Source organism: Ovis canadensis, chromosome 1 (assembly GCF_042477335.2).
Source record: "Ovis canadensis isolate MfBH-ARS-UI-01 breed Bighorn chromosome 1, ARS-UI_OviCan_v2, whole genome shotgun sequence".
Taxonomy (NCBI): Eukaryota; Metazoa; Chordata; class Mammalia; order Artiodactyla; family Bovidae; genus Ovis; species Ovis canadensis.
The window spans coordinates 199312198-199384286 of NC_091245.1; the positions used below are offsets into that span (position 1 = coordinate 199312198).

General features: G+C 36.6%; 1 protein-coding gene across 2 annotated transcripts; it reads left to right on the plus strand.

Moving 5' to 3' along the window:
* The first annotated feature begins 513 nt into the window (after positions 1 to 513).
* Positions 514 to 40947, plus strand: UTS2B (urotensin 2B). Of its 2 annotated transcripts, XM_069557707.1 has the most exons (6): positions 514 to 879; positions 5775 to 5873; positions 7048 to 7085; positions 8308 to 8401; positions 28975 to 29069; positions 40530 to 40947. In XM_069557707.1, the coding sequence occupies exons 1-6, from the start codon at positions 777 to 779 to the stop codon at positions 40674 to 40676; spliced, it is 576 nt and encodes a 191-aa protein (XP_069413808.1). In that variant the 5' UTR covers positions 514 to 776; the 3' UTR covers positions 40677 to 40947. The 2 variants fall into 2 exon arrangements, with proteins under 2 accessions (XP_069413808.1, XP_069413818.1); XM_069557717.1 differs by lacking the exons at positions 28975 to 29069; positions 40530 to 40947 and adding an exon at positions 19169 to 19551.
* Positions 40948 to 72089: the final 31142 nt, after the last annotated feature.

The window sequence follows — 72089 nt, forward strand, 5'->3', positions numbered from 1 at the left end:
GTCTCTAATACAGTTTTAGAGCAAATACATCTTAAGTCTCTTGGAAGAAAAAGTAAATGCCAAGGGCAGAGGTCACTACTGCATCTCAGTCATAAAATTGTAACTATAGATATACCAAAAGACTTTTACTTAAAAAAAAGTACAGTTAAAGCAAGTATTAAAGAGAGTAATTGATGGGACATTTGCCAACTTTAAATTAATTAGAGTCAGTCTTAATTTTTAAAAGTGTTGGCTGCAGCAAAATGATAGAGTAAGACATTAATGTTCCCATTATGATTCATTTCAAATTTGAACTCTTCCCAGCTCAAATCTGTTTGGTTGGTTAAAAATGAAGTGATGGTTGCAAATAACAGTATCCAGAAGACTATACTGGGTTCTAAATTAGCCAAATGAAAGGCATTGTTCCCATTTCATTGTTATGAAAATCTAACTGACAGGTTCTCTAGTCTTAGCTTTATGAGGTGCATGTGTCTGAGTGTGTGTGCATGAACAAGAATGCTTGCTTTTAGTGAAATGGGCAGATATGAGATATATTGATTGGGTTCTTCCTGCCATTGATTGAGTACAAAACTTGTCACTTCTCCAAGTAGTGAATCATGTTGACAGAGAGCAATACATTTTATAAGGTGTTTTTTTTTCCTTTGTTCAGATCATTTGTAGTTGAAGCACATTTGCCACCTTTTAAAAGTGATCTCTGCAGCATTCCAGAGCCATTGAAATATTCGTCTTGACCAGGATAGTCAGTTTCTTTGCTAGCACGGAAGAAGATTTTTAACATGAACGTGATTTTATCAACCACTCTTTGCTTTGGACTCCTAACTTTGTTATCTGTAATGATCTTTTTAGAATCGGTGCACGGACTGCCATATTTTATTCAAGGTATGTACACATGAATGTATAATTCTACAGGTGGGTAAATAATCCTTATCCTCCTATTTGCGTTGCTTTGATTTTTCTATCATTATGGCAATAATGTTTTAAACATCAATATAATTTAATCTTCAGACAACACTTCAGTACTTGCTGTTTTAAATTAAATGTAATCTGTGATGCTGTTCTCAAGTTAATTAATTTTAACTGACACGGTACTAAATTAATTTCAACTGCATTTGTCTCTAACCAAGGGAAATCTTTTTCTTATCTCTATTCCATTAGCAAAGATGGGGATGTATAAACAGTAATACAGCGCAATGCATATTTCAAAAGTACATCTTCAGGGGAAAAAAAAGAGTTTCATCCAGTGAGATGATTAGTAAACTACTTATAAAAGGAGAATGACTCTGAAAACATATCAAGACAATACTTGTATATGTAGAGATCTGGGGAGAATGATACATTGGGAAATTTATATAGTACTTTCAGGAGGAGGATGTTAACAACCACATTATTCATTGTGTAATCAGATTTCTAAATACTTAGGGTACTTATATTAAATGAAATAATGTAATTTTTGACATCTACAAATACCATGAGAAATTTAGAGAAAATGTTTCTATTCTGGTCATATTGGAATTTGATCTTTTAAAAAAAATTTTCATTGGATTCTGTAGTGGAAATAGCTTTTAATCTGGGAATCAGTGGAGTCAGATTTAATGCTGACTTATTAGGCAAACAACCTAACCTCACTGACACTTTTATGTATGTCTTTACAATTTAAAAATAGTAACTAAAAATAGTGCTCTTTAATATCTCATCCAATTTGAATCTATCATCTAACTGACCTCTTTGTCAGGAAGAAGGAGACAGACAGCCTTTGCTTTTGCTTTCTTAGGGAAACCAAGACAGAATTTAATAAATTTTGTTTATGTGACTCTGGGTTGAGAAAAGGAATTAAGTTTCCTCTTTAAGATCTAATCCAACTTTAGTAGACCGTTTTGTCTCAAATGAGGTTTTAAAAGTCAATGAAAATTAGAACAGTTCTTTTGATAGTGGAAATAAAATTGCATAAACCCTTGTTATTTATTTATAGGGATTTTCCCTTTGAAAAACAAATACAAGCCTGGGGCCTAACTGCAAGACCTAAATACAAGCTTGGGGATGAAAGAATCTGGATTTTATCCCTGGCACTCACATTTTGTCTTTGGCCAGCCAAAATCATTGTACTTGTTAGGCCTTCATTGCTTTTCCTATGAAATAATGGGATTTTCAATGTTCTTAACAGTGTAAATGTGTGAGGAAGGAAACAACTGGTCATTCACAGAAGACTCTGCAAAATGAGGATGTTAGTGGTAACTGTATTATAACTTCTGATATCATGTATATGAAATACAGAAAAATCCAACTCAAACTTTTTATAAGATTACAAATAGATAACATCTCTGACCCAGAATACCACACACTGATGTCCATATATCATTGGCAACATATAGGAAAGGTTTCTCTCTGGGACCCCTTGATCTCTGTTTCATTATATGTAAATAGAGAAGACAAGTTATTGGGAAGTTTATTTTCTAATCTAAATTGTCCAGGATTAGAGCAAACTTCTCACCATTTTTCAAAGCAACTAAATGTTTGACTTATTTTAGTCTTTTAACACACTGTTTTCAAATAAGCATTTGTCCACTGACAAATCACAAAGGTGGGGTCACATCCTCTCTGTGTTAGATGCCATCCAAGACCAAGAACACAGTCTGCCAGCTTTCCTCTGGCTTAGGGGTCACAATGAAAGCATGCCTCGTGAGCCTGAAACTGGACAAATTGCCCACTGTGAAATGAACAGCAGTGAATATCATGACTAGAAATTTAAAGAATTTTGGTATATTATGATTTGAGGGTGTTCCAGGTTTCTTTCTGCAAAATTTCTTATCTATATCCCATAAAAAGCATCACATTCAAATGACAAGCAAGGACACAACTGCCTCTTTTAAGCTTCAGTGTCTCAGGTAGTAATGAGTCTTTTTCTTTTTTTCTTGTATATTGCAAAAGTAATCACTCTCTCATTTCTGAGTAACTTTGCCATCCTTTTTGCAAAGGGACATCAGCACTTGGATAGATTTTTATTCAAACAGTTTTTTATCAACACTAACTTTTAGTTTAAAGACAGAAATATTAAAAGCACATGCATTTTTTTCTTTTAAAGCAGTATCTGTTTTAAGATTAAAAATAAAAATGAGAAAAAAGACTTATTTTCTACTATTCTTCTATCTTTCTAATGTTTTACTTTATAAAAAAAATTTTAAAAATTTCTTGAAAAAACTTTTCCTCAGAGTATCCTATAAAAGGTGGTTTTCTTAAAAGGTAGTGACAAGAATTACTGAGGACAGTATGTAATCACTGGAAACCAAATGGGTAAAGAATGCTAAATACATTAATTTTGTCTTTTGAAAAATGTTCCACTTAAACACACAGAGAAGGGGACTGTAAATTAAGCCAACAAAAGGTTCAGAAGGCAATATTTTCTAGTTACCTTTCTTCTAGTTTTATAAATTCCCTAAATTGAAGTGATGAATCTATTTCTTTTATCACAGTTCTCTTTCTAAAACAAATAATCATTATCACCTGGCTACACAATGTTCCTCATTTTTTCAATGAAAGCATTTTAAAGATTATAATTTAACATTTTAATAAATAGCTATAATAAAAATTGCTACACTATTGCATAGTCATATCTTTCTCTTAAACTAAATTATTCCTGAGGGTCTTTGTTTAATTGATGTTAAGCAAGAGTTCCATTGATAGTCTATTATTTTAACTATTCAAAAAGAACCCCAGAATTTCACAAATAATTTCTATGCCTATGAAGTAACGGAAATTGAGGAACTTTAAAATTGAGGAAATTGAGCAACAATAAATGTGTTTGTCAATGTAGAAACTTTTGATGATGCCACTTACCCCAGGTCATTTATTGTCTTTCTCAGCAAATAGTTTATTCCTTTAATTAGCCATTTAGTTATGTGAGTTCATTAATTGACATTTTGGAGACACAGGGAATAGGAGACAATTTAAAGGAAGAGTCTAGTTAAATTATGAGCCATTTCTCTAATTTCTCTAGCTGAAGCCTCAATATTCCCACTTTTAAATTTTAAACTCACTAATCTATCTTTTGTCCACACAATATCAGTTATTATGACTGAAATGGAAGAGGACCTTATGGTCCTTGCCCCCCAAACCCCTTGCCTATGTCCTCAGACTTCCTTTTTTTTTTTTTGTAGAAAAACTTCAGACAAAGAATAAGTTTAATCGGAGAACTGAGAAAATGAAGAAACAAAGGGAAACAGTGAAAGGAAGCCCAATAATAATAATGTAGTCTTTAAGCATAATCAAGGGCCTTTATTATATTAGAAGGACCTTCCTTCTCAAGGGCCATAGCTAATATTCTGATCCATATCCTGTGAGCTGTCTCATAGATACTGAAATATCAGGTGGAGAAATTAACTACCTGACGTCCAGACTGTAGTCATGACATAAGCGGCCACAATTCTGAGAACTGGCCTTAAAGAACTTGAAACAAACTGATGCTGGAACTGAAGGTTAACGGTACCTAAAATAAGCAAGATTACGCTGGTCAGACCACTGATGACCAATTTCAAGATGACTATCAGAGCTGACATGTTTATGCATGTAGTCCCCTCCTTCAGCCTATTAAAGCTCATGCCCCCTGACAATCAGGAGGCAGTCAGACATTGGACAGGTCTCTCTGCCCTCCCCAAACCTCCTGGTTGCTGGCATCCAAAATAAAGCAAAGTTTCCTTTCTACTAAGCTGGCCTCTTTAAATGGCTTTTGAGTGGCAGCAGCTGGACCTGGGTTTGGTAACATGAGGAGAAAAACAGAGGGAAGAATGATCCTATAGAAATTATATAATAAAGGTGTGATTATTTTAGGCCACCTTACAAAGTTCATTTTGTTTCTAAGACACTATTATTTTAATTGCATTACAATCCTGTTGAATCTTCATTTTTTATAGCTTGAATAAAGTCTATTGTCCTGATTTCTACCCCAGAATCAAAATATTTAGGAAAATTTGGTTGATTTTTCTGTTTTTAGAGTGCTGAGAGAGTGGGCTAGGAGGTAAATGGACAAAGATATAAAGCTATGATCACAGAAAAACTGGGCATCATCTGACCACTTTCACAAGGTTGCCTTGGATGGTTCAAGGCAATTCCCAGAACATAAAATGGCTCATATTTATATGTGTATAAAATCTCAAAGTCAAATTTTATATTTTTATCTTAAAAACAACTTTTAATTTATATTTCTTATGTTAAACACAATAGTAGAAAAAAATTTTAAATATAGATGAAAAAATAGAAAGTACAATTTTCTGTAATTCTACTAAGGCAGAAATAATTTCGGGTGAATTTTAGACTGTAAACTTCCAGGTATATTCTCCATCTCTGCTTCTTTCTCTTTCTCACAATCTCTTTTTGACTGTTCATATACATTCAATGATTTTTAAAACAGCTTGTCTTTTTATATTACACATCTCTCTCTGTACACATTTTTTTGGCAAGTATACACACTTTCCAGGTTGTGCAGTGGTAAGGAATCTGCCTGTCAATGCAGGAGATGCAACTCAGGTTCTATCCACGGGTCAGGAAGATCCTCTGAAGGAGGAAATGACAACCCACTCCATTATTCTTCCCTGGAAAACTCTATGGACAGAGGGGCCTAGGGGGTTACACTGTAGTCCATGGGGTTGCAGAGAATCGGACATGGCTGAGCAACTGAGCACACGTGCATGTTAATAGTTACCTGTAAAATCTATTTAGTCAGAAAGACACTCAAGTGACACAGACTGAAAAGAGCTTTCACTACACTGAGGTAATTATTACAGGAAATGAATTGCTTCCAGATAAAGAAGATACAGACGGTGAAGAACTGTTGCTGGCTCTACTGAATAAAAACTTTGGCTTCCAAAGATCTTCCAACATTGGTGAGTTAAGAATAAAGTCAAACATTATTTATTCCATCTTCTGACCTGTTTTCTCTACATGTTAATTTATATTAAAGAAAGTAATAATTACTAATTTAAAGCTGCACTGAAGGCTTAAGTGTCTGTTATTTCATATTCATGCTAAAAGCAATGGCATTATTAAAAAACATTAAAATCTTATTTTGTTCAATTAGAGTATTCTAATGGGATTAGTAACTGTTGAGTTACAAAACAATTGTTTTTACTTCTACTTTTCCCTCTCATCTATGTTACTCTCCACAGGTACAGTTAATATTTGCTTTTACTAAATGCTTCCAGGGTATTATTAAATGTTTTGAAATAGGTTTCCACTAGAAATTTCTCAGATTAACTGTGGTTTTGTGGCACTTTTTTTTGCAATCAGATTCTTTCAATTTGGGAAATGACTGGAGTAGAAACCATTGAGAAATTTAGGCTCCACCAAGGCTTTTTTCCTTTGAAGTACAGGATAATCTGATTTACAATTATGCATCAGATTGGTCTCCAAGAAATGATAGATATTGTCAGAAATTTAGCAGGTCTAACCTGAGAGACAGCGTGACAATATAATGTAGTGCTCTCTCAGAAAACGTCTGTTCTAAAAAAACTGTCTATTCATGGGACAGGGCACTGGTTAGAAGAATGTCTTAATAAATACTTAAAAATACAGGATTTAAAAATTAGAAATAAGATGTTTCATTGAGGAAATTGAACGTGATTATAAAAAGAAAAATCTGTACTCATATTGTAAAACCCAGAGAGATTACTATTAGTATTTTGGGAAATTTCCCTCTTGATTAAATTTTGCAGATAAGATTTGTGGCCTGCGTTTTTTTCTACTTAATATTTTTTCATGAGAATGTCCCCATGCCAGTGTAAAAATTTACTTCTAAATAGTAGTCCTTATTAGAACTATGAAAAGTCCCTATTTAAGAAAACTCTGTATTTATTATAGAAATTAGATGCTTGCTCATTATAGTACTGATTATATTTCAACGTTACAGACACTGAAAAAATGTTTGGGGCTTTATATTAGAGATACATGGGTGATCTCAAATCATACAAAAAAATGCCTTGTCTTTCTGAATGTGTGACCTGAAGTGAATTAAATATTACTTGCAATGTACATTTTTCATATGACAAATGTGTCTTGCAGATATAGAACTGGCTAACAAATTGGAGGAACCTAACCAGGTGAGAATGTGAAACACATGAAATCTTAATTTTCATAATTATTATAAGATAATTTCTTTTGAAACAGTAGTTTTTAAAATTATTAATTCTATATTTTAAAACTATTATTCTTGCTAGAAAAAGAGTGAAGTAATTCACTAGGAAAAACAATCAAATTCTACTAAAAAAAGAAAAGGAAAACAAGACAAAACTGTAACTGAAGTGATCATGGGATAAAATGTCTAGAAATCTGGATTTTAGATCCAGCTCTCCAATTACCTAGGAGACCATGGAAGAATTAAAATTCTCTGGATCTAAATCTCCTCATCTCTAAAATAAGAGGCTATAATTAGATTGGTGGTTTTCAAAAGCTATTATTACTTTTCAAAGTGGAAATATTTTTTTCCAAACAAAATTGTATGTGTTCCCAGTAAATGAAACATATAAAAGTGGAGCTGTTCTGCTTGAAGCAGCTAGTTTGGGAGGAGAGGGACTGAAGTGCTGCATTCTTACCTGTCTTGGCCTCGGTACAGGGAACCCCTTAGCAACCTTATCCCCCAACTTTTTTCTATGAGGAAAATTGGAAAATCATTGCATTAGATTATTTATTAACTCTTTCAAACACACTGCATGCAAATTCATTATCATATAAACCTTGTGGCTGTGAGAGAGAAGTATGCCCTGTCAATTATTAGCAGCTAGGACACGGATACATGCAGTAGCTCAAGCTGAATTCTGTTTGAATAGAGTTAGATCTCCAGGGTTTAGGCAATCAGTGATCTTGCTAAAGATCAACTTGGCTTACACTCCGGATGGAAACCTTAGGGTCTCAAAATACTTCTTTCCCACTAGGAAGGACAAATATTTCAGGAAATTCGAACATACACATAAAGTCTTTGAATCTCCTTGAAAAGGACTGGTCATTTTGGGTGACATCAAATCAGGTCCAGTTACACAGGCTGTGTTTCCAGGCTTCCCATTAATGAACACTGAGACTTGACTTCCTTCACCATAAACCTGCTTGTTCCTGATTGTCTGTTGAGTCAGTTTTCTAAATGCAGGTTTCCTTTTATTTTTCTGTTTAATTATTTTTATTTTTTTATTACTTTTGTTTCCTTTTCTGTTGCTTTTTCCTACTTCCTTTTGTCCATCTTCTTCCTCCTTTTCTTGCTCTTTCTTCTTTCACAGAAAACAGTATTGTTGTTATTAAAGACTAATAATTTTCTTATTTGATTTTTAACAGCTGGAAATGCTGAAAGAGCAGCTCACAGAAGCAAAGGATGCTGAGATGTCCTATGCAATAGACGGTCTATCTTCTTCCCATCCTAATAAGCGAGGTAAATTTTCACTTCAAAGTCTTAACATTGAATTCTAAGATTAATTTTGCAAGTATTTCTGAAAGGGAAGAAATTAAGTTGGCACTTCTTTATCTTATGTTGATGATAAGATCAAAGCTCATATTAAAAAAAAAAAATTCCAAGGCCTCCTCAATGGCTCAGATGATAAAGAATCTGCTTGCAATGTGGGAGATTGGGCTTCGATCCCTGGGTTGGGAAGATCACTTGGAGAAGGGAATGGCTACCCACTCTAATATTCTTGTCTGGAGAATTCCATGGACAGAGGAGCCTGTCGGGCTATAGTCCATGTGATCTCAGAGTAGGACATCACTGAGTGACTGAGCACAGACATTCAAATGAAGGCTTTAAATGTCTGTGAACTCTGTCACATATACAACATGGTTAGTAAGGTCATATATTCCAGATTTAAGTAAAATTAGTCTTTCATTTGGAGAAGGCAATGGCACCCTACTCCAGTACTCTTGCCTGGGAAATCCCACGGACAGAGGAGCCTGGTAGGCTACAGTCCATGGGGTTGCGAAGAGTCGGACACGACTGAGCGACTTCACTTTCACTTTTCACTTTCATGCATTGGAGAAGGAAATGGCAACCCACTCCAGTGTTCTTGCCTGGAGAATCCCAGGGATGGAAGAGCCTGGTGGGCTGCCGTCTGTGGGGTCTCACAGAGTCGGACATGACTGATGTGACTTAGCGGCAGCAGCAGCAGACTTTCATTGTTTAAAACTGTGTCTCACCCTTGCTATTTTGCTGTAACACTGGAGAGTAAAGAGTACTCTCATTGCTATAGCACTTAGTCCAGGTTTTGATTTATAATATTTAATTTTAGAAATATTTGTCTTTTGTATCCCTATTTCTTTTTATAACAATCTTGGAAAATTGAATATGAAAAAAGTACATATATGTCTCTTTATTCACATTGTGATATGAGATTTGCTAAGGCATGTTTTATTCATTTTCACTTGTCCCCTTCCTCTCAAGTTTGTCTTTAACTGCTGTAAAAAAGCAGTTTTTACAATGGAAGAGGATGAAACAGTGTTCTTTAGACACTTAGCATATACCAGACATTTTATATTTTACTATCTCATGTTGTTATAGTTAAGTATGTAGAGTCTATAGTTAGACTGCCTGGGTTTAAATTGTAATATTGATATATCCAACGTGTGTGACCTTGGGAAATTATCTAACTTCCTGTGCCTCATTTTCTTTGCCCCCAAATGCAAATAATAATAATCATCTTTATGGGATTATTAGGAAGATTTTATAAGTTAATATATGAAAGTCACTTAGAACAATATCTGGCATGTAATCAGTACTGTGTAAGCCTAACTTTAAAAATTCATTTTGATCATTATTACTATAATTATTATTTTATTTTCATCATAATCACCATAAGATAGCTATTACTATGCCTATATTAAGACAGGAAAATTATATCTCAGAGGGGTTAAGTAGCATGCTGATAATAACCCAATTACTAAGTGATTTAACCAGTGAGCCTGAAGGACATTGGTAGAGGATATATTGGAGGGTGGAAGGGAGAGAATCTTCAGGCTTATTAAGGACTTTCCGTTCAGTCCAGTCGCTCAGTCGTGTCCGAGTCTTTGCGACCCCATGAATCGTAGCACGCCAGGCCTCCCTGTCCATCACCATCTCCCGGAGTTCACTTAGACTCACTTCCATCGAGTCCGTGATGCCATCCAGCCATCTCATCCTCAGTCATCCCCTTCTTCTCCTGCCCCCAGTCACTCCCCGCATCAGAGTCTTTTCCAATGAGTCAACTCTTCGCATGAGGTGGCCAAAGTACTGGAGTTTCAGCTTTAGCATCATTCCTTCCAAAGAAATCCCAGGGCTGATCTCCTTCAGAATGGACTGGTTGGATCTCCTTGCAGTCCAAGGGACTCTCAAGAGTCTTCTCCAACACCACACTTCAAAAGCATCAATTCTTCGGCGTTCAGCCTTCTTCACAGTCCAACTCTCACATCCATACATGACCACAGGAAAAACCGTAGCCTTGACTAGATGGACCTTAGTCGGCAAAGTAATGTCTCTGCTTTTGAATATACTACCTAGGTTGGTCATAACTTTCCTTCCAAGGAGTAAGCATCTTTTAATTTTATGCTGCACTCACCATCTGCAGTGATTTGGGAGCCCAAAATATAAAGTCTGACACTGTTTCCACTGTTTCCCCATCTATTTGCCATGAAGTGATGGGACCGGATGCCATTATCTTAGTTTTCTGAATGTTGAGCTTTAAGCCAACTTTTTCACTCTCCTCTTTCACTTTCATCAAGAGGCTTTTTAGTCCCTCTTCACTTTCTGCCATAAGGGTGGTGTCATCTGCATATCTGAGGTTATTGATATTTCTCCCGGCAATCTTGATTCCAGCTTGTGCTTCTTCCAGCCCAGCGTTTCTCATGATGTACTCTGCATATAAGTTAAATAAGCAGGGTGACAATATACAGCCTTGAAGTACTCCTTTTCCTATTTGGAACCAATCTGTTGTTCCATGTCCAGTTCTAACTGCTGCTTCCTGACCTGCATACAGATTTCTCAAGAGGCAGGTCAGGTGGCCTGGTATTCCCATCTCTTGAAGAATTTTCCACAGTTTATAGGGATCCACACAGTCAAAGGCTTTGGCATAGTCATAAAGCAGAAATATATGTTTTTCTGGAACTCTCTTGTTTTTTCCATGATCCAGCAGATGTTGGCAATTTGATCTCTGGTTCCTCCGCCTTTTCTAAATCCAGCTTGAACATCAGGGAGTTCATGGTTCACGTATTGCTGAAGCCTGGCTTGGAGAATTTTGAGCATTACTTTACTAGCATGTAAAATGAGTGCAACTCTGCGGTAGTTTGAGCATTCTTTTGATTGCCTTTCTTTGGAATTGGAATGAAAACTGAAATTTTCCAGTCCCATGGCCACTGCTGAGTTTTCCAAATTTGCTGGCATTTTGATTGCAGCACTTTCACAGCATCATCTTCCAGGATTTGAAAGAGCTCCACTGGAATTCCATCACCTCCACTAGCTTTGTTCATAGTGATGCTTTCTAAGGCCCACTTGACTTCACATTCCAAGATGTCTGGCTCTAGATTAGTGATCACAACATCATGATTATCTGGGTCATGAAGATCTTTTTTGTATAGTTCTTCCATGTATTCTTCCACCTCTTCTTAATATCTTCTGCTTCTGTTAGGTCCATATCATTTCTGTCCTTTATCGAGCCCATCTTTGCATGAAATGTTCCCTTGGTATCTCTAATTTTCTTAAAGAGATCTCTAGTCTTTCCCAGTCTGTTGTTTTCCTCTATTTCTTTGCATTGATTGCTGAAGAAGGCTTTCTTATGTCTTCTTGCTATTCTTTGGAACTCTGCATTCAGATGGTTATTTATATCTTTCCTTTTCTCCTTTGCTTTTCGCCTCTCCTCTTTTCACAGCTATTTGTAAGGCCTCCCCAGACAGCCATTTTGCTTTTTTGCATTTCTTTTCCATGGGGATGATCTTGATCCCTGTCTCCTGTACAATGTCACGAACCTCCTTCCATAGTTCATCAGGCACTCTATCTATCAGATCTAGTCCCTTAAATCTATTTCTCACTTCCACTGTATAATCATAAGGGATTTGATTTAGGTCATACCTGAAAGGTCTAGCAGTTTTCCCTATTTTCTTCAGTTTGAGTCTGAATTTGGTAATAATGAGTTCACGATCTGAGCCACAGTCAGCTCCTGGTCTTGATTTTGTTGACTGTATAGAGCTTCTCCATCTTTGACTGCAAAGAATATAATCAGTCTGAGTTCAGTGTTGACCATCTGGTGATGTCTTTGTGTAGAGTCTTCTCTTGTGTTGTTGGAAGAGGGTGTTTGCTATGACCAGTGCATTTTCTTGGCAAAACTCTATTTGTCTTTGCCCTGCTTCATTCCGCATTCCAAGGCCAAATTTGCCTGTAACTCCAGGCATTTCTTGATTCCCTACATTTGCATTCCAGTCCCCTATAATAAAAAGTACATCTTTTTTGGGTGTTAGTTATAGAAAGTCTTGTAGATCTTCATAGGACCGTTCAACTTCAGCTTCTTCAGCATTACTGGTCAGGGCATAGACTTGGATTACTATGATATTGAATGGTTTGCCTTGGAAACAAACAGAGATCATTCTGTCGTTTTTGAGATTTCATCCAAGTACTGCATTTTGGACTCTTTTGTTGACCATGATGGCTACTCCATTTCTTCTGAGGGATTCCTGCCTGCAGTAGTAGATATAATGGTCATCTGAGTTAAATTCACCCATTCCAGTCCCTGTTAGTTCACTGATTCCTAGAATGTCGACATTCACCCTTGCCATCTCTTGTTAGACCATTTTCAATTTGCCTTGATTCATGGGCCTGACATCAGGTTCCTATGCAATATTGCTCTTTACAGCATTGGATCTTGCTTCTATCACCAGTCCCATCCACAACTGGGTATTGTTTTTGCTTTGGCTCCATCCCTTCATTCTTTCTGGAGTTATTTCTCCACTGATCTCCAGTAGCATATTGGGCACCTAATGACCTGGGGAGTTCCTCTTTCAGTATCCTATCATTTTGCCTTTTGATAGTAACTGTCATACTGGGTAAGACTGAAGCAAAATGAGAAAGGGGTGTCAGAGGATAAGATGGTCAGTTTACATCACGGACTTAATGGACATGAATTTGAGCAAACTTTGGGAAATAGTAGAGGATGGAGGAGTCTGGTGTGCTTCTCTCAATCCTTGTAATAAATTCGTAGAATCACAGAGTTGGACACGACTTAGTGGCTGAACAATTACCGTATGGGAAATCACTGAAAATTTGGGGCAAGTGAGTGCTAAAAAATAAGTTTCAACAGAACCACTCTCGATGTTCAGTGGAGGATATACTGCTGCTGCTGCTGCTGCTAAATTGCTTCAGTCGTGTCTGACTCTGTGTGACCCCATAGACGGCAGCCCACCAGGCTTCTCTGTCCCTGGGATTCTCCAGGCAAGAACCCTGGAGTGGGTTGCCATTTCCTTCTCCAATGCATGCAGGTATGCTAAGCAGCCCACCAGGCTCCTCTGTCCACAGGATTCTCCAGGCAGACACTGGAGGGTATTGCCATTTCCTTCTCCAGAATACACTGCAAAAAGGAGCAAAAATGCAAGCAGAGAGACCTTTAATGAGGCTAATTAAGATCTAGATAATAAATGGTGGTAACTTTAATTAGGGTGGCAGTAGTGAATTGATAAGAAGGAGTCTGATACTAGATATATTTTGAAAAAAAAAGTCAACAAAATTTGCTCTAAAATTATATGTGAGTTGTGGAAAAAAAGAGGAAGGTTTGTAAATGACTCCAAGGTTTTGTTCTAAGTAACTAGGGATAAAGGGGCAATTTCTGCTTATTGAGGGCTTCCCTGGTGGCTCAGAAAGTAAATAATCTGCCTGCAATGCAGGAAACTCAGGTTTGATCTCTCGGTGGGGAAGAGCCCCTGAAGAAGGGCTACCCATTTCAGTATTCTTGCCTGGAGAATTCCAATGGGGACAGAGAGTTGGAAGAAGCAACATGGTGCAAGGGTTTGGTGATGGAAAAGAGTTGATATAGAGATTTGTTGAATCTTTTCATAGTCAGTATAGCCTAGGCTATGATATGTTACAAATTTTAGTCCAAATCTCAGAGACTTAATATAAGGAAATCCATAAGTTCAATGCACATAGTATTAATACAAGCCTCTTCTATTTTGTGGCTGTATCAACTAGATTGTTGCTGTAACTTTACTGCCTCCAAGACTACCAAGATGAAGGAGAGGGATAGAGGCTGCATCTCAGCTCTCAGTTGCCTCAGTTCAGGGACAAGCATCACTTCTACTGATCCACTGCCTTTAATTAGTCACTTGAGCTGCTACCAAAATATTGGAAGAACAAGCTAATAAAAGTTAGAAAGCACTTATAAAAGTACATGAGGAGTACTGCCTCCACCACAGTCAATCCTTTGATCTTTTCTTAACCACATAGACTGCACTCAACTGACTCTCTATTAGAGACAACCCCAAATTCCTTTCACTACTGCACCCCGAACAAAGAACAGGCTTTCCAGGAGATACTAATTTTTGCAAATACAATGTGGCTCCACTTCATTCACAGACTTATTAGCTAAAAGGACAAATTCAGTAATTAGCGTGGGAATAGGGAAAGGATAACAACAATCAATCATCTTATTCATAAAGGAAAAGAACATGAGACATGAGTGGTAACCCCTAGCAATTCTGAAATCGCACAGGGCAAATATTATACAGGTCTCTTATTCTGGAGATGGAGAAAAGTGTCTTGCCTGGTGGCTCAAACGGTAAAGCGTCTGCCTGCTGTGCAGGAGACCCGGGTTTGATCCCTGGGTTGGGAAGATCCCCTGGAGAAGGAAATGGCAACCCGCTCCAGCACTCTTGCCTGGAAAATCCCATGGATGGAGGAGCCTGGTAGGCTACAGTCAGTGGGATCACAAAGAGTCGAACACGACTGAGCGGCTTCAGTTTCAGTGTCAGTGTGTGGGAGGAGGCCTTCGACCATTGCGTTGTTTCCCCTGGCTCCATCTTTTTCGAAGTTTTTGCCTTTTTTTTTCTTCCCATTTTTCATCCCTCAACACAGCTTATGTGCTTTTGAGGGAATATTCTCTTTGAGGCCTGAATGGTTTCTTCAGGCCTCTTCCTACATTTTAAAGTGTCAAAGATGTTTTTAGTTCTAGGGTTTATTCTGTCTTTGGCAATGATTTTTTATACCAATTTAAACAGCCTCTCAACTATTGCTACATAGTTTTTAAAAAACTATTTTAACTATTTTGTATTCTCAGCCCCAACTGAGTTGCCTTGAAGAATATATTTTGAAAAGCAACACTTAATCTCATTTTTTGCCCTGAATTCCTTGTTTCAATTGATACTTACCTGACTTCACTCACTTAGAATCATTTTAAATCCCTTTTTATAGTTTCAGGATCTAGAAACAGCTCTTGAAATATTTCAAGGTCTTGTATTTCTGAACTACCTTTGTTTCATTTTTATTTATCGGTAAAGACACCATTTCCCCCTAAGCATACTATTTCTTGTAATACCTGGCTAAGTGTATCCACCAGAAACCTAAACATACTGCCAATGTTCTATTTCCTTACCTTTTTCTTCTAGAAGTTCCAGAGGAACACATTCTGAATCTGAACTGTTATCGATGTCAGTTTTACCGCACATTTTGCTACTTTGTAAAATGACTCTTCTTGTTTTCAGCCTGTGACATCAATCTCCTTGTCTGCCATTAATCAGTTGCTGAGGCTGTGCCATGACTTAGCTTCCTCTTAGAGCAGCACCCTCCTTCAAGTTATTAAGGCATATTTTGGTCATAATTTAGGCAAACCACAACAACAAAATAACCTTAAAAATTCAGTGGTGTAAGTTGGTTTAAGATTTATTTCATGTTTACACGGAGCCTTGTGTACCGTGGTTATTTTCCTTCACTTTGTGCCTGCACCATGGGTCCCTATGGCAGGAGAGGAGAGATACGGAGGAAAACTCATCCTTACCTTCCAAAATTAGGCACATGCTCTCAAATCTATCTTAATGGGATTAGGGAAGCACCTGGGAAATGTCAAGAAACGCAATGAACAGTTGGAGAATCCTATCTCTGCTATAGACATTTTGAGCTTGTTATGCCATGTATAACAAAATCTTCCCAGTAGTGATGTGAGTAAACCCCTGAGTATATAAATTTGGAGCTTAGGGAAGTAGCTCAGACTGGAGATCTAAATATGACAGTTACCTGCATGTCAGTATTGCTTGGTATTGTGATGAAACTCTCTAGGGAATTACTCTAGATAGACATAAAACAGAAGACATCGAGGACAAGTGCCAGGCCACACCAAGGTTAGAGACTGGGCAGATGAGAGAGAATTAGCAAAACAGACTGAGAGGGAGCAGCTATCGTAGAAAAAGGCCACAAGGAGAAAAATGCCTCAGATGTCAAACAGAAAAACTGTTTCCAGGAAGACATAGTTCAGCTGTTCCTAAAGCTATGGTAGGTTCAGTAAAATGAGAGCTGAGACTTTCCATCTGAACAGCAATGGGAAGGGTTTTAATTATTTTGACAAGAATTATTTGATGGACTTTTGGTTAAGAAGAATATGAAAAACAACAGAAATGACTAACAACAGACAACTCTTTTGAGAAATTTTGTTTTGAAAGGTAGTAAAAATTAGAATATTAGCTGGAGTAACTTGGAGGGGTCAAGAAAGCTTTGTGATTGTTTTTAAGCAAGGAGATATTAAATCATTTATGCATGTAATAGGAACAAAATAAATATTTGTAGTGATAAACATATGAATTAGATGCCCAGGTTAGGTGACAGGAGCAATCCACATCACATCTGTCATTTTTATTGGGATAACTAGCAACAGTCTACCATGAATAACAATATATGAAGGTGAAATGAACTCAGAGGTTCACCTTAAAGCTAGAATATCTTAAATGTCTGTGAAATAATGTTATCTGTTTAATCATTTAATATATACTTGATAGACACCTGGTAAATCCTTCCTTTCATTATAGATACAGCTGTCCAACACCAAGCATCATGCTAAAAACAGGGATAGAAGAATGCCGGCTAGGGTGTTTCCCCCCTGACACCCCACATAAATGATAAATGATAGATAAGCATTGAGGAGTTGGTTCGACTGGTGATATCATTCATGAAGATTTCCTTCAACTGGGAAGTATATTCCAGTGCACCAGAACCAAGCTGCTCTTGAGGTGCAAGTCTTGGATATGTGTAGATTTATATTTTCCTTCTTGATTGAGATATTCAAAGATATCCAAAGGGACAGAAAGGGACTTTCCAAAATATAAAAAGAATATTGGATTAGAGGACCAAGCTCCTCAATTTACTGTCTGAAAATAAATTTCTGCTTTCATAGGATTTAAATGTGTTTTGTTGAAAGAAAACTCTGGCTCTTTTAGGAATGAAAAGTAAACTCAGTACTATCATAACACTCTGTGTATGTGTGGTGATGAGCACTAAGGCCACAGTTTAAAGAGTAAGTGGAGTTAGGGAGAGATATCTGGGCAAGAAGATAGACTTTTATTATTTATGGCAAAAAGTGTCTTAACTGTCCTATGAGTTTTCAACTCATTTTTATTGTGCATCCCATTAATCAATAGTGAATCAAAGACCTATCTCTCCGAGGTCTTAATTTTATAAAACATTTAGTTTGAAGGAAATTAGAGAAATTTGTAATTAATTAGATGAAGCTGGCGTTGTTAGACAATTGGGAAAAATCCACAGATTTAAATCACTCATTCATGCATTTAAAGACTAAAATGCTGCTTGAATTAGTATGATTTTTTTTTTTTCTGAAGAATCACTTTATGGTCAGAATGTGAGACTCAATTTGACAATCAAATTACATAAATATCATTTGGTGGTTTGCAAAGTGAAGTTTAAATTCTCTTCCTTCTTTTTCCTCTAGTAAATAGAAGCATATTTATCATGATTTCGCTTATTTGCTTAGTCCTCTTTGGGACTTAAGTTCAGTTCAGTTCAGTCGCTCAGTCGTGTCTGACTCTTTGTAACCCCATGAATTGGAAAACGCCAGGTTTCCCTGTCCATCACCAACTCCTGGAGTTCACTTAAACTCACGTCCATTGAGTCGGTGATGCCATCCAGCCATCTCATCCTCTGTCGTCCCCTTCTCCTCCTGCCCCCTATCCCTCCCAGCATCAGAGTCTTTTCTAATGAGTCAACTCTTCGCATGAGGTGGCCAAAGTACTGGAGTTTCAGCTTTAGCATTAGTCCTTCCAAAGAAATCCCAGGGCTGATCTCCTTCAGAATGGACTGGTTGGATCTCCTCGCAGTCCAAGGAACTCTCAAGAGTCTTCTCCAACATCACAGTTCAAAAGCATCAATTCTTCGGCGCTTAGCTTTCTTCACAGTCCAACTCTCACATCCAAATATGACCACTGGAGAAACCATAGCCTTGACTAGATGGACCTTTGTTGGCAAAGTAATGTCTCTGCTTTGGAATATACTATCTAGGTTGGTCATAACTTTCCTTCCAAGGAGTAAGCGTCTTTTAATTTCATGGCTCAGTCACCATCTGCAGTGATTTTGGAGCCCCCCAAAATAAAGTCTGATACTGTTTCCGCTGTTTCCCCATCTATTTTCCATGAAGTGATTTATGCCAGCTCTAAATAGAAAGTGAAAGTCACTCAGTCATGTCTGACTCTTTGTGACCCCATGGAATAGTCTATGGAGTTCTCCAGGCCAGACTACTGGAGTGGGTAATCTTCCCAACCCAGGGATCAAACCCAGATCTCCCACACTACAGACAGATTCTTTACCAGCTGAGCCACCAAGGAAGCCCTTCTAAAATAGAGGAGTACATCTAGTAGGATGGCCTATTGTATTTTTTTGAACTGTATTACATACATTATAATGTAAAACAGAGCTGTTCATTAGAACTTTCTTTAATGAAAGTTCTTTGGAAGGACTCTAATTTGCACTGCCTATTATGGTCATCTATTGAGCACTTAAAAGTTGGTTAGTATTCTAGAGAAACTGAATCTTCAAAAATTTATTTAATTTTAATTAATTTAAAGATCCATATGAGGCTGACTACTGCTAAATATCTGTTTTAGAAAACTTTCTCATACTCAGGCATACTTACACTATTTTATTTAAATGTAATACTTTTATCAAAAATCTTTCTAATAAAGAATTGTTTTGTTTCTTTTTTAGCTTGTTTTTGGAAATATTGTGTCTAAAGTTTTTGCTCTGGATGCAAAAGATAAGAACATTAGAAAAAGTTATATAACTACCCACTCTACTGTTTAAAGATCAAAGCTATTTCAAGCATAAAAAAATAGTGGCAAAGTTTATACAGCTTGTTACATGCTTAAAGTTTATGTTGTGAATCGTAGTGACAAATTAGTTGCACTTGAATGGCATGGACTATAAGAATGACTCTGTAGAGCTAAAGTTGAGAGTGCTGTATCTATTGTACGCTTTCCATAAATTCATTGTCTACATATCATTTTGTTCAGTGATGACTAAGCTGTTGAGCTATCAATTAAAAAATTTAAAAATTGCTTTGGAAAATTAAATTATATTGTCTGAATCTATGTGGAAAATATGTATCTTTGTTCTTTCTCTTTTTTGTGATTCTTTTGGCTACTATCTCTTTTCTGTTCATTAGGATAATTGTCAGTAAGACTCCTACTGCCAAATGAATGCATTACTAGGGAGCAGAAGTCTTGTTTATCGGACTCTAGGAAAAAGTAGCACTAGGTGTTTGAGAGAGAGATATTAAGAAAATTTTCTTACATAACAGTTTACCTTTGGGCCCCTTAATTCTTATCTTTGCCTTTACCACAGTATCAGAATTTGAGACTTTTAGCATGTCTGTGAGAGACTAGATTCAGTGTACTAAAAACATCAGACAAATCATAAAAACTCTTTGAGGTTTTTTTTTTTTTTCATTAGTTTCTTTCTCACATCTTCACATTAAACTGCTCTTACTTATGTCTGAACAAACTTATTTAATCAATTCAAGGCTGGGAATCCAACTTCACTTTTATTTGCCACCTGTGGTGACACGGAAACATTGTCAAAGGAAGTTTGTAATTAAGAAATATCAATGGTAGACTATCAATGGCCAGATAGGCCTCGGGCATTCCCTTATATCACAGTACAGCGGAAATGTAGTTTATCTACATATGCTAATTGTGTGGGTCTTAACAATAAAACTGTCTCATGACCTAGAATGAGCGATATTAAGTGAAAAACAATTTAAAAATTCATAAACAGAACAAGTTGAGTAATATACCTGTAGTGCTTTAAATAAACTTGTTAGGAGCCACTTGAATGTACATAAATATACAGTTGCTTAATAATGCCTGAATGTTTCTCCCATCTTTACATCTGCTGTGAACACAAGCATGATATTATTGTAAACAAAGATAAAATGTCTGTTTTCATCATCTCATGTTTATTAACTTTGGTGCAGTTGAATGATATTTAAGCACTTTTAAACTTTATGGGTAATGTTATTTAAAAAGTTTGATACTTTTTCCTTTTAGAGAAAGTTATTAATAGTTTTTCTTATAATTTGTTATTCTTAAAAATTTGCCTTAAGAAGTTTTATTCTGTAAAGTAAAGGTAGAATTCCCTAGATATTTTTTGTTTTTGTAGTCAGCGATTAACATCCCCCATGAAAAATTAGTTATGTAATCAACACCAAAATTCAGAAATCTCTATTCACTTCTACATGAAGCTTCACACAGGAACAAAGAGGAAGAAAAGATAATCTGTTTCTTTGAAACTAGATGAAAAGCCCCTTCAAGCTGGTAACTTTCAATGACATATAGCTGGATTTAGTAATACACAATACATTATACAAATTGATGAGATGACATCAGATTCTTAAGAGAAATTATGGCTTAATTTCCTGATATGTTAAACAAATATCTTATTTTAAACTAGAATACTGCTCACGATTGTTGTACTCTATATAAAGTAGCTGTAGAAATTAAAATATGAAATCAAATAGTTACAAATAGAGAAAACATTTTTCTTTTTTTCTTCACATGCTTCTGGTGTATATGCTATGAGACAAATGCATTACACATTAGAACAAAGTGTAAATCAATATATTGTGGCTTCTTACTTTAGTTAAAATGGAAGCCCATAAGCATGATTGTGAATTTAAAAATTAAAGAAGATAGGAAATCAATTTGTTTAATCCAACTTTAAATCTTTGCCATGAGAAATTTTCAGGGACGCTAGGTTTTAATACCTTTTGTCAAAGCGTGAAGCAGCAGCTCCCCGTTGGACTGGAATAGAGTGGAGTGTTAATCACTCAGTCATGCCCAACTCTTTGTGACCCTATGGACCGTAGCCTGCCAGTCTCCTCTGTCCATGGAATTCTCCAGGCAAGAATACTGGAGTGGGTAGCCATTCCCTTCTCCAGGAGATCTTCCTGACCCAGGGATTGAACCCAGGTCTTCTGCATTGCAGGCAGAGTCTGACAAATATCCAAATGAAAGAAAAATGAAAGAGTTGCTAAGGAATAGGATACATTTTTATAAATCATCACAAAGTTGGGCAAGATAAATTATAACTTAAATAATTTTTTCAGATAGTAAGTCCTACAGGATCTTTGTGTACCACTGCTAAATTTCTAGTGCAAGAGGATGAACAGAAATCAAAAAAATCTGTGAGCTTTCTCAAAATTTACTCTTCTTTGCTAAGATTCCTCTATTACAATTCAAAGGATAATTCATTTTCAGTTTTTTTTTTCCTAAATTAAATGTAAAGATTTTCAGCAGTTAGAAAATTTCTCCCCTAAAGAAACTACATACAAAATCACTTTGTGTACAATGCCAACTATATATGCTCATTTCTGTGTTGTGTTTGAGTTTATTTTATTCTTTGGATGGTATGTTGATTTATTTTTAGTTAAGATCAACAACTACTCACTTCTCTTCTTCCAGTGTAACTGAACCTTCTCATTACACTCTTCCTTTTTAGCTAAAATAAACCTTTCTCTACTGGTCAATTTTTTCTTTTTTTTTTTTTTCCCTCACATATCAGCTCTGCTTGACAGTGATTACTAGAGTTTAAAGAAGTGTTAGAGGCTTTTTAAACTTCTGCTAATTTATGCTAAATCTCTTGTTCAAGTGATAAATTCCCTGTATGTACAATGTGCAATGGATTTATGCACTTAAATTACAGCAACAGTGCAGTTTTTGCTGAGGACGGCTTTCCAGAATACCAAACCTTGTGCTTTCACAGGAGAATTAAAAATAATTTGAATCATTTTAAAGAAATCATTCTCAAATATATTATACTCTTCAATGCTTTATTAAACACAATATATGAAACAGATTAAATGGATTCATAGATGGGTGGTTAACATTAAGAAGACTGCTTATTGTAACATGCTAAAATGTACTGTGCTTCAATTAGGTGAATTGAACTGGCCCCAAGAGCTCTGGTGGTTTCCTATTTGACTTCCCCCACAATTTCATCTATTATTTCTGTAAATAGCTCTCCTAATCAGCCACCACTACTCTTAATTAACTGTAAGTTATAACTTAGAGAAATGGAAAGTTGTTAGGGGACGCAAGATAGCCAAACTCAGCAAATGAATAATATTCTTCGATTCCTGATTCTAAGTCAGTGTGCTCTGACCTGCAGTGTTTCTCAATTTATTGGGAGAATAAATTTTATGGGCTTAATTACCGCTGTTTTTTCTTGTTCAGAGAGTTTTTCTCTCATATCTGGAACTGGGATTGTGTTTTATTTGGTTGAACCGAATTGACATTTGAATGTAAAAGAAGCCTAATTTCATAATCATTACCCAAGAGGCTCACAGACAAAAGATAAGAGAGGAGTAAAAGTCTTCAAGAGAAAATACACAGCATCGTCTTTCCTTGTTCCCCAGTGATGATCGAATGGATTGTACCTAAATTCTACTGAAATAAATCAGTCAGTCTTTAGTTATTATCCCTCAATTTCATATATGTAAACGGTAAAGGCACACAGAAACCATTTCACTGTATTGTGTTCCTTAGAAAAGTAATGTTTGGGGTATAGTAACCATTCATGAATACCTATAATATATATTTTAAAAATATCCATGCATTGAAATTATCTGCACAATTTAATTGAAGTTATAACAATACTGTGATGTGATGAACAGAAGTTCAAGCTCTGGAAAGGATGACAGAAGTTTCCTTAGAAGTTTAATCATTAAGGAGTGTGAAGAACTTCACCAAAATATCTTCCATGTTTCTGTGACATTTCACCCAAGGAAGTTGTGTCTGCAAAAATGAAAGTTGAAAATGTTACAGCTAATGAGACCTCTGCATAAGGGGAAATCCATCAACTTGAATTGAGAAGAGCTAAAACTTTAATTACATGAGGTTTCATTATAGCTTTTTTTAAACTGCCATGTCTTTTATTGCAGAGACAATAATGCAAAACGATAATTTCAGATAAAAATTTATTAAAAGTGTATTTTAAATATAACAAGTAGGTGCTTATGCTGAAACCACACCTTCTTTCTTCTCCTACCTTTATTTCTTTTGAGTTTCCAATTTTAGGTCAAAGGATGTTGCCGTTACAAGGGAAAGATAAATAAAATTTGATTACTACTTTCTGTTTATTGTTAACATGTTGATAATTGTATATTTTGCTCTTTTTAAAGGATCCAAATATATTCTGGTATTTAAACATATTTCTGTTATTTGAGAGGTATGTTGCTTATATGAATGATAGTATATCAATATTGTTCTAAAGTAGAAATTGTCGTTATAATGCAACAACGTATGTTTTACATTTTTAAAAGTCTTAAGGTACTGTGGCAGCAAGGGGTAGCACAGTTAATGATCATATTTACCACATTTCATTAAGTTGGTATCCTGTTTCAACAGCAGAGTCTCAGAACTTTGCTAACTGCAGCTAGAGAAGCTACAATGCCTTACCACTCTGAATTTGAGTTGCTTAGAACTGAAACCTATTAAAAACTCAAAACTTTGGTCCAATATATTAACAATTTGAGGAGGACATTGTGTAAAAAGCAGATTAGCATCCTTTCTAAAATGTGTATCAGGAAGAGACAAACATTTATTCTGGAAACTATGTAACACACAGCAGCTGTATCTAGACTTGACCTCAAACCAAGAAAAACTTCCATGTTAGTACCAGTTTCATTATTAGTGTGATGACTTACAGTGAAACCCAGAAGGTGAAAACCCACAAATAAAACTGCCCCAAAAGAGTGTATATCAGCTCCCACAGCAGTGAAACAAAGATTTTCATAAAGTCTGAGATACTATTTCTGTTTGTTTAAGAGATGGATAATCAGTGAAGTCAGCAATAACAATTTAGCACACAGATCTTATGGGCTATGAAGAGAATGTTGGCTTATAAGTCCAGAGGCTGGGACCTGGAGCTTGCTTTGTCTAAAAGTGTGTAAAATTTTAGGCAAATCAGATTCCTCTCAAAACCTGTGTTCTCATTCATTTACAAAAATGATTTAGGTTGAAGGAGACTTTATATTCTTGAATCTCAAATGATTTCATTGCATTATTATGTGAAAATTATTTAATTATTCATGTTATCTATTAAATGATTCACATATTACATCTCCTGTTTAATTCAAAGGAATATTGTGACAATAAGAAATAACAGCAAAAATAATTTTGAAAAGTTAAATGGAAATTAAAAACATATTTTGATAGCCTTTATTATTCTTAGAATATAAAAACATGAAACTTTACACGAGGAAGTCAAAAAATGTCTGAGAAATCTTGGTGATAGTGGCAGGAAGTAAAGAATAGAAACTATGGTTGAGCAGGTGAACCCCCAATGATTGAAGAAAGGGAAAGAGAAAAATGTATGATATTAAACTCTTTTCTCAACATATTTTTACGATGTTACTATCTTTAGGTTTTAATAATAAGGGCAGTTTTGGGGATCTTCCCTAACCAGGGATTGAACCTCGGTCTCCTTCATTGCAGGCAGATAATTTACCAACTAGGGAACCCTTTGATGCTCTATAAAATCTGTTAAGTAAAGGACATAATATATTAATTTGGATTTCACATAGCAATGATTCAGGAAACATTAATTCAACTCCCTTTTCATAGTTTAATAACTCTGGAGTTTTTATGGTCTAAAACATATGTAAAATTTATAGGAAAAATGAACTTCTTATATGATTTTTATGTCATACGTGTGTTTTGGTTAAATTCAGAAATATTAAAATGGGTGATAACCCAGAGTTGCAAAGGTGATGGGATATATGTGGAAACCAACTGAATTTAATTATTTTAATCTCAGTGTCATAACATTCTCAATACATCAAGAAACTGCAAGGTTGTGGCCCCAATTTCTAGGAGTTACTTAACTTTTAATAGCAATTAGTTCCTACTCAAATATAATGTGTTGATTTTTTAACATCCCTGAAGAGTAACCACTCTTAGTATATCTCTAGAAATAAAAAAAATTCAACTTGCGTTTTGAAGATGGTGCTGCTCAAAAGGCAGTGTCATTGGTTATTTTCAGTAAGTCCTCCTATAGTTATGGACATTCAGTAACCTTGCCACTTCACTGACCAATGATTCCATAGAGGGAAAAATTATTTTAATTGCCATTCTGTGAATGAGATAGTTGAGGTAAAATACTGATTTTTCATTGTGGTTGAGAGTATTTGATGAGGAGGCAAAACAGCATGACAAATTAAGAGGGTCAAGGCTAATGTGGTGCTTCTGGGCCTCTTCATCATTGGTCTGAGGATTATTTTGAGAAAAGCAAAAAGCAGAGCTTTCTCTCTGTAGTCTGAAATTGTCAAAACAATTCTGAGCTGTTTTAATATGTTTGGGAGAAAGAATGCACCCTCTCTGTAAGCCTTATTGGGAGTGCCTAGATTGTGTGTCCAAAAAATATTTACCATTTAAAACATATAATATGTATAATTAAATACATTTAAAATATAAGCTAATGACTTAAGCTTTCTGGAATTGAATTCTACTTGTATCATTGAGTTAATTAATATAAGCTTTCCACTTACTTGTACAATAATAATAATTATTATTGAGTACTTAGTTATGTCTGGCACAATTCTAGGTACTTCAGTTCAGTTCAGTTCAGTCGCTCAGTCGTGTCTGACTCTTTGCGACCCCATGAATCACAGCACGTCAGGCCTCCCTGTCCATCACCGACTCCCAGAGTTCACTCAGATTCACGTCCATCGAGTCAGTGATGCCATCCAGCCATCTTAGTGTATACCAATTCATTTATCCTTAGGACAATGCAATCTGGTTGAAATTATTATTATCCTCATTTTATGAAGGAGGACTTCAGACTTTAAGCAAGTTGCCACAGCTAATAGATAGATGATCCAGGATATGACCCATAAAACCGGACCTGTCCACCTGGTATTTTACCCCTTATACTGTACTACTTTTCAAGATATTGGAATAGTAATAGTACTTACTTTATGGAACATGATGAGTAAATAAAACTAAGTATAGGGCTCAGCATAGAGTTAATTTTCAGAACTGTAATATAAGCTCTTATCACTTGCACATATTGTGTGTCTAATATAATTTAGAATTAGTACAGGCATCTAATTTAATCTTCACAACACCCTTAATGTTATCTAAATGCACAAGCTGCAGGGAAATAAGTTATCTTGATGGAAATGAGGTAATGAATGACAGAACCAAGATTTGGATTACATGTCCTGATTTCATGCCTGATACCCTTTCTGCTATATCACTTTCTCTCCTGGTTCATGATGATAATTGGGTAGTTTAGTTATGAGCAACAAGATGGTGTATATCACCAGAATGTGTCTTCTTAATAATAGAGGGATTGCTATGTGTTTATTTATATTTATGAAAATGGTTTGTTGATAATTATAACTTTAATCTGTTTGCATATTAATACTCAATATGCAAGTTTGTGAGAATAAGTCTTCTTTTTAGGGCAAAGTAGATCTAGGTATTGTTTTTTAATGTCATTTAAATTATTTAACATCAATATACTAATCAAGTACAGAAATGTTTGAAAGACAGTTTATAAGCCAAGAGATCCAAAGGGGGATTTATAAACCAAGATGGATCAATTAGCCCACTGTGAAATATTAATCAAAGCCTGCAGGTATTGTTATTTCTTCAAATTTTACTCACGACTGGAATCCATTAGCCTCTGGAATTTGAAAGCCGGTTTCTTCCAATTCGATCCATAGGGATACCAAATCGCCTTTTTGGATGATCTACTACTTTCCTGAAATAAACCAAAAATAACATATTTAAGCTAATGTCCAATTAGTTTTGCTCTTTTATTTCCCGCAGATCTGGGGGCTTTCTTCCGGAGTAGGAATGACTAGCAGTTCTTATTCATCAGCACCCAGTATGTGTCAGACACTGTCTCTTATCTTTCGGACATCTGTTGAAGTAGGTGTGCCCACTTCCATTTTACATCTGAGGACACCGAGGTTTAGAGAAATTAAATGACTTTTCCAAAATAAATAGCCAGACGAAAAACAAGATCTTACCAGCATACCAATCTGATAAGTGCTTAGTTTGGGTAAGTCCCTTTCCCCTCTTCAGATTTTGGTGTGTTCCTCGGTCACTTGAGGGAGGTTGCACCAGGTCAGTGGTTTTCCCTAACCTCTTCCTTTCAATGGTTTTCCTGGGGAAGGATGGTGGTGGAAGAGGAACAGATGCTGAAGCCAAGACTGGATGTGGAGTAAGTATGCCCCTCAGGTCTTCACTCAGATTTTACCTAGAGAAGCTTCGTGTGTGATAGTCTATATTTGTTATATATGTTCAAATATTGTTTTTGGGGAAAAAAAAACTTCATTATTAAAATAAAGTTAAAAAATTCTACAAGAGGCCTTACAGTTTGTGTGTTTTAGGAATTATCTCTTAAAAAAAACACATTTTAATTTGATTTGTTATTGTCATTACTTAGTTCTATCAAGTCAAAATGCTAACAGGAAAGGTCCCAGAGCTGTGAATGAATAACTTTCACTGGCCTTGGATTTTAAAGAAGTTTTTATATTCTTAAGAAAGATAGAAATAGGGAGAAACTAAGAAAGCCATGTAAGTAAGTGACTTGTCTCACAGCTGAGGGGAATTGACTTAACAGATTTGTTGGACTTTTTATTGACATAATATGCATACAGAAAATAGGATATTTTGTAAGTGAACAATATGAGGTATATACAGATTATAAACACAATTACTACCCAGATCAAGAAATAGAACATTACTAGCAATCAAATATTTTTGAATAGGAAAGAGTCTTAAAGTTAATTCTTGCACCAAACGTAAGAATATCAACTCCAATTTTTGATCAGCGATGTTACAGCTTATCACTTGAAAATCTCGATGAGGAAGATCTAATTGCCACTCAAGGCAACTTCGTCAATATTCAACAGCTTAAAGAGTTTCGAGATTTGTTTCAGAGCATTTTCAACGGTTTTTTTTTTGTTTGTTTGTTTTTTCTAATTACTTGCATTATATTGTCAGTATTGACTACATAATTTAAGCATGAAAACTACATCATCTGCAAAGGCTTCCCAGGTGGAAAAGTGGTAGAGAATTCAAATGCCAGTATAAGAGATGCAAGAGACATGGGTTCAGTCCCTGGGTTGGGAAGATCCCCTGGAGGAGGAAATGCCAACCCACTCCAGTATTCTTGCCTGGAAAATTCCATGGACAGAGGAGCCTGGCAGGCTGCAGTCAATGGCGTCTCAAAGAGTCAGACTCAACTGAGTGACTGAATAAGACAATATACTGCACTTCTGACCTAAACAGTTGCAAGATAATACATAAATTTGTGGGTTTTTAAACCCAGATGTTTGTGTTAATTCATTACCACAGCAATAAAAAACTGATGTTTGTTTGTATGATTTAGGATTGATGTCTGAGTGTATTACAGCTAATACCTAAAAACATGAAGCATATGTGATTTTTATTCCTTGAGTCCTCAAATTCCTTCATGAACAACTCCCATTATAATTCCAGAGAAGAGAGAAGGTAGAAGCCATCCTGGGATAGAGAAGAATGCTCTGGGGAAATCCCAGACAATAGAAGAGGAACTGAGAAACCAGCACTTCCAGGTGTTTAAAAGACTGATGAGAAGAGAAAGGAAATGGCAGCTGGGAAAAGAGTAGTGGCCCACACGTGAACTGACCTCTGAAAGCTTCTGTGGAGTGGATAGTGTCACCAGAAATATATCCTTTTACTTTTTTAGAGAAGTGTGATGGTTTCAGGGCTTCCCTGGTGGCTCAGTGGTAACAAATCTGCCTGCCAATGCAGAAGATGCAAGAGGGGTGGGTTCGATCCCTGGGTGGGGAAGATCCCCTGGAGTTGGAAATGGCAACCCACTCCAGTATTCTTGCCTGGAGAATTCCATGGACAGAGGAGCCTGGCGGGCTGAAGTCCATGGGGCCTTAGAGTCAGACACGAATGATCACAGCACAGCACAATGCAATAGCATGATGGTTTGGTTTCATGCATTATCATAAATTAGAACAGAATATGTATGGGTCCGTATTACCGATATATATTTTCAAAAGTGAAAGTAAAATAAATGAAAATAGCATCTTTTTTCTTTCTGTACTACAGTTAATCTACTTTTCCTGCTCAAGTAGATGGGAGAGCACTACAGGCTTTCCTGGTGGCTCAGACAGTAAAGAGCCTGCCTGCAATGCAGGAGACCCAGGTTTGATCCCTAGGTCAGGAGGATTCCCTGGAGAAGAAAATGGCTACCCACTCCAGTATTCTTGCCTGGAAAATCACACGGAAGGAGGACCCTGGCGAACTACACTCCATAGGGTCACAAAGAAACGCTACTGAGCTATTAAAACACACAATGGTGTGATAAAAAGAAAATAAACTCTTTCTCCTTCCATCTTCCCTCATTCCCTGTTCTTTCTTTCCCTTCTTTTCCCCAGATTTGATCCAAAAAGTATTAGAAATCAGGAGATATTAACTTGTATTCTATTTATTTCTTCTACTTACAAAAAATGAGAATAGCTAAGTCAAATAATTTCTATACACTTTTCTATCAATTCAGAAGCAAAATGGCAAGCTAACATTTATCTTAACATTTTTGCTGATATGAAATATATATAACAATACTACACTCTTCAGCACATGCACTGACATGAATACAGAGTGTGTGAAACTTAAATGCTAACACAGAAAAATATTCTTAAGACCAAAAGGGAAAACCGTACCTTCTAACTATCTAGTCCCTCTTGTGACAAAATAATGGAATGACATGGCTTATATATTCATTGAAAACAGTCCATCTTTTCCATTCTAAAATATTCTGAAAGTAGTTTAAGGATACAGAATATAGAGCAAAGTAATATAATGAGGATGGATTATTTTAAATATAACTTTAAACTTCACACTAAAATATAGACAGCCTAAGTCATTTATATTCTTTGATAATTCAATTTCTAAAGATGTTCACCATTCTAAAACAACTGTTGGAAAGCTTGTATTTATACTTTTTGTTTAGAATCACACATATCTAAGAGTCTATAAATTTATCTGTTCAGTTTTAAAAAATGAAACAAACATCCTTATTGATAGCACCAAATTAAGAAATAAAATATTACCATTACTTAGAAGTCCTCAGTGTTCTTCCTCCCAAATTGATTCCCCCCCATAACTTGGTCACACAGGTAATCTGAAGGATGAATTTTTATCTAATAGTTCCCTTGATTTTCTTTATAATCTATATGTATTCTTCAAAACTCTCTTGGTTAGTTCAGATGGTTCTAGGATTTTATTTGAAAGAAATGATCCGTGAATTCCTCTTGATTTCTTTCAAAAAATGTGTTTCATGTTTTCAGATTTGTCCATGTTGACGTGTGTATAGTTTTTTATGTTCACTGTTGTATAGTATTTCATTGTATGGATAATGAATATGTAACAGCTTATTAATACATTTTACTGATAGTAATTTGAGGTATTTCCTTTTTTGTTGTTATTGTTATGTACTGTTCAGCTAATTTTTTTCATTTACATGCCTGTAATGCACATTTGAGGATTTCTCATAGTAAATTTTTAGTAGAATTGCTAGCTATTCTTATACTTAATTTTATTACATAATGCCACACTGTTTTTCAAATTGGTACCTATTTACACACCAGAGAGCAGTGTATGACAATTTCTATTGTTTCAAATCTATGGCAACCTTTGCTTTGTGGACTTTTAATTTTGCCGGTAAATTTATATCTGTAATTATTGATGAAGTTATACTGTAATTTTCTTTTCTTACTCTTTTTACTTACTTTACTCTTACTCTTTTACACCCATGATTTTGGTGTCCAAATAATGCTATTCTCAAGAAATGAATTGAGAACTATACCTTCTTTCTTAGGTATTATTTTGTTATTTATTTAATTGTTTCATGCTCTGAGACTATGTTCTATATGATAACCAAGCCTTTAAAAATGTTAAGGCTTATTTTGTGAACAGATACTTATTTAATTTTAACAGTCGTTTCATGTGAACTTAATCATTTTTTCTCACCAATTGTAGGATACACAACTTTTATTGATTCTGCTTAAAGTTTTGAGTTTCAAAACGAAAAACTTAGGAATTAAGTTTAGTGTGGAGAGTGTTCTCACAAAACAATGATTTACCACTACATCTTAAAAAGACAATAAAATATCTGGACTCTTTCAAGGAGGGCATATGACTCCACCAACATTGAGTAACAGCAAAAAGGGAAAATACAGTAATGGCTAAGAGAGGATGCTCATTTAAATAGTTCAGTAATTGGGACTTCCCTGGCAGTCCAGTGGTTAAGACTCCGAGGTTCCACTTAGCTCCCTGGTGGGAGAACTAAGACCCTGCATGCTGTGTAGTGTGGCCACATAAATAGTTCAATAGTTTAATAAAACAGAATTAAATATGTATACTTTAAAGTTTAGGTGCATATAGTAGCCATGCTCCAAGATAAACCCCCATAGTTCTACTATAATGCAGTCTCCTTCCACATTGAACAAGACGGACCTCTGTCATCAATAGCATATTGTGGAAATGATTTCTAGAGCTAAGTAATGAAAAATGCTGCAGCTTCTGCCTTGCTTTGTTGGATCTCTCACTCTAGGGGAAATCACTTGCCATCCTACAGTCCTTTAGAGAGGTTTACATGACAAGGAACTAAGGCTTCCTGCCAAGAGCTAGCAAGGGCCTGAGACTTCCTGCCATTAGCCTTGTGAGTGGGCCATTTTGGAAATGGATATCCCCAGACTCCATGCAGCCTTCAGATTATTGCAATCCTGGTCAGCTTCTTCACTGTAACCTTGGGACAGACCCTGAGCCAGAATCACTCAGGCAAACTTTTCCTAGATTTGTGATGCACAAAAACCGAGTGGGAACATAAATGTGCATTCTTGTCTTGCTGCTGCTGCCCAATCACTGAGTCATGTCCAACTCTTTTTGACCCCATGGACTGTAGCCACCAGGCACCTCTGTCCATGGGATTCCCTAGGCGAGAATACTGGAGTGGGTTGCCATTTCCTTATTGTCTTAAGCCGCTGTATTTGGGTAACTTGCTTGCATAGCAACAGATACCTAATACAGTAAGATTTAAAGAGCTGTGGGATTCCACAGGAGAAGAGATCATAGCCAAATTTGAGGGTTCCAGGAGGAGCTTATGGAATATATGAAAACACGGTGACCCCCGAGTCCTACAATCTTATTTATCACAATTTAAAATTATAGAATTGATAAATGATATAGGAAGTTAGATATAAATTTAAGAGCTTAGGAAAACTAATATATGAGATAGACTAATATGAAGGAGACTCAGCAAGGGCCTGTAAAAGATGAGAATGAATGAAAGGTTAAATTTAAATGGATTTTTAAATTGAAAAGAGACAATTGGGTTTTCAAATTCAAATTCCAGAATGTTCTGATGAAAGATCACACAAGTCTGAGTGTTGATGTAATTTTTTAGGGACCAATACATAATGCCCCCCCCTTTTTTTTCCTGAGTCCATCTTTAGACACAGTAGAAATGATATGAATGATCAATGCATAGAAGTCAAAACGTCATTTTGTTTAGGCTGAATGTAGAATAAGACTTCAATTTGCCTTTAAATGACTTTCCTACATTTTCTCTGAGGATTAGATAGATTTACACAATTAGTCCTAATTATCAAATAAAAACAAGAAGAAAGAGGATGAGCTGAACATGCTCAACTCTTCCTCCCAAATTAACCTGTCTGGTGCATGATTACTTCTCCTTGGGGAAAGAATGAATAAAGGATTAATGCTTGGGGTCAGTATTTTTCTAACTGGAGTTCCTCTACTTGGAAACATGAGGCTGGAAAATATGACTTAATAAATGGGATACGTTTGGAATGATGAAAGAAACTGCTACTTCATTAGCACACAGTTGACTTACGACTTTTGGAGTTCTACCTCAAAAGTGGTAATTCAATCTTAAGTAGATTCTATTAAATTTTTGATGATGGTGCTGACTAGGCATAATGTCAGCTTCTGAAATGTTATCCCCCAAACAGGCCCTATTAACAGGCATTCAGAAACAAACCAAGAGCTCTGGAATTAAATAGTGAGATTTAAAGGGTTCCAAATCAGACATGCATGATTTGGAAGCTACTGTAGATCTGTAGGACCAGGCGGAAAGGATTTTCATATACTTGGTTCATGAGCCTCTTTCAGGGACTAATGACACTTGGAATTTCTATCCAGCAAATGAATTTACGCAAAAATGTCTTCTATAATTTTCTTTTGTGGGGAGTGGATAATGTACATTTCAAAACCCATATATGGAATTAAGCATTATCCCTTTTGGGGGAAAGTTTTAAACCATCATGTATGAGTTAGGTTAGAAGTAAAAGGTAAAGGAACTTTTTTTTTTCATGGACCTGAGTTGGGGTATAAGAAGCAAGCAATAAAGAACAGGTTCAGGAATAGGTTAATTATATTGGGAAAAATGGCCCAAGTTCAATGATCAAGGGCATTTCTTATAGAACAGACAGGCTTTTGAATATAAAGAAGGAAACATGAAAATAGGGCATCACATTCTGAGTTCTTTCTCTGTGTTCTTCACTGTGGAATGGAGCCCATTCTGAACTATCTGCTTTGGATATTAACAATTGAAAGCTGGAAAGAAGTAAAAAATCATGGAGTAACTGGATTGGCCTTAATCTGTAGCATTGTTTTACAATGAATTAAAAAGGTGAAATCTTAGGATTTTTCACCTTTAATCTTTGGTCAAGAAGAGCAATTGTGTTTGAAAAATTGAAGTTGAAATTGCTATTCTCAATTTAATTTAAACTTTATCTCTGTCTTAGGATAGAAACATATATGTCATTGGTACAGTTTTTCCAAAATGATTTATTTAATGTAGTCATTCTTAGTGAATCTCACTTTTTCTGGCCTTGGACAAGTGCCTTATTCACACATACTTTAATTTCTTTATCATAAGCAGCTTATTTCTCTAGAAAGTCACTGGACTTGAGGTTCAAGAACCTGGTGTTCTAGCTAGATTATAGCCAGGAAGTCATTTTATATCTGTGAAAATATACCAATAAAAAGGGGATAATATTAGGAATTTAAAAAACTCAGTGTATTGGAATGTTAAAATGGGATTCTTTCTGTCATAGTTTTGGCTGTGGCGCAGAAAAACTGAGGGGGAAGAAAGGATTGCATTTCCTCTTGCATTCCAAAGTAGGGTGCTAGAGTTATGCAGCATTTGTAAAGAAGGTTGCTATAAACTACTTTTCCAAATTAAAAAAAAAAAAGATTGATACTGAATAGGTAAATAAGGAGAATTTCTCTGGAGCAAGTTATTGGAGAACAGGGACATTTCCCTCTTTTTTCATATGGAGAAAGGGCTTCAAGAAAATCTTGTTCTTCAGTCAGTCTCTATGCTTTGGCAGAGGAGCCTGGGGGGCTGCAGTTCATGGGTACGTAAAACAGTTGGACATGACCGAGCAACTAAACAACAACAAATACTCTTTAAAGCGGGGTAGACCTCATAGAACAGACTATGAAATCTAAAGGGCAGGAAGCTGTGAGAACTGGCTCAATTCCAGAGTGAAGAGACGGTTACATAAGCAACAGCTTTACTTTCAGTGACCAGAGTCAAGGATGTGGGTTTTCTGTGGAACAGATGTAGAGCAAGCATGTGGGTAGAGTTGGCCTAGGTTAATTATAAAAGGAAACTTCCCCTGCTTTTGGCCAGGGGTTATGGGTGATGTGGTCTCAGCAGGATGCTGGTGATGGTGGTGTCAAATGAAGAAACCAAGCGAATAGGATAAAGGTGAGGAGCAAAACTGATTTGCTGAAAGAGAAGCATTGCTGGAGGCAAGGGGGTTTATGTCAGTGTTCACAGTGGTTATGCAATGACCCCACAAAGACAGCCCAAGGTGAGGAGTCAGCTTTGAGCATTCACTGAGGGCAGAGAACATAAAAGTCAAGTCATGATAGTGTCAATAAAGTAAGACTTTTCTTTGCTTCTTTGCACCTTCTTCCCCAGTACTGGAGGAGACTTAAGACAGCCCAGAGTGGTAGGGGAAGGGGGGAGGGTAGACAGACACAAACCCTTTCCCACTGCAGCTTTCCAGCTAGAAAAGGAGAAACATTTTTAATACTTATAGTTTGGTCTAAGACTCTTGTTGAAGCTGCAATATTTTGTCCACCTGATGTGAAGAGATGACTCACTGGAAAAGACCCTGATACTGGGAAAGACTGAGAGCAAGAGGAGAAGCGGGTGACAGAGGATGAGATGGTTGGATGGCATCACCGACTTGATGGACATGAGTTTGAGCAAACTTAGGGAGATGGTGAAGGACAGGGAAACCTGGCATGCTGCAGTTCATGGGGTCACAAAGAGTCAGACAGGACTTAGTGACTGAACAACAGCTAAGACATATGAATAGTTATTTTAATTACTGAAATGATTGTTTTTCTAATAAAAGTGATCAGAAAATTTTTTGTTATTTCAATGTGACCCACAGAGTCATAGTACCTTTTTTTGTCTTTACCCAAAAGATAGAAATAACAACTCCTATTGAATGTGTTTGAATGCATGTGGATGAGGAATAAAGTTGCTTTTCTATTTATGTTCTATAAAGTCCTTCTCTTTCAATTAAGTGATTATAGAAACAATGTTAAAAGCAAAGTGTTTATTGACTTGACTCTATAGAAAGTATGTAACTGTGCTGAGTAACTTCCATTTGTTCTCCAGATACACCCTCTGCCTTTTCAGTCCAGGAAATTAACTTTTCTGGATCCCACAAACATTCCTGTACTCCCTGGGTTTGGTTTGGGGCAGGCAATGGGTAACCTTGGCATAAGAGACTGGAAGGAGAGAGGAAGTAAAATCAGGATACTTTTCCACTTGCTCCCTCCTTGCAAGATCACTTCCTCTTAACTGGAGGTCATAGCTTCTCCCAAGGAATCTAACTCTTCAAAGACCAGGTTCCTGGGCTATTGTGCCATACGATATGATTTGCCTCTCCAAGAATTTCATAGTCTTGCTGTATCTAAGCACTTCTCAAATTTTCCTGTTTCAAATGTCCTGCCTGTTTCCTGTGGAAACGCTGACTGACACCATGATGTTACTTCCCTTCCTGACCTCAAAATATTAATGGGAGAATTAGAACAATACAGCTGTGAAAATATTTACCCTGATTAAATTCAAATATAAAGAATTATTATTGTTAATATTTTACGAGGCATTTTCAGTTTTGTGTGAAGAAGAGCGAAAAACCACTTTTTAGAAAAATTCCAATATCTTCTAATGTTAAAGGTCATTCAAATAGTAGATGACCTAGAAGCTACTTCCTTTTATTTTTCATTAACTGAATGGCTTCTTCAGGCTTTAAACAAGTGAACTGAATGGAGAAAATATTGGATTTCAAAGCATAGTTGAGATAACCCTGCTCTGAGAATTAAAGTAACTTGCACATTCAATTGAAAATGAAGCTAGTGTCATAATCAGGTGGAATAAATATTAAATATAATATAAAATAGGAAACAATAGATGATTCTTTGCTTCATTTTATTATGATCTGACATAGACTTTGTCCTGTTTTTTTATGCTTGTTTTCTCTTTTATTTTTCTCTAGCTGTTCACTCATTCTTCCATTTCCATCTCTTATGGACCTTTCCAAAAGCAGATTTAAAATTTTTTATTTTCTGAATATTTTATAGTAACTGAAAATAAAATAATGCATTTCATATGCTTGAGACAGAGCTTTAAAATCTGGGGTAATGTACCAATTTGTCACAACATTGCTTCTGCTTTATGTTTATGATTTTTTTGGTTGCAAGGCAGGTGCAGTCTTATCTCCCTGACAGGGATAGAACCGGCACACTCTGCATTACAAAACATATTATTAACTACATTATTAACTATTGGACTGCCAAGGAAGTCCCAGATTCCCTGCATTGTTTCTGGTCATTTCTCTGTCTTCTCATATTTCCTGAAAATTGGCAGGTGGAACTCGAGGCAAGAATTTTCTTTTACAATTCTGTTATATAAGTAGTACTGAGTTAGTTCAACATAGGGCGTATCATGACTTGCTCTTTTTTCTCTTGTGATGCTAATAGAAAATTGACAATCATTGTCTAGAGCCATCACTTCTCTAGGGTTTGCAAAATGGAGACATTCTATCATTCTTCCTTCACTTATTACCTGGAATAATTATATAAAGGAGAATTTCGACCTCATCTACTATGTGTATTGTTTCTTCATTGCTTTAGCTGTACAAATTTTATAAAGAGAAAATTCCACCTTTTCTTCTTTGTGTTTGCAAGCAACTATTTGTTGTAATATCCTTTTATGCTCAGTTAATAGCCATGAAGCAATCAAAAACTTACTCTAAATTTTATATGCTCTCACTACTGTCCCTAAATTGCTTGATGTTTTGCTATATCTATATTGTCAGACTGCATAACTATAATATATGGCATTTTTTTGTTTTGCAACCATCATTACACTCTAATTCTAACGTTATGCTTGCACCAGTTCTTATGGGGGTAACTCTAGAGTCATTTTGACTGAACAAATTCATCTGGTAGCTTCCTCAGGAAGTACTACTCATGAGAACAATATTCCCTAATCTTTTAAACAGTTGTAATAGTTTACTTTTAGCCTTCAAATGTGAAATGCTGTTTAAATGAATATTAAATGTTCACCAATTTCCCTTTATTGCCTATAAATTGAGCTATGTTAGGTAGATTATTGGAGAAGACAATGGCCACCCACTCCAGTACTCTTGCCTGGAAAATCTCATGGACGGAGGAGCCTGGTAGGCTGCAGTCCATGGAGTCGCAAAGAGTCGGACACAACTGAATGACTTTACTTTTCGCTTTTCACTTTCATGCATTAGAGAAGGAAATGGCAACCCACTCCAGTGTTCTTGCCTGGAGAATCCAAGGGATGGGGGAGCCTGGTGGGTTGTCGTCTATGGGGTCACACAGAGTCGGACATGACTGAAGTGACTTAGCAGCAGGTAGATTATATCTCCTGATACCTTAAAGAAATTGTTATGATGAAACCTCCATGTAGATTCTATATATTTATATTTATGCAATATTATAAACTCATATACAAATTTTACATAAACATTTACATGTTCATTTTGAAATTATTTTGTAGACTGTGCTGCAAGATCCAGGAATCAGAGAAATTATGTTTATTAGAAGGCACAATCTTTTCTCCATTTATCCTTTGCTCTTCCATATTCTTCTTTATAAATTGCTTTTAAATGTATCTCTTCTTGCTTTGTGTTATAATTGGCTAAAAATATTTCTGCTTTTAATTGGCATGTGATTTATTTGAGGGACAGAGACTATATTTTTCTACCTTTTTCCACCATAGTACAACACAGTGCCTAGAACATAAGTGAAACTAACTTGTATTTTAAAAATTAAAATAGGATCTGAATTTCAAAATACAGGTGTGAAATTTTTGTCAAGTACATGTAGGATAAATCTAGTCCCAGAGTGATTTTATTTCCTAGTGTTGCTTTGAGAATCTTTCAGAACAGAAGCCTAACAATTACATCCTGAAAATCAAAGTGAAAGCAAAATCATTCACCAGGAACAAATGTGACAAGTCCTAGAATTCCAAGTGACCAAGTAAAACTGGACTAAAGGATGTGGAGATGGGTGCGGGAAGAAATGAGGTGTCAGTAAATGAAATTCTCCACAGGATTTCCTAAGGAGTTTGCTTTTCTCTTGTAAGCAATGGGAACTTTTTATGAAGTGTTAGATAATTCCTCTGGTAGTAAAAGATACAACTGGTGATCTAAAAAAGTGAGGATGTGGTGGAAGAAGAGATGAGGGAAGACTGGAGAAAGAAAAGGTGAAAAGATCAATTAGGCCAGAATTAAGAAAGTCTTCATGTGAAAGGCTAACTTGGAGATATTTAACATGTAAAACAAACAAAATTTAAAGAATTTAGTGAAAAACAAAGTGTTTCAAGTGAAGAAATTTCAAGTGAATCCTGTGAGCAAAAGGAATCCTGGGAGGAATCCTGTGATTCTAGTATATTCCCCAAATTCCAAACTATGGGAACTGGGTAGTCTCTTGGGCCACTACTAATATGAAGTGTCTAGCACTTTCATGAGTTGGAGAAGGAAATGGCAACCCACTCCAGTATTCTTGCCTGGAGAATCCCAGGGAGTGGGGAGCCTGGTGGGCTGCCATCTATGGGGTCGCATGGAGTTGGGCACGACTGAAGCGACTTAGCAGCAGCAGCAGCAGCAGCAACGCAAGGAATAGATTTTGAAGAGGTAGAAAATGAAGTAAGTTTGGAATGACGCGTTAAAGTGCTGACAATTGCTCACTGATTAAAGAGAGATTTAATTACTTTAATTTTATTATAATAATTAACAGTTTGCAAAGTTCTCATTTGATTTTTCTGGAGGTAAGTAATTATCCCCACTTTCCAGATAAATAAGCTGAGGATCACAGAGTGTAAGATCCTTATACAAATCACATGGCTAGAAATAATAAGAAATTTGACATAGACACATTTGTTTTGACTCTAGGTCCTGAGAGATCTTCACCACCTTCTTGGCATAAGAGAGGGGACTTATTCATATCATTTGGCAAGCTTTGTAACAAGGGTAAAAATAAAAATGAAATTCTAGTTACCTCTATTAAAGAGAAAACTTAATTCACTGGAACATTTATCTCACAGTATATACTTTTGCCCTTACCTCCCAAATGCTATTCGTCTTCAGTAATAATTACTTTATATCTATATGCAACAGAATCTTCAGAAAATATTTTGACAAAAATATTAGTGCATATTGTGCATATTAGTGGTGAATTCAATTTTAAGTACTTTGATAATTCAAAAATGGCAGTCATTTTGCTTCCCAAACTTTATTTCCAAAATGATGCCTTTAAACTCAGAAATGAGCTAAGACATTTTCAAGACATTCATTGTACTTTTTTCTAGGTAGAATTCTCCCTGTTTCTCAACCCAGTATGGAAGAATTAGAAAATGGAAATGTTCCTTCTCCAAGAATGCACTTACCTCTGTTTACCTTTATGACTTACAGAGCCAGCTGAGAGTCTGTCCAGGGGAGAACCAAACCCAGAGAAGCTTCTTTTCTTCTTTGTTTCAATCACATCATTCTCCAGAGACACAAGTTCGTCGAGAAGTAAGAGTTTTGCTGCCAGGTCAGTGGCCGACTTATCTTCTCTGACTGTGGGTGATGACTGAACACCTAAGATTCCAGAATCAAAGGCCTATTGGGCAAGAAAGGTGAGTCCATTCATTAAGAGAAAGAGTATACATACAATCATCTATCTACATTTGGATTTTACTATTTTTCAGCTCACATGTCATGAAACTTGGTTACTTACAGAGCTATGATCCAGAGAGAAAGACTTTTGAGGAGAAAAACACATAGGGTTGAAGTTTATCCAAAAGAAATGAAAATAACACACACACATACATACATACAAAGAAAGAAAGGATAAACTCCAGACCTGCCTCTGAAATTTAGTATATTAACTGTTCTTTCAGATTCTTTCCCAGTAACAACTGCTTTCTTATAACTCTAATAGCATTTTATCTATGCTTCTTCTATCTCTACAATTATTACATTTCCCCTTGTATTACATTAGCTAAAACATATGTATGTTGCATATTAGATTGTGAGTAACTTGAAGTCCAAGACTATGTCTAGTCAGCTTTATGTCTGTGCTAGTCAATCCCTATTTCAGTATTTTGCTCATTATTATTGCACTAATTAGTACATTTCTAATGAATATTTATTGAATGAATTCTGAAAAAAATATAAACCTCTTGCTCTTTTCTTTTCACTACTCATTTTTTCATTCAAACCACTAAACATCCACTATGCAGGTCCTGTATTTGATCGAAGAGATACAAAAATAAGAAAAATCCAATCTGTGCTTTGAGGGAGCTTACCATCTCTACTAGCGTGATTTACTAACAAATAACAATCAGTATCTACATCGAGTCAGAGCTATTTCAAGGACTTTATTGTCCCATGTCAAATTTCTTATTTGTTTATTTATACATATTGCCACTTTGTAGTCCATCCAAGTCATAAAAGTGTGTAAGTGTCTGGTTTATGAAGTCTATCTTCCTTCTCAGGCCCAATGACAGCATTTAAAAAAATGTTCCTATTAACAAGGAACATTCTGGAGTCATTCTGTGGTCCAGGGGATATAACTTCTTTCCTAAGAGTTTGAGGATATTTCCCTCTGAGAAGAAACATTAACTACAGCCCGACTATTGGTGTGAGCAGAACTTATCTTTTTTCACATCCTGTCTTTGTTTTTGAATTGTTTATCTCATTCTCTTTCTCTTCCGTTCATTTTTTTTTCCGCAATAAAATGAAAGAGTGGCACTTTCTAAACCTTTTCATCATCTATTCAAACATTTTTCTTTTGGAATACTTGCAGTCTGCCTCAAAGCTCTTGAGACTAATGGCCATTGAACTTCTTTCCTGAACAAGTCAAATCTGCTCTAAGTATGGCTAGTTATTCTTAGAAAACTCCTCTTGTCCTGCTCTTTCTGATTCCTATCAGGAGTGATTGATATCAGATCCTCTTGGCAGCAGAGGATGAGATGGTTAGATATAATCCCCAACTAAATGGACAAGAATTTGAACAAACTCTGAGAGATAGTGAAGGACAAGGGAGCCTCCTATGCTGTAGTTCATGGAGTCTCAAAGAATCAGATACGGCTCAGCAACTGAACAACAGCAACAACCTCTTCACTCAGTGCACACTCTGAATCCTCATATAATTTATTTGTCCCCTCTCTCTGTCTCTTTTCTATTCTGTCCTGAGTACTGCCACGAAGTAAATTATCTCCAAACACTACTTTCATCATATTAAAAAAAAAATTAAAGTCTGTATAACCCTTTGTTACTTACAATGCAAAGTCCAGAACTCCTTTTAAAAAATCTTAACTTCAATTACTTCCCTACATAAACTTGGAAGCATAGAAGCTAAAGAGGAAATACTCATGAGAAAGAAATAATGAAGATCAGGAGAAAAACCAAAGGGCAAAGTTAAGAGATCTTTTATTATCTCTCAGAAGGTCCTCCAAAAAATATGTGTTAATTCTTCCTACTGATATACATACAAAGTCAAGTTTTCTTTTTTTAAAATTTTTATTTTATTTATCTATTTTCAAGCTTTCTTTCTTTTTAAAGATATTCCTAATCCTCAGGAAAAAAGGCACAAACATTTTATAAAACTTGCCCTTCAGTAAAATGCATTTCAGATTCTCACTTCATGCTATTTAAGAAAGTACAAAGAATGCATATTTCTCTTAAGATCAAATGATCCAAGTTAACTTTTCTCTGTGTCAAGATGTCCTCACATTTCTTTTCCTTTGTAGTTTAGTATTGGCAACAAGAAAATATTTGTAGAGTGATAAAATTTTGGCCAAGTGATTCAAATCCTGACATGTAAACAACTTTAAATTTCACAGAAATGCACTTCATCTTTATATAATTCATTCAATTATATATATATCTATATATATTTATATATATTTATATATATGGCTGAAATTATAATGAATTTTCTCCTAAAGTTTTTGGTTTATGGAATACCAATCTTTGTTGTTACTTACAGGTTTTTTTCTTTTAAATATTTATATACCAGGTTTTCTCTGAATCCATTGTGAGGACACAGCATGGAAAGAAATGTCTATTTACTTGATTTTTGTGTTATTGAAACTTCTCCATATTTGTCAGCAGCACCTGCTACTGACCTTAGGAAAAATGATTTAAGTTCATTAAAAAACATGGCCCTTAGTTTCCGTTACCTCTGTTGTGACACCCACTGAGAACACTTTTCCTGAGCTCCAGAGCATCAGTGTCATAGCCAGGATAAAATGTGCACTTGCTAATCTCCAGTCCAGCATCTAAGGGCCACACACAACAGGGTTAACATTCATTAGTTTAACATATAAAGATAGGAAACAAAAATGCCTGTAAAGCTTGTTATAGGCAGGGAATAAACTAAATTATTCAGCTTCTCTACATTGTAGTGCACCTTTGTAACACTTAAATTATACTTAATAGAGGCTGTCAATTTCCCAGAATGAATTCTATCAAGGCTTCATTTCCATGGAAACCTAGACTGGGGTTGTACAGCTATAATCATAATTTAACTCAAAAAAACCCAAGTCTGTGAAATCTAGTTTGTGGAACCTTATTGTTTGAGTGTCTAATCCACAGTTTACAACATCATGTACCTAAGGATAAATGTGTTAAATTGACTAGGTATGATAAACCAACCCCTGCTGGGGTTTGCAGTAAACAAGAGAGAAATGTGCTGTGTCTAAAAGTAATTTTATATGAAATCTCAAAAACACCACTGTTCCAATAGTAGAATATCTTTATGTCCTGTGATTTAAAAGGATTTTTTGAGCGAGATTCAAAAGGTGAACTTCATAGAAAAAATTAACAAATTACACTATATCAAAATTGAAATTTTCCATGTGATAAGGTACAGTAAACAAATTGCAATAAATAACAATTTACAAATGAAATATATTTTGAACAGATATAAAAAAGCAAGATTAGCATTTTGAACATTTAAGTAACTCTGATAAATAAAATTTGGAAAAACAGACACAATTAAATAAAAATGGGCCTAAGTTTATAAGAAAACATGTATTTGAAAGTTCATAGCCTCATTGTTTAGAGCAGTGAAAAAATGAGTCAACTCAAGTACCTTACTCAGAAGGAAATGGATTTGTCAGGTGAGGTACATTCATACTGTGGACTTAAAGCAAACAATTTAAATATATGTGTTATCTATGGTTCAAACAAATGAAGTAAATGTTATGTGTAATTGTATGCATGGATTTAAAATAGAGCAGATTTGAGGGGAAATTAAAAATTCCAGAACAGTATATACCATGCTGCCATTTACCTAAATTGGAAATACATAAACAATTTCCTGTATTTTGAAATCTATACTATAATTAAAATAGAGACCAACAGAAGTTGATTCATGACTGATTGCTTCTGGGGAAAGTGGGGGAGAATATAAGATTATGAAGAAAACATTAGGGACTCAGGTTTTACCTACATATACACAGGAAAGCAAACAAGTCAAAAGGTTACATTTATTACTTCTGTGTAGTAAGCATAAATGTGTGTCATTGATACTTTTATGAATTTTTACATTAATAAAGCAACATAAATCCAATTAAAGCTTATTTACAATATAGATTAGACCTTCTGGCTCCCAGTCTGACTTCTGGTTAAAATGGGAGGCCTTGTTCTGCTGGGAGAAGATCTCTGACTCTGAGCTACCAATAAAAGCAGCTTGACTTCTCCACTTAGCACATGACACTGGGAAGTCCCCCAGTTCAACATTAATAAGAATTCTCAGCAAACTTCTGTTTCCTTAAAAAAAAATCATTTGGAAACCTGCAGGGAGCAAAAAGAATTATTCAATCTGAATAATTGAATTTGAGACTCGTATTTGCTTTAGTAATAGTATGGCCTTGGGTGTATGTTACTTAATCTGTTGAAATTTATTTTCCATATTGGTGAAATGAGGAGTAATGCTGACTTCAAAAGAACTTCAAGAGGTTTGGATTAATTCATGTATAAACTCTTCACCCGGAGAAGGCAGTGGCACTCTACTTCAGTACTCTTGCCTGGAAAATCCCATGGACAGAGGAGCCTGGTGGGCTGCAGTCCATGGGGTCGCTAAGAGTCAGACACGACTGAGCGACTTCACTTTCACTTTTCACTTTCATGCATTGGAGAAGGAAATGGCAACCCACTCCAGTGTTCTTGCCTGGAGAATCCCAGGGACAGGGGAGCCTGGTGGGCTGCCGTCTATGGGGTCGCACAGAGTCGGACACAACTGAAGCGACTCAGCAGCAGCAGCAGTAAACTCTTCACCGCATATATTGTTCAGTTGCTCAGTTGTGTCAGACTCTTTGTGACCCCATGGACTGCGGCATGCCAGGCCTCCCTGTCCACCACCAACTCCCAGGGCTTGAACAGACTCATGTCCATTGAGTCAATGATGCCATACAATCATCTCATCCTCTGTTGTTTCCTTCTCCTCCGGCCTTCGATCTTCCTAGCATCAGGGTCTTTTCCAACCAGTCGACTCTTCACTGCAGGTGGCCAAAGTATTGGCGTTTCAACTTTAGCATCAGTCCTTCCAATGAATATTCAGGGAGGATTTCCTTTAGGATTGACTAGTTTGATGTCCTTGCAGTCCAAGGACTCTCAAATGTCTTCTCTGACAGCACAGTTCAAAAGTATCAGTTCTTTGGCACTCAGCTTTCTTCACAATCCAACTCTCACATCCATACATGACTACTGGAAAAACTATAGCTTTGACTAGGTGGACCTTTGTTGGCAAAGTAATGTCTCTGCTTTTTAATATACTGTCCAAGTTGCTCACAGCTTTTCTTCCAAGGAGCAAGCATCTTTTAATTTCATGGCTGCAGTCACCATCTGCAGTGATTTTGAAGCCCAGGAAAAGACAGTCTGTCACTGTTTTCATTGTATCCACATCTATTTGCCATGAATTGATGGGAAAGGATACCATGATCTTCATTTTTTGAATGTTGAGGTTTAAGCCAACTTTTTAACTCTTCTCTTTCACTTTCATCAAGAGGTTCTTTAGCTCTGCTTCACTTTCTGCCATAAGTGTGGTGTCATCTGCAGATCTGAGATTATTGACATTTCTCCTGGCAATCTTGTTTCCAGATTGAACTTCATCCATCTCAGCATTTCTCATGATGTACTCTGCATAGAAGTTAAATAAGCAGGGTGACAATGTACACCCTTGACATACTCCTTTCTCAATTTGGAACCAGACTGCTGTTCCATGTCTTGTTCTAACTGTTGCTTCTTGTCCTGCATACAGATTTCTCAGGAGGAAGATAAGGTGGTTTGGTATTCCCATCTCTTTCAGAATTTTCCAGTTTGTTGTGATCCACACAATCAAAGGCTTTGGCCTAGTCAGTGAAGCAGAAATAGATGTTTTTTTGGAACTCTCTTGCTTTGTCTATGATCCAACAGATATTGGCAATTTGATCTCTGGTTCTTCTGCTTTTTCTAAATCCAGCTTGAACATCTGGAAGGAAGTTCATGGTTCACATACTGTTGAAGCCTGGCTTGGAGAATTTTGAGTACTACTTTGCCTGCATGTGAGATGAGTGCAATTGTGCAGTAGTCTGAACGTTCTTTGGCATTGCCTTTCTTTGGAATCGGAATGAAAACTGACCTTTTCCAGTCCTTTGGCCACTGCTGAGTTTTCCAAATTTGCTGGCATATTGAGTGCAGTACTTTCACAGCATCATCTTTCAGGATATGAAATAGCTCAATTGGAATTCCATCACCTCCACTAGCTTTGTTCATAGTGATGATTCCTAAGGCCCACTTGACTTTGCATTCCAAGATGTCTGGCTCTAGGTGAGTGATCACACCATTAAGATATTTTTGTGTATAGTTCTTCTGTGTATTCTTGCCACTTCCTCTAATATCTTCTACTTTTGTTAGGTCCATACTGTTTCTGTCCTTTATTGTGCCCATCTTTGCATGATATATTCCCTTGGTAGCTCTCATTTTCTTGAAGAAATCTCTAGTCTTTCCCATTCTATTGTTTTCTCCTCTATTTTTTTTGCATTGATCTCTGAGGAAGGCTTTCTTGTCTCTCCTTGCTATTCTTTGGAACTCTGCATTCAGATGGGTATATCTTTCCTTTTCTCCTTTGCCCCATAGCTTCTCTTCTAAATAGCATCTAGGCTCTAAAACACTGATCATGATTATTTCCCTAAATTAGGACAGAAAAAAACTAACAGGAAGAAATGTAAAAGTTATCTGGTAAAAAATACCAACCAAGCTGCATTACTTATTCTTTAGAAAATCAGGTGTTGAATCTTATTCTTCCTTCTGATTTTGCTGATGTCTTTGACTTTCCTCAGCACAAGGTACAAAATATTAAAAATATAACTTTTTTTTTACAATGATCTCGTATTTCTGGCATATCTTTAAAAAAATAACTCTTCCATTCACTCAAAGATAAGCTTATAATTGTGATGTTTTCTTTCCACTCTTTTTTAAAACAGTTTCAAAGTGTGAAATTTTTCAATTTTATAAGCTTTTCTATGTGGACTTTCCTCATCTATTTTTATGCACATTTTGCTAACCAGGTTTCTCTTCATCTCTGCAGTCTTATAAATGGCACAGGACGATGGGTGTTTGTAATATTGATGATTATGTCTGAGGCATATATTTTTGTTCTTGGGTGTATATAGGAAAAAAGTCATAATGTGTCATCTTACAGATAACCACATCCTGATTATTTGGATAGGGAGAAATAAAAATAAATGCTGAATTTAAATACACACATTTGATGGTTTAAAGCCATGTTTGTAGCCACTTAACCAAAAGGCCAAGTTCCTAAATATGGCATTTGGTACTCTAATGAAAACAAACACCCTGGCACCTGCCAGACAAAAGACATTTGATTAACTAGTTGAAACTTGATTGCTACAAAATTAGAAACAGGGGAAATTATAGGGAGGGAAGGAAAAGACCAGGTTCAGCTCCATTTCCCTATTTTGTTGATAGTGGATAAATATAGTCTATGACTAAAAATCTACTCAGCACCATGTACACTGGGAATTACAGAAAGAACATTCAAAGGATGCTCATTGTGTGACTATACGGCAGTGGAGGCACCTGCAGTTTTTTTTGTACAGCCATAATTTTCATTGAGAAATGTTTGAATAATAGTTCTCTAATGCGAGGCGTTTCCAAATAGACAGTGGGCATGAGCTCTACCTTATAAGATTAGGCGTGTACTTCATTTTCAGTTCATTGGCCTACCATGTACACATATTGTCACTAATGATTTTGCCGAATAAACAAACATCTTACATTGTGTAACATCTTAACCTTTGTTTCAGAGATTTTCCACATGCAAGAACTCACTATACCCTGAAGGGATCATCCAATCTGTGGCTGGAGATGTGGTGGGAGGAGGAAGACCTGATGTTTTGTCACTGAAGTTTGGGTTGCAGATAGACATTTATTATAGCTACAAGGCTTCCCTTGAGGCTCAGCTGGTAAAGAATCTGCCTGCAATGTGGGAGACCTGGGTTGGATCCCTGGGTTGGGAAGATCCCCTGGAGATGGGAAAGGCTGCCCACTCCAGTATTCTGGCCTGGAGAATTCCACAGACTACAGTCTATGGGGTTGCAAAGAGTCAGACATGACTGAGCAACTTTCACTTTCACATATATTCCTTTAAAACATCGACAGTGCACACTGACATATTAAAAATTCTGATTTAATTATATTTTAAATAGGATTAAATGAGAAGTCTGCTAAGATGAAAAAGATGTTTGAATTATTGACCATCAATGCTGCAGTGAGTCATCGTTATTATGAAAAATAATCTCTAAAGTAGACTGGGCTAGGAAAAGAAAAAACTGGCAACCATTCTTTGATGGTTGCTGATGTCTTTGAGGCCTGTTGTTGAAGAAAACCAAATCACTCAGGTGACTAAGGAAATTTCTCCTCAACAAGGTCTGACTTAGAGATAGTGGATCTAACCATTAGAAATTCATGAGAGGAATAATTTTTTAGGTTTAGTCCAGATATAATTCTTTGGATGTTTTATTTTACTAATTTCTTAATTGGAAATATACAAAATAGACTCTACCCACATTACTTTCAACAGAAATTAAAGTCTTAATTAAAGATAAAGTACTTAAAAAAGTAATTAAACTTAAAAATCCTCTTTCACTGTGGCATTGCAGGCATTTAAGTGAGATTTAACAGGACATGCTGTGAAAGATCCCTAGTTCTGTCACTGGGAAATGGCCTTGTGAGCCTGCACATAACACTTCTCAAACCTTCTTTCTCTGAAAACAGGGGTGGTCTTCTAGGCAAGTGGTGGGTCAGCTTGTTCCCACAGTAAAATTGAAAAGCAGAGTAAATTCAAAAGCATACCCTTTGCATGCTAAGTTACTTCGGTGTGTCTGACTCTGTGTGACCCTGTAGACTGTAGCCCCCCCGCAGGATCCTCTGTCCATAAGATTCTCCAGGCATGAATACTGGGCTGGGTTGCCATGCCCTTCTCCTGGGGATCTTCCTGACCCAGGGATCCAACCCGAGGCTCTTATGTCTCATGCATGGGCAGGTGGGTTCTTTATCACTATTGTAACCTGGAAAGCCTGATATTGTAGGCTACTTCTACAGTGTAGTGCTTACCCTTCTCCATAAAGTCATGCTCACCTGAATCTTTTTAGTAATGGAGGAAAGCTTCCAGCATAGTAGATAATAGAGTAACTACCTTTTTCCTTATTGTAAAGGTGAGTCTAAGGGACAATGGTTGACACAAAGTCTGTGTGATAGAGACCTGAGCTAGGGGTTCTGAGACTCAGGCCCTGCTCTTGCTTGGCTGTTATTTCACTATATGATTTTGGCCAAACGACTTCTAAAGTTGCTTCCAGCTTTTGTAAAGACTGTTGCTGAATCCGACTCTTCTCTGATGGAAGCACAGACACTGTATGTTGTTGGTGTAGGTTTGGCTGAGAAAACCTTTCTGCCCTCCCTCAAATCAGGTGAGTCTACTCATAATACTTTGCATTTAGGTTTTCACATAAAAATACTTGTCATTAAAGTATTTCTAACTGAAAAGAGAGGGCCTTCAAGTCTTTGATTTTAAGATTTCATTTGCAGTGATTCTATTTTAAAAGTGTATTTTAAGAAAGAAAAAAATGCTATCAATTAAGTTATGACATGCAATCAGGTATAAGGGCTTCCCTGTGTCTCAGTGGTAAAGAATCTGTCTGCCAATTCAGGAGACACAAACTTGATCCCTGTGTTGGGAAGATCCCCTGGAGAAGAAAATGGCAACCCGCTCCAGAGTTCTTGCCTGGGAAATAGCATGGACAGAAGAGCCTGACAGGCTACGGTTCATGGGGTCGCAAAAGAGTCGGGCAAGACTGAGTGACTAAATGACAGCAACAGCAATCAAGTGTAAGGCATTCCAATTTTAGAGATGTTAAATGTGCACAGAATAGATGAAATAAGCTATATCTATTTACTTTCAAATTTTTACTTGAAGTTTTTTTTCTCATCATTCTTAAGACCACATACTCAGTTCCCCCGCACTTTAGAAACAAAGATGTTAGAGCTGAGGGAGGATCCAGATGCCCCGGTATGCAGCAGTTAGTTATATCTGCTTTTTGGGGGTGAGAGAAAGGATTGTGCAATATTTAATGCATTATTAGCTATAAATTTTTTGAAAAGTACATAATTTTTGGAGTTCCCTGGTAGTCCAGTGGTTGAGAATCCAGCTTACAATGCAAGGGACGTGGGTTCAACCCCTGGTCATGGAACTAAGATCCCACATGCCTCAGGGCAACTAATGTTGCCCAGGCACAGCCAGTGTTCCCAGCAAAGATCTTGCATGCTGCATCTAAGACCTGATGCAGCCAGAAAATGACTAAATTTTTTTTTAATCACATAATGTCAAAAATTTAAAGATTTGACTGAGTTCCTATTCCTCTGCATTTGTTATTAATAGTATGTCTATCAAGGTAAAATAATCATTTGAATATTTTCAGAGTACTCACAAGTCTTAGTATTAGTGGACGTGCCCAGTCTTTTCAGTTGTGTCCGACTCTCTTGCAATCCCACGAACTATATTCCACCAACCCCAAAGACTATTATATAGCCCACCAGGCTCCTCTGGCCGTGGGATGCTCTAGTCAAGAATACTGGGCTAGGTTGCTGTTTCCTACTTCATATATTAATGGATACAAAATTACTATTACCGTTATCAAAAGTTCTTATTTTAGTTGCAAAAATAGGACTTTTTGATAATAGAAAATTTCAGATATATAGAAAACATATATTTCTGTGATGGTGAGGAAAACTCAGAATCAGACTTGAAGGATAGGGATAACGCTCCCTGTTGTGCTAGTTAACCTTGAGCAAGATGCCTAAACCGTCAAGTTGTCTAACAAACCTCATGTATGATCTCACAGTTTAATTAATTAAATTTGTTTAATTTATAATTGTTTAATTTACAATGGGCACAAATCATTAAGGATTTGCCTTGTATGTGGAACAAGAGCAATAAAACATGTACTTTTATGTTTAATATTATTATTGAGAATGTATAAAGATATACATTTATCTGCGAAAAAAACATTGCATCATTCTTATTTTATCATAGGTAAAACTTTTCAATGGAAACTCTAAATTTTGCATGAAACCATTTTGTATAAAAATGATTATTATTGAGCCCAAGGCAGGTATTTGAAGTCAAGTCCTTCCAGGGAAAGTAAAGCTTATACCCACAATGACCTAGGGAACTTGGGGCCATCTTTAAAGTCAATCAGCAAAGTCTATGTTAAAAATCAAGAAGATACAGAACAGTTTGACATTATAGGGATAGTCTTAATGCTTCAATGAGTGCTTAATGCTTGAACAGGCATTAAGGTTGTTTCCAGTTTCATTGATGAGAGAAGAAACCAGGTGCTTGAGACACTCTCCTGCTGGAAAGCAGAGACTTGGAGGCTGGAATCTCTTCTTTACCGGTGCTGACATGCCACGCCACAACCTTTGGTGCAGTTGGCTCCACAAACAAGAAAACTAAACATGGCTAAGGCACTTAGAACTTCAGAAGTGGGGATTAGTTTCAGATCCTCTTAAACTCAAATACTTAATTTAAAGTCATTGAGGATTTTCACCCAAGAGCAATTGAACTACAACTAGTTGCTTCTATCACTAGCATATACATTGTCTATATATCATTCTCACTGAAATAATCGGAGAAATACTTGGTGTTTATTTTATTTAACATTCTCTTAGTGAAATTTGCTCTTTTCAGTAGGTTGTGTGATGGGCATTTGCTTGATATATTGAGTATGATTTTGAAACGAAGGTGCAAATTGAGACTGAGAAACTTAACATTTCTTTTTTTTTTAATGAAAATGTCAGGAATGCATTCTTTCTCATTTCTCATTGTTCTTCCATCAGCAGTAGTCACTTTCCCAAAGTCACAAAGCCAGTTTAAAGAGCCAGAACAACAACGTAAGGCTTTCAGCCTCTCAGTTTCATGCTCCTTCAAGTCTAACTTATTTGTGGAAGTATAAAGTATAAAGGATTGCTTTCCCATCTCCAAAACAAATTGCTTATAAAGTCAGATGTGTATGGGTGAGGTGTTCTTAATGTGGCAGACACCTGCATTTTAAAATGACTTTCCCTGAGTACTACAAATCAGAAAGAGTGATAATTTACTAGTATACATATGTTAACTGACTTTATTCTGGCACCATTTTTGTTCTTTTTCAGACACTACTGCCTTCCCAAATCATAAAACTTTGTTGTTAAATACCTCAATTTTTTTTCTATTTTGAATTTTCAACCATACTGCTAGTATCTTTCTTGCACAAATTTAAGAAGGTAGAAACCTACCATGATATTAGTAAGATCACATTATTAAAAAGCCTAGATAAATAAACTATGTAAATGTTGCTGTAAATTCCTTGAGGGTAGTAACTATGTCATGTTCACTATTTTATCTCAGCACCCAACATAATGCCTGGCAGGGAGTCAGTATTATGTGTTGAAAGAATGAATGAATGAAGCAGCCCTTTGTGATAGGAAAACAGAAATGTGGGACAGATTCTAAGTGATATGGAAATTAAGGCTTAGTCATGGGAAGAGATTTGCCCAACTTTTGTACCTACAATAATATGTGATGACGTTATGCCAAACTCCTGGTATGCCTGTTCATGTTTCACATCACAGATTCTCATTCTAATGAGAGGGACATGTGTCCTTATTCCTTAATCATTATTCCAGTAAAGTTTAAGATTTCTCCTTATCAAACACTAATTTGCATTCTGATCCCTGAAATATTGTAAATTTCTTCATAGTAAACTATGTCCTCTAGAAATAGAAGAGAACTTCGTGTATGATTGTGTAAAATACTGGTAAGGGAACTTGTTGTTTAATTCTAACAGTTAGTAGTGGGAGAAAAAGAATCTTCAAAACTAGAGATGGGGAAATGTAGATAGAATTGCACATACACATGCTATTTGGTCATCTGGTACAAGCCATTTTTATGTGGTATGAAAAGGCATTCAGAGAGTAAAGTTGGATAAATGCAGTTAAATATGGTATACATATGCATCAGGATAATGTGGACTGTTACCACCTCCTTCACTTTTTACTCCTCTCTGTACTTGCATATACTATTAATGGGCTTCCCAAGTGGCGCTAGTGGTAAAGAACCCACCTGCCAATGCAGGAGGCATGAGAGATGTGGGTTTGATCCCTGAGTCAGGAAGATTCCTTGAAGGAGGGCATGGCAACCTGCTCCAGTATTCTTGCCTGGAATTCTTGCCTCTGTCTCATGGACAGAGGAATCTGGGGGGCTACAGTGCATGGGGTCACACAGATTTAGATACGACTAAAGTGACTTAGCCAGAGAAGGCAATGGCACCCCACTCCAGGAAAATCCCATGGGCGGAGGAGCCTGGTAGGCTGCAGTCCGTGGAGTCGCTAAGAGTCAGGCACGACTAAGCGACTTCACTTTCAATTTTCACTTTCATGCATTGGAGAAAGAAATGGCAACCCACTCCAGTATTCTTGCCTGGAGAATCCCAGGAACAGAGGAGCCCAGTGGGCTGCTGTCTATGGGGTTGCACAGAGTCGGACACGACTGATGTGACGTAGCAGCAGCAGCAGCAAAGTGACTTAGCATGTATGAATACTATTTAAAAAAATAGTAAATTACATTTCAATTACATTAAATTAGACAATATAATCAATGAAAAAATACTCTAAAATATAAATAAAAGCCCAAAATATATTTTATAATACTCAACAACAAGATTCATTTATTAGGTATATGCTGTTTATTAGGCACCAGGGATATAAACATGAATGAGACACTCTTTCTGTCATCCAGTTGCTCACAGCCTGGTGGAGATGAAAACTCCTTGGCCACTGGCCCTACCCAGCCAATGATTTCCTCCTGCAAGAGCAGACTCTTCTGTGATTCTTTCATTTCCTTCAAGTACAGTTGTTGTAAATAATCTTTTTTATTTTAATGTCTGCAAGGTACTTTGTTATTTTGAAATCCGTCCATCTCCTATCATCCTCCTAATAGCCAAGCTATGATTTATACGGAAAATATTATAATTCTATTTTTTAATAGATGAACTGACCCAACTCAGGTTACTTCCTCATCTCCTGACTCCTGGTATTGTAGTTATACTTTCTAATCCAAGAAAAGTGAGTTAGTAGAAAGAGACTGGTTGTTCTTAAGTTACACAGACTTGAATATGACTTTTGACTGGAAATGTTACTTAGCTTCATTGTTTTTAATATCTTCACCAGGAAAATGCGGCAAAAACTTACTTTTTAGGCTTATTGTAAGGACTAGAAATAATACAGGTAAAGGGACAGGCATAAAGTGATAACTTTTTAAGTAGTAGCTATTGTTATCCTGATATTAGGGGCATCCCTCCTAGCTCAGTCAGTAAAAAATCTGCCTGCAGTGCAGGAGACCTGAGTTCTATTCCTGGGTTGGGAAGAGCCCCTGGAGAAGGAAATGACAACCCACTCCAGTATTCTTACCTGGAGACTCCCATGGAGAGAGGACCCTGGCAAGCTACAGTCCTTGGGGTTGTAAGAGTTGGAAATGACTTAGCGACTAAACCACTACATCCTGATATTGCCTTCTAAAAATAGCAACTTGTCAAAATATTTCTTTTTATTCTTTTATTTTTATGAAAAATTTTTATCCTTGTTCATTTTAAGGAATAAAATTGGACCTTGGAATCTAGAATTATAGCATAGTGATAGAAAATAAAATATAATAAAATAATATTGACTGAGGGAAGGAAATTTTACTAAAGAGTTATAAATGGCAATTACTTTTAACATTTAATGTTATAGTATACTATGCAATATCATTAATTTCAGCCATAATATTTCTATTAAAATATTTGTATAAAACTATGAACAATATCTGGCTTCCCAGGTGATACTAGTGGTAAAGAGCTTGACTACCAATGCAGGAGACATAAGAGATGTGAGTTTGATCCCTGGGCCAGGCAGATCCCTTGCAACTCAGTCCAGTATTCTTGCCTGAAGGATCCTATGGACAGAGGAGCCCAGGGAGCTACAGTCTACGGGGTCTCAAAGAGTCGGACATGACTAAAGCAACTTAGCAAGCACACACACATGAACAATATCATAATGAAAAGAAAGCAATGGGAAGAAATCTGTTACATTTAAAATATAATTATTCTTCAAACTCTTATTGTATTAACCAAAGTAAATTTTTAATTGAATTTTAAATGATTTATATTTTGTTTTATGGTTCATAAAATATCCTATTAATTTTATTTTATTTTTAAAAAATCACTAATTATGTTGAGTCTTGGTTTCCCACAGGTTTTGTAATGTTGACAGTATAGCATAGTCAGGCTGTGTAAGGGAAGTGGAGCCAGCGTGAGTGTTATTGTAGTTAAGGACTTCACTACAGGAACTAGACTGTACACAAACATGGGAGCAGCCAGTAAGGGATGGACTATGGAAGAGGAAGAGATGCCACTTTTTAAACATCTTAGTGCCCTGGCATGGATGGACGAGTCAGAGTTTGCAAGGAAATGCAACCATCAATGTGGGAACACAGGGAAGTCATAGAGAAATCCATGGAAAGGCTCTTGGAGAGGACCATGGAAAGCCATAGCTCTTACTTGGTAGGCCAACAGCCAAGTTATCAGTGGTGGCCCAGCTGATATTTTAAAGGTGCATTTTTCACAATGGTTAGAACCTTGTGTCGTAGGAACATAGAGTTTTAGAAAAGAAGGAGGCTATCATCAGAAACTGGAATTTACTATTTTCAGTAAGGGCTTCTCTGACAGCTCAGTTGGTAAAGAATCCACCTGCAATGCAGGAGACCCCAGTTTGATTCTTGAGTCGGGAAGATCCTTGGGAGAAGGAATAGGCTACCCACTCCAGTATTGTTGGGCTTCCCTTGTGGCTCAGCTGGAAAAATTATCCGCCTGCAATGTGGGAGACCTGGGTTGGATCATTGCATTGGGAAGATCCTCTGGAGAAAGGAAAGGCTACCAATTCTAATATTCTGACCTGGAGAATTCCATGGACTGTATAGTCCTTGGGGTCGCAAAGAATTGAATACGACTGAGTGACTTTCACTTTCACTTTTCACTTTCAGTCCCAGTAAATGGAGAGAGCCAGACTCAAAGGTAATTAATTTGTCTAAGGAAGGGGAGATGAAAGGGAGATTTTAAATGGATGAAGAGGGGGTAAGCAGAAGGAAGCATGGCAGAAGAGTTGGTTCTGGAGGGAGTGTGTGCTTTGTGCTGAGACCAGAGCTGATGAGGCACCGATAAGGGAGAAAAGGCAAAACTGAGCAGCAGCCAGTTCATGCCAACCAAAGCACCAGTAATTACTGGCCAGTGATGCTAACCACTGTTCCTGTGAGGTGCCCTGAGAATTATCTGGAGAAAGGAGGAGAACTCAGCTAAAAACATCTCTAACCAGAGAGATCTTCAGGGACATAGAAGTTGGCCCATGTAGAGAGGTGCCCAGGGGTAGGAGGGAACTTGTGACTCTTCGTGTGTATACACACAAACTCTAGTTTTACTAGGAAAGAAGGAAGCCCCTGGGAAGCTGCGTAAAAGCTGATGAAGTCAGGATTGAGATTAGAAGGCTGTTTTCCTGACTCCAAAGCTTGTATTCCTCTGATAACATTGAATCTAAGCAAAGATTGTCTGGTGGGTGATCACAGTGGATGAATTGTTGGTAAGAAGGTTAAATTATATGATGTCTAAGGATTAGCCCCAAGATTCTGTGATACTGATTCTTCATTCTCTAATATAGGGAAAACTGATAGATGTGGGAGCTTCCCAAGTCATTCTCACATTCAATATCACTGGCACTTTTGGTTCTTTTGTCTTTTTCAATGATAACAAAATGTTACGGAGCACCACTCTGTGCTTAAGCTTGCCTGAAGTTGCACAGCTGCATAATGACAGAGTTGGGATAATATTTTGAGACTGCTCAATTTGAGTTCTGTTCCAATCTAATTTTATTAACTAATGTTCAAATCATGAAAATATTTGAATAAATTAAAATTGCACCCCTAAGGTCCCCAAACCTATTTTCTAAGCATAACTGCTTCTTTATTGCCCATGATTCATTGTATCAGAATCAGTTAAAAACCCTGAGAAATAAAGGGAGAAAGCAAGTAACCTTAAATACCATAAGTAACTTACTGAATGAAGCCACATTCAATTAACTTATAAAGAGGAGACTTGAATGCATATCTACAGGAAGTTCTCCTTAGAAAAGTTCTATAAGAGTGCTGAAGAGTAATACCATATTAAAGAGAAGACACAAAATGTGCCTGATGTTTGTGGGAGACCATTAAATATACTGCTATCAATTCTATAGCTTCCCTGGGCACTGAAATCATCACAAATCATTGCTTATCTAATTTCTAGAGAGATAACTCAGAAATATATAGTAGTCACTTTCCTAAACCTATAGAACCTATAATTGGAATTCAAAGGAGTCATATTTTGTTTTGCTAGAACTGAATTTGTAGACTATACAGTTTCCACAGATCAAAACTTGAAACAACAGTTTAAATTTCTTCTTAAACAGAACTCAAGCATATGTTTCTGATTAACACTTAATTCAATCATTAATAGCAAGAGAACTTCCAATACTGAAGAAGAAACATGACCTAAGTCTATTTTAAACTAGGTTATTAGTATCATATTTGCCTATTTGGGTTTCATAAGAATAAAAGCACTGGATAGTATAGGTTTGAAGAACATAGAGCATATAATTTGGTTAATTTAGGGATGTTTCTTAAGTTCTAATTTTAATAGAAATAAAGATAAGAGAGAAACTTCCTTTTCTACCTAGGTTTTCAGAATCAGGCCACTTTGTAACTTTAAATATTCTTAACTCTGGACATATTTGATAAAAGCAAAATTAATATATCTAACACTCTTATAGGATCATTATTTTGAGTTCTTTTTTTCTTTGTTTTGAAATAGAATATAAAAGCAAAAACAATATAATAAATATAAAATGCCTGAGCAAACAATTATCTCTACCCTAAGTTTGCATTACAAAATATCTTAGATATTTTACTCATTTTTAGAGAGGATAATATTCCCCAAAACATTTTTAATTTTCACAAAATCAAGACATAATCAAAGCATTTGAAAAGTATTCAAAAACTTGAAAAAAAAGCAGTTAAAAGGAAAAAGACTAACTCTTTATCGGCTTTTATATTTAACTTACCTTGTGAAAAATCAGGAGAGTCTAACTTTAGAGTCCTGTCTGTGCAGTTTTTCCCAAACTCAGCTCTGATGGTGAGTTTTCTCTCTGAGTTTTTATAGTCTCAGTTATACACCCCTCACTCCAATCCCTGCCTTTGCTTTCTCTTACATCATTTCTACAGATTTTCCACTGAACATTTTCCCAAGCTTCTTCTCAATCTCTCTCTCTCATTCTTTTTTCTCTCTCTCTTTCCTCACCTCTGTCTCTCTTTCTCTGTTTCCCTCTCCTATTCTTCTTTTTCATATTTATTCCATTTATTGCTTTGACCATGGAATTTAAGTAGCAACGGGAGAATCAGCTCTGGAAAATTTAAGTATACATTTAGTATTGTGTTCAGTCTTAGACTCATCACCTCTGCTGGGTTTCAGTCCAGCTCTGATAAATACAAATCACATTTGTGAAATAAAATGCATTAATATTCATTAAATAGAAAGTCATTAGGGCATTTCAAAAGAAGATTTAGGGAAACAAAATCAGAAACACAAACTGATTTATTGGTGTATATTTTTGACTCTGAAATTAAATGATCAAGTGTGGAAATGGTGAATAGTTTCAGCCTCAGTCAGGTGCACAGCTTGAAACTGACAGCTACTTCATAATTAACATTGCTATACTGGGAAAGCTGTCACTTACAAACCCATAAATACTAACCTGTGACACGTGGGCTATAAATGCATACATTGTACTCATTTTTATCTTGCTTTTGTTCTCTTGTATTTTAGTTTCCTTTTAACCAAAACATTTCTGCCTCTGTCTGAAGGTTTCCTTCATTCCCGTTTCTTACTAATCACATTTGAAACTTTACATACCTGAATTATAAAAAATAAGTTATTAAGTCCTTAAAGGAATATGTTGTCAGATCATTATTAGCTCACTTAAGTCACCAGTAGATCCCCATTTGACAGATAGAGACTGAGGCTAGGTAAATGATTTAATGAAATCACACAGCTAGGAAGCAGCATTAGAGCTAGATTTCAAATACAGATCTTCTTAATTCCGTATCCAGTTCTTTTCCCACAACTTCATTCTGCCCCATTATTTAAGAAGCTGGAAAAGAGAATCCAAACCAGATTAATTGGCACAAATAGAAATAAGTTTGTTCTTTTTGGTTTTACTTTAAAAGCCATTTAAAATACTACTTGCTAGTGTAGGAACTATTACATGGTTTACTTAGATCTAGATGGAGAACTGACCAGACTATACTGAATTGGTGGGACAGTAAAATGCTTCATTTTTATGAAGGGTTTCCAGGGATAACATATGTCTCAACAAGCTTGAAATTTGAGTAGTTGGCAGCAATAGTTCACAAGTCAAGATAAAAATACAGCCTAATTGTGGATCCTTGTTTAGACATTACTGCAATAAAACAATTATGTTAACTTGAATCCACATGATGGAAAACTCTCAATATAGATTTAATGGATTCACCATAATGCTACTAGAAGCTGATATTCTTGATGTGCCTTCTACCCTTATTTGAAAGGCCTCCTTTAGAGTGCTGACAAGTGATATCTGTGGCTGATTTATTCCAGATCTATCCCTGCTTAGACAGTCCAAAGATTCCACCCTATTTGTGGATTTTGTTGACCTAATTCAAAAATTTGACTTAACTGTTCTGTAGCAGTAGAAATAGAAACAGTTTATTCCAGGAACATAACCATGGTACATTTAAGCCATTTATACAGGCTTCTCCACATTATAAAGCCCTATGTAAATTACTTATACATTTATATATAGTAAAGAAATTGTTACTTAAAAGAGAGTAGAAATAGAAGCATATGAAGACACTGAAGGAGAATAAACACCCAGTAATAGAGAGACTAAGATGAAAAAGGAAAAAAGTATTACTAAAAACTTAATTCTCATAATAACCTTATTAATGAGGCATTATTATTACTATTATTGTATAACAGATGGAGAAACTAAATATCAAATATGTGAAAGGGTAGCCAGAGTGCTCACACTTAAAATGATACACACTGCTGTGTATAAAATCGATAGCTACTGAGAAACTAGTCTATAGCACAGGGAACTCATCTCAATGGATTGAAGTGATCTAAAAGGGAAGAAAATTGAAAAAGAAAATGGGATGTATGTATACATATAACTGATTCATTTTGCTATACAGCAGAAACTAGTACAACATTGTAAAGCAACTATACTCCAATAAAACTTTTTTTTTAAAAAGTGATGAGGCCAGAAGACAGCTTTCTGTATCGTTCAGAATTCTGGCAATAAAGAAATGGTACATTCAAATTGAATAATTTGAGAATAATTTATTGTGGGCAGGGTGTGGAGGAATGAGAAAGGATTGTGCAGTATACTGAACCCCCAATAATAGCCAGGTATTTCTAAACTGGAAGGATTAAAAGTGAGATTACAGGGACCCAGAACAGAGGGATCTTGGTAGAGAAAGTTGCTTGGCAGAAGTGTAACTTTTCATCAAGGAACACAGGTTGTTAAGCGTAATCTACAAGGGAGGGAATCTAGGAAGCAAACACTGAGATTTCACTCTGCTTCCTGGACACAATCTCCTGTTGTATTTACCTCTGGTCAAACCTGAGAGATAAAGGACTCAGCATGTTGTTTAACCTCAAAATTGCACTAAGAGACATACAAATGGCATTCCTTGTAAAGATCAACTTGAGTGTGAATGCCACTGTTCCCCACATTGTTATGCCATACTTCCTGATGCTTTTTTTTAAAGTCAGGGTTATTGAAGGATAATTTACATAAACAAAATTCACCCCTTTAAAGTGCACAGTTTGATGAGTTTTGACAAATGGAGACAGTATGTAGCCTCCACTACAGTCAAGATAAAGACCATCTCTATAGCTGCCCCCTCCCCCACCCCACTGCCTTTTACAGTTAATTCTCTACCCAACTCCTAGGTCCTGGTAACCACCCATCTGATTTCTGTCTCTATAATTTGCTTTTTCCAGAAAGTTTAGGAAATTATACAGTATGTAGTCTTCGGTGTCTGGCTTCTTTTACTCAGAAAAAAGCTTCTGAAATACATCCATGTTGCTAAATGTACCAGCACCTGGTTTCTTTTTAAAATGGGAACGTTCTATTGAGTGGATGTGCCACACCTGCTTAACCATTTACCAGTTGGTGAAAGTTTGAATTGCTTCCAGTTTTTGGTGATTTTGACTAAAGCTGCCATAGTCATTAACATAGAAGCCTTTCAGTGGATATATATTTTAATTTCACCTGGGAAAATATAAAGGAATGGGATTTCTGGATCACATGGCAAGGGTTCAGTTCAGTTCAGTCGCTTAGTCGTGTCCGACTCTATGCGACCCCATGAATCGCAGCACGCCAGGCCTCACTGTCCATCACCAACTCCCGGAGTTCATTCAAATTCATGTCCATCGAGTCGGTGATGCCATCCAGCCATCTCATCCTCTGTCGTCCCCTTCTCCTCCTGCCCCCAATCCCTCCCAGCATCAGGGTCTTTTCCAATGAGTCAACTCTTTGCATGAGGTGGCCAAAGTACTGGAGTTTCAGCCAAAATGATTTCCAAAGTCACTCTACTATTTTGCATCTCCACCAGAAATGTATGACAGTTCTAGTTACTCAGCATCCTTGCTAGCATTGGACAGTCATTGCTATTTCTAAAAATTTAGCCTTTCTAATAAATGTATACTGGTATCTAGATGTATTTGGGACTTCCTCAGGGGCTCAGCGCTAAGAATCTGTCTGGAATGTAGGAGACATAGGAGACATGGGTCCAATCCCTGGCTGGGGAAGATCCCCTGGAGGAGGGCGTGGCCACCCACTCTAGGATTCTTGCCAGGAAAAAGCCCATGGACACAGAAGCCTGGAGGTCTATAGTCCATGGAGAAGTAAAGAGTCGGACATGACTGCACACAAGCACTATACTGAATACTATCTTACTGTGTTTAATTTGTATTTCCATAAAAACTAAGGGATGTTGATAATCTTTTCACGTACTTACTTTCCCTTGTATATCTTCTCTGGTAAAGTGTTGGTTCAAATCTTTTGCTTAATATTCAGTTGTGAGACTTCTCTATACATTCTAGATACAAGATTTTTTAAATGAGATTTGTGTTTTGCAATTTTTTTCCATTCTCTAGCTTGTCTTTTCACTCTCATAGCAGCTTTGTTTCATAGAGCAGTCATTTATAATTTTGATGAAGTACAATTTGCCATTTAAAAAAAAACAACATATTTCATATACCCTAAGAAATCATTTCCTCACTCAGGTTTGCAGTAATTTTTTCTTGTGTTTCCTTCTCGAAGTTTCTAAAATTATTTGGCTAGTCTAAGTCATGTCCATTTCCATTTAGATTTTAAGATCAGCTTATGAATGTGTACAAAAGAACTAGTTGGGATTTTATTGGGATTTCTTTGAATCTATAGATCAATTGGAGGAAAACTGACATTTTTCAAGTATTCTGATGTGTGAACTTAGTATGCTTCTCTTTTATTTAGCTCTTTGATTTCTCTTTACAATGTTTTTAAATTTCTAAAGTGTACTAATCTTGTATTTATTTTGTTAAATATTTCACTAATTGTTTGATATTTTTGATGCTATTACAAATGTAGCTTCTAAAATTTCAATATCTAAGTGGACATCTCTAATTTACAAAAATACAATTGATTATTGTCTATTGATCTTTTATTCTGTGACCTTCTTAAACTCATTTATCAGTTCTAGTAGGTTTTTATAGATTAAATGGGATTTTATGTAAGTATATAAAATCCTCTGGTTCAGGAAGGAAACCTGTTTTGTATCTTCAACTTGTATGTCTCTCATATTTTTGTAATTGTTTATTGCCTCATCCAGCCGCTCCAGTGAAATATTCTATAGAAGTGGAGGGTGAACATCCCCACCTTGTTCCTGATCTTGTGGTTAAGAAGGTATTAATTTTTCACCATTAAATATGATAATATAGGTTTTTTATAACTGCCCTTTATCAGGTTGCAGAAGTTCCCTTCTGTTATTAGTTTTCTGAAAGTGAATTATAGCCTTGCTCATCTGAGATAAATTCTACTTGATCACAATGAATACATTTAAGGGTATTTATTTATGAGGGAGATAGGCTTTTTACTTCCTTAAAATGTATTTTTCAGCTTTTGGTATCAGAATTATGGTGGTCTCACAAAATAATTGGGAAGAATTATGCCCTTGTCTTAGCTCATCCAGGATGTTATAAAGAAAATACTATAGACTGGAAGGCTTAACCACAAACATTTATTTCTAATTTTCTGGAAGCTGGGCAGTCCAAGATTAAAGTGCCTGCGGATTTGGAGTCTAATGGGAGCCTATTTCCTGGTTTGTAGGTGATGAACTTCTCAATGTTTTCCCACATGACAGGAAGTGTAAGAGAGCTCCGTGGGGTCTCTTCAGCATGCATGCTCAGTCTCTCAGTCATGTCCGACTCTTTGAGACCCTATGGACTGTAGCCAACCAGGCTCCTGTGTCCAAGGGATTTTCCAGGCAAGAATATATTGGAGTGGGTTGCCATTTCCTCCTCCAGGAGATCTTTCTGACCCAGGGATCGAACCCTTGTCTCCTGCATTAGCAAGTGGATTCTTTATCACTGGGCCATCTGGGAAACCCATTGGGTCTCTTTTGTAAGCACACTAATTCTATACATGAAGCTTCCACCATTATGACCTAATCGCTTCTCAAAGACCCCACCCCCACCCCCCATCTCCTAATAATATCACTTTAGGGGTTAGGATGAAAAGTGAAAGTGTTAGTCGCTCAATCTGACTCTTTAAGACCCTATGGACTGTAGCCCTCCAGGCTCCTCTGTTCATGGGATTCTCCAGGCAAGAATACTGGAGTGGGTTGCCATGCCCTTGCCCAAGGGATCTTCTCGCAGGGATCAAACCAGCGTCTCCTGCTTGCAGACAGATTCTTTACCCTCTGAACCACCTGGGAAACCCCTGCAATTATTGATATACTTATTTTTAAAGCTACAATCTTAAAACTGGTGTTTTTTGTTTCATCTATTTTCTACTATTCTACTTTAATTTGGATTATTGTTCATACCTATGTTTTAAGTTGTTGCTATAGATTTACAATATGCCAATCATTATATTGCCACAGCTTTCCTTCAAGTCATATTTTTCCACTTCACATATAGGGTAACAATCTTTTAATAGTACAATTTCATATTATTCTTTTGATCCTTTGTAGTAGTATTGTCACACTTTTTAATTTTTGCTTTTATAAGCCTAATTATTTTTTCTATATTTACTTTACAAAGTCAATAATTTTTAGTGCTTTAACATTTTTTTAGTTTATATTTGCCTATATTTACCATTGCTGATACTGTTTTTTGTGTTTGTGTGTGTTTAGATTTACACTTTTAAGTAATACTATTTTTCTTTTGCTTAAAAAACATTCTTTAACATTTCTCATCGTATTTTTGTTCAAGAGAGTGTTTAACTTATCTTCATTTTTAACTTTTATTATTGCTCATGATAGAATTCTGAGGTGATATTTGCATAGTATATGTTTGGAAACCTGTTCATCTGTGATATACTTTATGATGTAGTAGTATTTTCCTTTCCATTTATAATCCTGAAGGTTTCTGAGTTTCTTGATTGTTTTCTTTCATTAATTTTGGGGGGAAATGACCATTACCTCCTCAGATACTTTTGGTCTCATTCTCTCTTTTTTCTTCTGTGACTCTGAGTACATGTGCGTTAGATCATTTGATATTGTCCTACACCTCTTGGAAGGTCTGATTAAAAAAAATATCTTTCCTCTATATTATTCAGTTGAAATAGTTTCTGTTGACCTCGCTTTAAATTCATTTACTTTGTGTGTGTGTACATGTGTGTGCCCATGTGCCTGTGTGTATTTAATTTCAGCATATTATAGACCTAGCAAATGAATGAGGATTTCACTTATATATTGTCTTCTGGGAACTCTAAACTCTCATGCCAATGACACATTTACTTTAAAAATTTGTTAAAATTTCAACTGTTCTTTTGTTTTTAATGACTTTTATGTTGGCTTCCTATTTTTCAAATGTTGTACCCAAGGTGAGACAATCTGTATGTCCTCTCTCCCCTCAGAAGAACTGCAAGAATTTGAAATTTACCAACCCTGATTATTATTGACCTCAGATCCCTGATGGTCTCAAACAAAGTTAAAATTTCGCATGATTTTGTGAAAGTGACATTGTCTTATGGCTTTCATATACCAAATGAAAGTATAAGTTTTCTTCCTAATATTTTATGCTTGTTTGGCTGTGTAACGATATTTTAATAATTCCTTTCCATTCTTGACAATATTGTATTTATTATCATTCCAGTTTTGTAGATGTTAAAACAGATTTTAAAACACTCATACAGTAGAAATGAGATGCACAGCTTGTCTCTTAGCTATGTCCTTTTCCACTGCGTTTTTCATCTGTATAAATCATCCCTTTAATAATGAAATTCAGAGGTGTAAGAATTGCATTCACAAGCCTCCTCATATTTCCTTTGTATTTAGTGAACTAATTGAAATGAACTTGAGAAGAAGGATGAGCGCCAAAGAATTGATGCTTTTGAACTGTGATGTTGGAGAAGACTCTTGAGAGTCCCTTGGACTGCAAGGAGATCCAACCAATCCATTCTGAAGGAGATCAGCCCTGGGATTTCTTTGGAAGGAATGATACTAAAGCTGAAACTTCAGTACTTTGGCCACCTCATGTGAAGAGTTGACTCATTGGAAAAGACTCTGATGCTGGGAGGGATTGGGGGCAGGAGGAGAAGGGGACGACAGAGGATGAGATGGCTGGATGACAACACAGACTTGATGGATGTGAATCTGAGTGAACTCTGAGAGTTGGTGATGGACAGGGAGGCCTGGCGTGCTGCGATTCATAGGGTCACAAAGAGTCGGACACGACTGAGCGACTGAACTGAACAGAACTTGAGAAGGCTAAATTTCCATACTCTAATCTTTCACGTCAGAAGCCTCATTTCTACTTCTAGACTCTATGGAACACCTCGTGTTATTCTGGTTTTGATTTTTGTTGTATCCCATGTCTAGGGCACACTGCATTTATACAGTTGCAGTGGTGGTGGCTTTAAAAATAGACTGGAAGTTTACAGATCACCTTTGAGCCAAAGTGCATTACCTTTCACCTTTATTTTATGGGGCTTGAGCCTCAACCTGGCATGTTGGCCTTATTTCAAGAATTTTTTTTATAGCCATGACATTTGCTGACCCTGACTGAATGCTCTTGTCTTTTGATATTCCTGTCCTTTACATCCTTCCTTTATTATGATCATCCCTACCGTTATATTAACTACAGGAGTCTATCTGCTAATTTACAACAGTTCAAAGCACTGACTTGATCAATTTTAGGGAATACCAGAAGCCACACTAGAAGACCAAACTGCCATATATTTCCTCAGCTTTATCACACAGACACACACACATACACACAGGGCTACAGGAGAAAAATCACTTGCCTATAAGGATATAGTAATATAATAATAATAATAATAGTAATAACAACCTATTAACTTCTGTGGTAACTCAGTTGGTAAAGAATTTGCCTGCAGTACAGGTTACCCTGGTTCAGATCTTGGGTCAGAAAGATCCCCTGGAAAAGAGATAGGCTACCTACTCAGTATTCTTGGGCTTCTCTGGTGGCTCAGATGGTAAAGAATCCACCTGCAATATGGGAGACCTGAGTTCAATCCCTGGGTTCAGAAGATTCCCTGGAGAAGGGCATGGCAACCCACTCCAGTGTTCTTGCCTGGACAGAAAAGCCTTGGCGGGCCACAGTCCATGGTGTTGCAAAGAGTCAGACATGACTGAATGACTAAGCACATTAACACATAACACTTCAAAATTTATCTTTTTACTTCTATGCACTGGAGAAATTATTATTATCTTCCTTTTACCAGAGAAGAAATAAAAACTTAGCTAAAGTCAATAAACTAGTTAGTGGTAAAGCCAAAATTTAAAGAAAAATATTCTGACCTTAAAGTTTATGGTTTTTAACAACTACACTATATTGTCTCTCCGTCTAATCCTTGACACACCTTAAAAGGTAGGAATTATCCATAATTAAATCATGGGGAAATAAGATTTGGAATATGTTCAAAGTCATGCAGGTATAAAGCTGAGAGCTAGGATTTGTGTTTGTGAGTGACTCCTCCAAAACTGTTTTTAAAACTTCTTCAATACTGCTTTCCACTGTGCTATACCAATGATGCTGAGAAGTCAGCTTGACAGTCCTGGTTATACCTCATATTCCTGGAATGATCTATTTAGGCCATCAACTTTCATCATTGTGGAGAAGTCATGTGTCTATGAATTACATACCCTTTAAATTCATCTCTACAAATTCACACTGGGAAGGAGACTCAGGTATCACAAAATAAATAAACTGCTCAATATGCAATAGTAAATAAGACAAGTAAATTAGAACCTCTTAAGTAAGTAGGAAATACCACTGCTGGACTGCAACCATCAGCCTTACAAGTCCTGTACTTGCCCAGCTTCAGAACCAACAAAAGAGCTTGGAGTCTGAGACTGAGATGTCAGTGGCTTAATGGATGGAGGAGCTTACATGCCTGAAACAAGGTCCTAGAGTGACATCCCACTGTGTGTGGCAGATGGGGCAGGGCATGGCAGGAGACTTCTCTCTCTCTCGAGGGTGGGGAGAAGTTACCAGTTCTGAAGAAATTGACTTCAAATGGGTTTTCAGGTTGGGCTTTCCTGGTGGGTCAGTGGTTGAAAATCCACCTACTAATGCAGAAGTCATGGGTTCAACCCCTGAGTTGGAAAGATCCCCTAGAGAAGGAAGTGGCAACCCTGTCCAGTATTCTTGCCTGGGTAGTCCCATGGACAGAGGAACCTGGCAGGGTCTATGAGGTCACAAAAATGTGTCCATGGGGTCACATAAGAATAGGACATGAATTACCAACTGGACAACAACAGCAACAACAATGAGCTCACTGGTTACTGGAAAACCAGAAGAGAGGTACGCCTCTTACCCTTTCCTTTTGGTAAGAATTATCACTAGCGGGGGCCTGGGGCAAGTGTGTAGAAAGGTCAGTCATGTGAGCAGGGTATAGGTGAGGCATGCACTGGTTGAGCAAGGGATGTAGGGAGAGCAAGAGAACAGCTACCTTGGGTGGCCTGACTATACAGCCAATAACAAGATTATTAAATTCTCTCTGTTGATTGTTGTTTAGTCATTAAGTTGTATCTGACTCTGCACCTCCATGAACTGCAGCACACTAGGCTTCACTGTCTCTTGGAGTTTGCTCAAATTCTTGTCCATTGAGTTGGTGATGCTATTCAGCTATCTCATCCTCTGCCCCTCCCCACTGCCCCCTCCCCCCACTCCATCCAAGCTTGCCACATTTTACCTTCAATCTTTCCCAGCATTAGGATCTTTTCCAGTGAGTCAGCTTTTTACATCAGGTGGCCAAAGTATTGGAACTTCAACTTCAACATTTGTCCTTCCAATGAATATTCAGGGTTGATATGCTTTAGGATTGACTGATTTGATCTCCTTACAGTCCAGGGAACTTTCAAGAGTCTTCTCCAGCACCACAATTCAAAAGCACCAATAAAACAAGACTTCAAGTAAGATACCCAGTGCAAATTAACTATAATATGAATGCTTAAAAACCTCTAACATAGACAGTATCCAAAGGATGAAGGTAATCATTCTACTCTCCTCTCTGCTTGTCACATTGTATTGTACTTTGAGAGAGTTGCAGACAAATTAGTGTCCCAAAATGAGGACCCAGCTCAGGGTGGTATCTGAAAGACAGTTGCTTTAAAACCATACAGAAGAATGCATACGTTTAATTTGAGGGGCAAAAATAAAAACAAGCAAACAAACTATAGAGGGTCCTAATACTGATTATGAGTCATAAAACACAGGAAGAGAGATTTTAATTCAATAGGAACAAAACATTGTCAGTACATTTTATTTAGATCTTTTGACAAAAGAATTATTTCCCTCAAAGAACATTTAGTCCCTACATCAAAAAGGAAAAGTGTATTTGTTGAGTGTGTTGAAGAAAGGATTGCACTTCTAATCTCTTAGATTAGAGGACTAGTAAGTTTTTAAACCTGTGATTTTCTTAACAAAAATTGAAAAGTATATATTAATACAAACTTATATCCAAATATACAGAGTGACTTGTTTATATCATCTGTCATATATTGATCAAAGTTATTACCATGTGGAAGTTTTTAATATATAAAACACACTCCTTAGTGTGGTCACCAGACATATTGGACAAGTTAAAATAAATTTTCATTTGATAATGCCTATCTTTGCCTGAAAATCAATTTATATATTATTATGTCAACAAATACACGTGACATGGTACAGGAGACAGGGATCAAGATCATCCCCATGGAAAAGAAATGCAAAAAAAGCAAAGTGGCTGTCTGGGGAGGCCTTACAAATAGCTGTTAAAAGAAGAGAAGGGAAAAGCAAAGGAGCAAAGGAAAGATATAAGCATCTGAATGCAGAGTTCCAAAGAACAGCAAGGAGAGATAAGAAAGCCTTCCTCAGCGATCAATGCAAAGAAATAGAAGAAAACAACAGCATGGGAAAGACTAGAGATCTATTCAAGAAAATTAGAGCTACCAAGGGAATATTTCATGCAAAGATGGGCTCAATAAAGGACAGAAATGGTAGGGACCTAACAGAAGCAGAAGATATTAAGAAGAGGTGACAAGAATACACAGAAGAACTGTACAAAAAAGATCTTCATGACCAAGATAATCACGATGGTGTGATCACTCACCTATAGCCAGACATCCTGGAATGTGAAGTCAAGTGGGCCTTAGGAAGCATCACTGTGAACAAAGCTAGTGGAGGTGATGGAATTCCAGTTGAGCTATTTCAAATCCTGGAAGATGAAGCTGTGAAAGTGCTGCACTCAACATGCCAGCAAATTTGGAAAACTCAGCACTGGCCACAGGACTGGAAAAGGTCAGTTTTCATTCCAATCCCAAAGAAAGGCAATGCCAAGGAATGCTCAAACTATTGCACAACTGCACTTATCTCACATGCTAGTAAAGTAATGCTCGAAATTCTCCAAGCCAGGCTTCAGGAATGCATGAACCGTGAACTCCCTGATGTTCAAGCTGGTTTTAGAAAAGGCAGAGGAACCAGAGATCAAATTGCCAACATCCACTGGATCATGGAAAAAGCAAGAGAGTTTCAGAAAAACATCTATTTCTGCTTTATTGACTATGCCAAAGCCTTTGACTGTGTGGATCACAACAAACTGTGGAAAATTCTGAAAGCGATGGGAATACCAGACCACCTGACCTGCCTCCTGAGAAATCTGTATATAGGCCAAGAAGCAACAGTTAGAACTGGACATGGAACAACAGACTGGTTCCAAATATGAAAAGGAGTACGTCAAAGCTATATATTATCACCCTGCTTATTTAACTTATATGCAGAGTACATCATGAGAAATGCTGGACTGGAAGAAACACAAGCTGGAATTAAGATTGCCGGGAGAAATATTAATAACCTCAGAAATGCAGATGACACCACTCTTATGGCAGAAAGTGAAGAGGAACTAAAAAGCTTCTTGATGAAAGTGTAAGAGGAGAGTGAAAAAATTGGCTTAAAGCTCAACATTCAGAAAACGAAGATCTTGGCATCCAGTCCCATCACTTCATGGCAAATAGATGGGGAAACAGTGGAAACAGTGTCAGACTTTATTTTTGGGGGCTCCAAACTCATTGCACATGGTGATTGCAGCCATGAAATTAAAAGACACTTACTCCTTGGAAGAAAAGTTATGACCAACCTAGATAGCGTATTCAAAAGCAGAGACATTACTTTGCCAATAAAGGTCCATTTAGTCAAGGCTATGATTTTTCCAGTGGTCAGGTATGGATGTGAAAGTTGGACTGTGAAGAAAGCTAATTGATGCTTTTGAACTGTGTTGTTGGAGAAGACTCTTGAGAGTCCCTTGGACTGCAAGGAGATCCAACCAGTCCATTCTAAAGGAGATCAGTCCTAGGTGTTCTTTGGAAGGACTGATGCTAAAGCTGAAACTCCAATAATTTGGCCACCTCATGCAAAGAGTTGTCTAGTTGGAAAAGACTCTGATTCTGGAAGGGATTGAGGGCAGGAGGAGAAGGGGACGACAGAGGATGAGATGGCTGGATGGCATCACCAACTGAATGCACATGAGTTTGGGTGGACTCTGGGAGTTGGTGATGGACAGGGAGGCCTG

Coding starts and splice junctions, on each gene's coding strand:
- UTS2B (XM_069557707.1), top strand. CDS start 777: ATGAACGTGATTTTATCAACCACTCTTTGCTTTGGACTCCTAACTTTG. Junction 5,874..7,047: donor CCAAAGATCTTCCAACATTG/GTGAGTTAAGAA, acceptor TGTGTCTTGCAG/ATATAGAACTGGCTAACAAA. Junction 8,402..28,974: donor TTCCCATCCTAATAAGCGAG/GTAAATTTTCAC, acceptor TTATAATTCCAG/AGAAGAGAGAAGGTAGAAGC.